The sequence below is a fragment of the Myiozetetes cayanensis genome, unplaced genomic scaffold (assembly GCF_022539395.1).
Source record: "Myiozetetes cayanensis isolate MyiCay16 unplaced genomic scaffold, myiCay2020 scf1, whole genome shotgun sequence".
NCBI classification, from domain to species: Eukaryota; Metazoa; Chordata; class Aves; order Passeriformes; family Tyrannidae; genus Myiozetetes; species Myiozetetes cayanensis.
The window spans coordinates 125,695,592-125,767,475 of NW_026086604.1; the positions used below are offsets into that span (position 1 = coordinate 125,695,592).

General features: G+C 40.7%; 2 protein-coding genes across 10 annotated transcripts; one reads left to right on the forward strand and one right to left on the reverse strand.

The window, feature by feature from the left end:
- Window positions 1-6,811: 6,811 nt before the first annotated feature.
- On the forward strand, window positions 6,812-24,587 carry ASNS (asparagine synthetase (glutamine-hydrolyzing)). 4 transcript variants are annotated; one of them, XM_050327360.1, is made up of 12 exons: window positions 6,812-6,987; window positions 8,751-9,033; window positions 12,308-12,545; window positions 13,975-14,160; window positions 14,472-14,573; window positions 16,658-16,785; window positions 17,501-17,627; window positions 18,941-19,047; window positions 19,363-19,463; window positions 20,829-20,910; window positions 21,173-21,328; window positions 22,617-24,587. In XM_050327360.1, the coding sequence occupies exons 2-12, from the start codon at window positions 8,785-8,787 to the stop codon at window positions 22,824-22,826; spliced, it is 1,686 nt and encodes a 561-aa protein (XP_050183317.1). In that variant the 5' UTR covers window positions 6,812-6,987; window positions 8,751-8,784; the 3' UTR covers window positions 22,827-24,587. The 4 variants fall into 4 exon arrangements, with proteins under 4 accessions (XP_050183317.1, XP_050183299.1, XP_050183307.1 ...); XM_050327342.1 differs by having other exon boundaries at window positions 6,891-7,038; XM_050327350.1 differs by having other exon boundaries at window positions 6,905-7,021.
- A 9,128-nt stretch (window positions 24,588-33,715) lies between these two features.
- Window positions 33,716-40,149, reverse strand: TAC1 (tachykinin precursor 1). 6 transcript variants are annotated; one of them, XM_050327547.1, is made up of 6 exons: window positions 40,024-40,149; window positions 39,168-39,305; window positions 38,958-39,054; window positions 38,300-38,323; window positions 36,589-36,642; window positions 33,716-34,347 (listed from the first exon to the last, which is right to left on the reverse strand). In XM_050327547.1, the coding sequence occupies exons 2-6, from the start codon at window positions 39,288-39,290 to the stop codon at window positions 34,298-34,300; spliced, it is 348 nt and encodes a 115-aa protein (XP_050183504.1). In that variant the 5' UTR covers window positions 39,291-39,305; window positions 40,024-40,149; the 3' UTR covers window positions 33,716-34,297. The 6 variants fall into 6 exon arrangements, with proteins under 6 accessions (XP_050183504.1, XP_050183544.1, XP_050183510.1 ...); XM_050327587.1 differs by having other exon boundaries at window positions 39,986-40,045; XM_050327553.1 differs by lacking the exon at window positions 40,024-40,149 and adding an exon at window positions 39,751-39,962.
- Between the last annotated feature and the right edge of the window lie 31,735 nt (window positions 40,150-71,884).

Below are 71,884 nucleotides of genomic sequence, written 5' to 3' on the forward strand. Positions count from 1 at the left end.
TCTGCTGGGATTCCCCTGGAGAGCTGCATGGTGGATGGACCAAAACCTCAACAATGTCTATTTTGCTCTTTAGAAGTAGCACTTGGCAAGGGTTACTCTATTACCTTGCCCAGGCATTTTCTGCAGGAATGCTACTTAGCAGGGACATAAATCCCACTAATCAGTGTGCCAGTAGTCAGGCTTACATACCTGAATTTTTGGCCCTGATTTATTTGTAGAAATAGCCTCATAAAACCTTCTTCAAGCACTTTAGAAAAATGCATCTTTCTTTATTCTTATTACTGATATATTTCTGTATAGATAAGTTTATTTCTGTTTATTTTACATATGCATGCAACTTAAAAGTCAACTAGGGCAAGTGCAAATATTTTCTCTGTCAAATCCTACAATAGAAATAAAATAATATATTCTCTAACAATAAAAACTCTGATAAGAGAGATATATTTCAGAACAGATCAAGGAGTAGCCAACCCTTGCAGTTAGATGATTTCATTTGCCTGTCTGGTACCAGTCAAAAGCAAAGAGGTTCAGAGGGTTGTTGTCAACCAGGACTCCAAGTAATGCTGCTGTAAGGTATCACTCTTGTGTAACTGCATTTCTATGAGAGTTGATAGAAGATTTTAGTTGGCTTGTGTTTCTTTTCTTCGGGAAAAAAAAAGCTTAATAAAAATGTTGGAATTAATACCGGAAACCACATTATTATCTGGCATCTGTGATAAGAGATGAGGTATTGTTTAGTAAGAATGCAGAACTAACTCTTCTTCTTTGCAATCATCCATTTAATTATTTTAATCCTTTTTAATTGGTACTGCATTTTAAGTTCCTTTAGAATTGGTTTTCTTCTCTTTTTTGGTTTTCTATTTCTGAATCAGGAAGAATTCTCTTTCTTCTCTTTACATGTAAAGAAACAAAGCCATTTTTATGAAGTCTGTTGTTAGTTTCTAGTTATGGAAGAATCAGGAGGAGAGACATTTGATTATATTGTTTATATGATAGCAGTAACAACAACAGATGTTTTACCTCTGCACAGAATTCAGAATTAATTCCTAAGAAAAAAGGAGAATAAGTAGCTGTAATAATTAGATAACATTTGAAGGGTTCAATGCTGCTGGATTTAACAAAATTAGAAAGACATACTGTGAAGTGAGCTTTATTTTAGTGTGTACTTGTATGAAAAAAGGGGGAGAATTTTCTTTCATTATTATTTTTTTTCTTTACAGAAGTAATTGGCTTAGTATATGTGGTAATGCAGTATTTTCTTTTCCACACTGCAAAGTGTTACATTTGCCAGTCTATTTATTTCATTGCAGACCTTTGTTGCATTTGTTCTACACCTCTATTTCTGGTAACAACAGTGTTAGCAGAGTGACAGTTTCTCATTTTGAGGAAATAGCTCGACCTAGTGATGAGAAAGAGCTGCTACAGTCATGTGTATTAGAATAGTTTCTCAATCTTTTACAAACCAATGACTGTCTAACTTTCTTTTAAAAAAAATCTCATGCAGTGTTCAATAACTGTTATTATTCTTTCTCGATTGTTCTTAATTTTATTTAAGAGAGCATATAGGTGCCTTTTTAGCACATTTTACCGAACACTTTTTATGTCTTCCAGACACAAATCACAAAATTAAATACAGTGCTTTAAAAGACTAAAGCAGCACAACTGAGGGTGTAAAAATAACTTTGTTAGAATCATGTCCATTTATTCCAGCTGAAAAAATACATTTTAATGTATTTTAAAACTCAGTTATATATATTCAAGCATGAATTTAGCTGTTACAACTTTATACCAGCAAACTATGTCTCTTACAGCTGAATTTAGCTGTATTCTAGGTCAAAATAAATCTTGCTTGTATTAAGCAGAGCATCTATTGAACAGGGCAAAATCTCACAATGGGCTAATTACAATGTAAAAGTGAATTGAAGATTGTAGTATTGACTACAAGAGTTACTTTAAATGCTAATTCATCTCACACCCAATCTTTACCACTATATGAAAAAGAACCAGAATTTAAATTAGTTCTACCATTATGGTTCTGAAGACTCTAGAGAATTATGCTGTTTTATGTTGCAGAGTCAATATCAGACAGCTAGTTTTTTCTTTCTTAATCTGTAAGCGGTTAAAAAAGCATTCGTATAGTGCTTTGGTTTTGTGGTTTGTTTCCCTCTCGCCCTCCCCAGGAAGAGAATAAATTACACAGGATTCCTTCTCATTAGCCAAGACCACTATTGAGTTAAAGTCAGCAATGTTTCATTCCTCTGTGGTCCTGGGCCTGCTGACAATAGAGCCATTGGTATGCCATATGCCATGCCTGCCATGTGCACTGTATGGCCAACAGCTCTTTCAACAACCCTTTCTTGTCTGTGCTAAGAAACACAGGGGATAATGGAAGGGCTGGGATGTTAAAAAAAGGATGCAGGCGTAGGGAAAAAATGCTCAGTCTTTTGTGCAGGCAATAACAAATCACCTTACTTTGTGTTCTCTCTTGCTGCTACACTAGACATGTCTTCCTAGTACTTTACTGAAGTCCTGAATGCCTGGGCTCTAGAAAAGATTTTCTTTTAACACTTCAGTAGTGCTGTGACCTTTAACTCCAGGGTCAGAGCAAGTCTTATTTGTTTTGAAGCTTAACATAATTAAGCAGAAAGGAAAGAAAAAGGATTAAATAAGAGAGACTATAGCAATAGGAACTCCCAGTGGGAGAGACAACTACTTTTTGTACTATGAGAGAAAAGATTTTGTCTGGAGGAGAGAGAAGTAGACTGCATGTCCTTTAAATGTCTTCAAAAAGAAGAGAAAAGAACAGAGAAATTAAAAAAAAAAAAAAAAAAAAAAGAAAAATAAATATAGTCAAACTATAGGAACAAACAGCTCTGTTAGGTTGATAAGTTATTTAAAAGCTGCAAGCTCTCTGGCATGTGGTATATTCCACTGGGTAAAAGCCAGACTAAGTGATACAAATGGGAGCCTACCTTACTTCAAACTACAGATCTTCAAACAGCTTTTGAATTTGACAGTTTGTCTTTTCATTTTTTTTTCTTCACTCAGATACAGAAATTAAAGTGTGGTTCTGCCTGAGATTTTGAGTGCCAGCACTCAAACATAGTGTTACTAGTCTCCTGGGGATGGAAAACCAATATAGGCAAAGATCTTTGCTCTCTGCATACACGTCCTTGACACGCAAACACATTTCAGATGTCAGATGCGTTACCAGAACACCTGGCACTACAGTTATTGCCTGGTGAATGTATGTGTATCCAACAAGCCTTTATATTTGAAAGACAGCCAGGGTAGGAGTTATGCTATTTATGTCAACCCATGACACTAGGGAGGAGGAACTGATCTCCACCTTTCCCTTAGTCCTGCCCACCACTGATCTGTCCCAGTGTATAATAGGCTGCAAATGCTGCCATGGTGTATGGATGTTTCTGTGTGGCTCCTTTAAGAGAAACAACCTTCTGCTTTCAAGCTCAGTCCCTGTCGTAGAAAACAGACCATGCTGCTTCCAGAAAGAGCATTTTTCACTGCATTTTCTGTTATTGCTACAATGCTGGCTCATGTCTGTCTAAAGTCATGATTTTTCTTTCCTGGTGGAAACGAAGCCGTACGCTAACTCCCTGCACCAAGAATGGTATTAGATTCTTATTACAGCGCATTCAGGAACAGGTGTAAATAAACAAAGTAAAAGTACGGAGACTTCAACACCAAAGTAAATTGTAGATGCTGACAATTACAAGCAAAGCAATAGTAGCACATGCCATTCAGTTAGGCCTGTAACAGTGTGTGGCAAAGTGTTGTGTAGCAAACATATCAGGGAATAAATTCAGATGGGAAACTATAGGATTCTTGGTGACCTTTGCCCAGCTCACACCATCAACATTCAGTCACTGAGAGCTGCGAAAAGTATAGTTTGATGTATCTGGAAACTTGGAATTGCCTATTCCCACAACTCCATTATTACACAAGTTAGGATTGGAGAAGGAAAACCAAGTCTTGCTATTGCAATTCAGGATGTGTTCAAGGTTAGATGGAGAGTAGCTGGTCCAAGTAGTTGGTCCAAGCTAAAACTGGATTCTAGATGCAAAGGGAGTCCTGAGATTGTAGACAAGATACATCCTTCTCCTTCCCACAACCCCAATCTTGAATTTCTATTTTTCAAAAATAGAAATTGTTTCAGCACTACCTTTATTATCCCTCAAATTGTTGTTGATGAAGCATCTTAAACAGTTCATGACTACACAGATGATTTCATAGGGTGCAGAATGCCTGTGTTCCATTGCTACTTACTAGGAATTTATATGTAAAGGGCTGGTACAAGGCCAAGCTGTTGCATACCAATAGAATTTCTGATGGTTTACAGTCCTGCCCATCATAATGACCTGGGAAAAAATGAGGAGCACAGACTTCATCAATTCATTAATGAGCAATGTTCAACTGAGAACTGAGCTGACAGAGGCCAGCTCAGTGTAAGTCACGAGGCTGCACCAATTTTTTCTACATTATGGACCTTGAATTTACTCATTTACCTGTTGCTTGCAGAGAAACCTCTTAGCCTTTCATTTCAGCTGATTAGAAACAAAACTAATGCAAGCACTTTCTAACTAATTAATCAGTAACTTTCTTACAGGGTTTTTCAACCACTCTTAAATGGCTTTAGTCTGTGGCCAAGTGGTTACTCTCAGATACTAAACAAATGATATCACAAAGTGGAAAGTATCCTGGCTACTAATGGCACCCAATATTTACATTGAAACCTGTTCTCTCCACCCATCTAGCATCAATTTAAATTCCTCTCAACAAAAATGGAGGGAAAAATCAGCTTTAAAGGGGTAGATTGGAGAAGACAATGCTTCAGTGAAGCTATTACACATAATAATGTCTGCAGGAATGAAAAAACCCAGAGGGTTTCTCATGTGACTTGAGAAACACAGAGGTGTGAGACTGGGGTGTAATTACATCTAGTGCTGTCTGCAGATATGCTGAAAGAAAAGACTGGATATTGAAAAACAACACAATGTAAACAGACTGTAATGGGCTACTTGACAATAGTAGAGAAGAGGCCAGAAAAGGCCAAGGACATACCAGTTATTACTTGCACCATTGTAACTACAAAACAGTAACATTGCCAGTGTTTAAAAGCAGATTATATGCAGTATTTCTACCATTAGTCTCATATATAACACCACCGACGCCATTAAAATAGGGAATTTAACATGTAAGGCATAGTGAAATGTAGCTATCCCCAGTTTTTAGAAGTGGAAGTAAAAGGGAGGATAAATATGTGACTGTTACCCAATGTGCCCTAATGATGCAGACATTAATGAGGACCTGGGAGGTGTTGCTCTTTCCCTGGCTGTACCTGCCCAGCCTTACTGGGCCACTTTCTTCTCACTGTCCCTGCTTCAGTTTCTCCATGAAAATATTTTATTTTAGCAAATGTTTTGTGACTTACTGTCTTAAAGCACTGTATGAGATCTAGTTATGAACTACAAATTGCTCATTGAATGAAAATACCCAGGCAACAACTTAAACCTAATCTGACCCATCCATAAATCTTTCCTTTGCAGAGAAAAGGAGATGTAAAGAATAGCAATTTACAAAAGTCTCTGGCAAACAAATAAACATACAAACACCCCAAACAACCTAGGACAGTACATTTGTCCAGTATTTCTTGTATCTTTTCAAAATGCAGAGTGACATTTAGATATATGGGGAAAAAAAATCAGAACACTAAGATATAAGGTGTTCTCCAGCACAACCACTACTCTTCTATGCACAGTGACTCCACGTGCCATTGCACTGCTCTTCCAGGCAGTGCACAGCTCTGAGAATTACACATATGGCCTCTACCAAGGCCAGTCCTGTGTTCAGGTGAGGCTCTGCTGAACACAACTATCCTACATCTATTCCTGATTAGCACTGGATTCTACTTCTCATGCACAGGATACTTCAACACTTTTTCTTTATAAAGCCTAAAAATATCCTTTTAATGGCTTCTTAAAAGTCCTTTTAAAATTCTACACACAGACCACACTTACTGCTGGCAGTCTGCATGACCTGAAGAACTTTATGCACAGCACTGCAGTTTTACACTAAGTCCATTAAAACTAGCTATGAAAACATACTGCATGCAAATTACTAATGGCTCTCTTGAAGTATGCATGGAGAATTAGAGGCTGTATTTAGCACTTTGCATCCTAGTCTTCAGAGCTGAATTTCATTTACTTTAGCACTCTCAAAGGCAAACAGGCAAAACTGTCCAATAATGGAGTTCAGAATCCCATTTTACCCATCGTGTCTATGATTCAGAACTGAGTTTTGCACAGCTAAATCATACATCCTCAGCAAACGCTTCCGGAGGTGTCTGCTTTGCACGCACTCCGTCTCCCAAACCAAATAAAGTGGCTTTAAGGCAATACAGGTGTTCCACTGGACACCACAGAAGCTACACAAGATCTGCAGAGACAGTATTTCTGATGGCTCCAGGTCGCCCTCATGAGCCCAGCGATGCCCAGTGCGCCCAGCAACGCTGCTGGTGCACGCTTTTCTTCTCAGCGCTCCGGGGAAGGAGCCAGAGACAGGACAGCTCGGCCTGTCGAGCTCCCGCTCTGCCGCGGGGCAGCCCGAGCCGGGGCCGCCGGGAAGGGCCGCTGTGCGGGTGCGAGTGCGGATGCGGGTGCGGTGTGGACACGGATACAGATGTGCGTGCGGATACGGATACAGATGTGCGTGCGGATACGGATACAGATGCGCGTGCGGATGCAGATGCAGATGATGTGCGTGCGGGCCCCGGCCGTGCTTCCCTCCGCCTCGCCGGCCCTGCGGGCAGGAAAAAGGCGGAAGGGCAGGGCAGGGAGGCACATGATGAAACTTCGCGGCGTGTTTCAACAGCAGCTGGCGGCGGGGGAGGAGCTGGCGGGAGCCGCCTCTTCCATCCCCTGGCGCGGCGCGGACGGCGGGTCTCCGTGCGACGGCGGCCGGCAGCGGGTGAGGCAGCGGAGCGGGTGAGGCAGCGGAGCGGGTGAGGCAGCGGAGCGGGTGAGGCTCCGGGCCGTGGGGCTGTACCGGGCAGGGCCGGCCGGGGGCCGAGCGGAGCCGCACGGAGCGGCCTGCAGGGGAGCGGCGGCGGGGCCCGGCGGGCGGGGGCGGCGGGCCCGGGGAGCGGCAGCCGCCGGAGGGAGGGGTGGCCGTGCCCAGGGAGCCCGGGGCAGCAGCGTGCGCCGAGGGAACCCGCCCTCGGTAACCGCGGTCGCACGGAGACCGTGCGCTCCCGGGAGGACGCTCCAGCTGGTGGGAGAACCCAGCTCCATGTGCTGGGGCTGAGGTGCGCAGCGCCATCGCTTGTTCGTATGGGAAGGTTGTGGAGGGAGCAGTGTGGCAGTGCAGTGCTCGCATTGGCACGCCTTTTGCAGCCCCAGAGTCCCTGCAGCTGCAGGTTTTGTGGCTCCCTGAACCCTGAGGGCTGAGATCTCCAGCAACATCACTTGATCTGGAGGTGCCCAGCTGCAGCCCATCATCTACTGTCAGAGACCTCTGCTGTTACTCTGAGAGCTACGAGGCCTGTGTGTATTTCCAGCGACACCAGGGCTGCAAAAGGCATGCCGGGGCAAGCACGGCACTGCAACAACAATTGCTCCCTTCACATCTTTCCCATCTGGGCCTACCACGCGGCTGGGGAACTCCAGTCTAAACTCATCCTCTTTTGGGTTGAAACCATTGCCCCTTATCCTATCACTAAAGGTCTCGAAAAATCCTCTCTCTACCCTTGTTATAACCCCTCCTTTGTGTGTAAAGGCAAGAAACTGAAAGGACCATTAATGTATCTGCTGAGGCGATGTTACTTCAAGAGATAATACTATATTCGCAGTAATTATTTGTTCTATTTGTGCTCTATGAAAAAAAATCATAGACAACCTTGCTGTATCTAAAGGTAAAAATTAAACCTAATTTCTTGCTGTCCAAAGTTTGCTTATCACACTGTGGGCAAGCTAGGTTTTACTTAGTTAGTAAAGTCTGCTATTCTCTTGATCAGTCGTCTCAGCAGTTAAGCCATTAATAGCCTATATTTGTCATCTGTGTTTTGTAGGTATGTAGTGGGTTGACCTTGGCTGGATGCCAGATGCTCACCAAGCCACTCTATCACTCCTCTCTTCAGCAGGGTGGGGTGGGAGGGGGAAGAAAATATGATGAAAAAAGCCCAACACAACCTCATGGGTCGAGATAAAGGCAGTTTACTAAAGCAAAAATGAAAGTCATAAACAAACAGAAGAAAAACCCCAAAGATTTTGTTCTTCCTGTCAGCAAGCGACATCTATCCACTTCCTAGGAAGCAAGGCTTCAGTATGTGGTGCTGAAGTGGTTGCTCTAGAAGGAAATGTGATAAATGTCATAAATAACGAATACCCCCCTTCCTTCTCCTTTTCCATAGTTTTTTTTATCTGAGCAGACATCATATGAAAAGGATTATCCCTTTGGACCATGTGTCAGCTTTCCTGGCTATGTTACCTGCCTATGATTCCAAGATCTTGCCTGCCTCCAGCCTACTGGTGAGGAGGAATGTTGGAGAGCACTGATGCTGTGGGAGCACTGCTCAGCAGTAGCCAAAACCCTGGTGTGATGCCATCACCTCTAGATACCAGTACAAAACACAGCACTGTGAGGGCTACTGAGGGGAAAATGAGCTCCCTGTCAGGCAGACTCAATACAGACTGTCAGCTCTTGCTTATAATGTCCATGTCTTTTTTGAACAGGTTCTCCACTTGCGCGTAGAACAACAGCCTCACGATGTGCGGGATCTGGGCCCTGTTTGGCAGCGATGAATGCCTTTCTGTCCAGTGCCTCAGTGCCATGAAGATAGCACACAGAGGTCCCGATGCATTTCGTTTTGAGAACGTCAATGGTTTCACCAACTGTTGCTTTGGTTTCCACCGCCTTGCAGTTGTTGATCAGCTATATGGTATGCAGCCTATCCGGGTGAAGAAATTCCCATATCTGTGGCTGTGTTACAATGGAGAAATCTACAATTTCAAACAAGTAAGCGTTGTATGGATGACATTGCTTTTTTTTTTATTTTGGGGTTTTTTTATTTTATTTTTTTTTTCATTTAAAAATTAGTGGATATTCAGAAAATCTTTGAAACATGGTAGACTAGAATATCAGATAAAAATTAAAGTTGGTAAAGGACTAATGATGAGCTGGAAATCTTGTGGCTTAGTAACATACTTAGTCTTTAATACTGAAAAATCACTTTTTAATTGAAAAGAAGGGCAATAAGTATTTGTATGTTCAGGTTTGATCAATTTTAAATAAAGATGCATTCTTCCTTATCTCTTGGGTAGGGGAACTTCAAACTTCTTTCTCCCCTTTTCTCTTCATAATGCAAACGCTTTTAGACTGTCTTGATCTTCAGTATTTTGGGTTGTCAAACTCCAAGTTGTTTGGTATTGCATTTTCATTATTGCATATTAATCTAGGTGGGATATGTCACTTAAAATACATTAATGTATAGTATGCATGCTTATGCAATAAACATTAAGGAGATGTTTCCACTATGCCACTAAAGTCCTTAGGTGTCTGCAGCAGAAGTCAGATTCTTTGTGGGGTTAAGAGCCACCTAAGTAAGTCTCTTAGCCACAAAACTAGCAGCAACTCTACTTACTTCCTAAAGTGTCTGAATATCCCTGATGGACTAAACATTGTCAGTGGGCCTTAGTCCCCATGCTGAGATGTCCATGCTGCCTGTGTTACTTGGGAAGATGATTCAGATAATCCAAATTTGATGTATAAAGCAGCTTAAAATTGTGTCTCGATTCTGAATCATGCTGAATGAACGTGTAAAGTGTATCACGTACCAAGTGTGGTAGTATCAGAAATGTATGAATAATCTGAGATGTCACGGTATTTCTAACATCACAGTTTTTTTTGAATGTGATCAGGATCCTGTTAGTCATGTCAGTGACATCAGTAGTGTCATTCTGTTTTAATACAGAAATGCAGGTCATTGGGAATTTGACTGAATAGGCAGGAGATTTTATCTTTTTTCCCAGTCTTCAAGTATCTGGCTGTTTGAAGGATGAGATAAACTTTGCCCTGCAGTAGATGTGAAATGTATTGTACCAACAGTCTGTAATACTTGCAATGTTTTGCATTGTGGCTTTTCTGCTGTTGAAAGCAATAAGATTTACTCTCAATCATGCTACACACAGTCTCAAACAGACCTTAATTATGCAAAACTTGCATTGCCATCTGCAGGAATTTGTTTGGTCATTGTCACTACATTATGCATCTTCTTTTTTATAATGTGATTTTACTTTCAAGCTTGTGGCAGAAAGCATCCTAGAAAAGCATCATTGGAGAAAAAAGTGTCTTGTTTAGGGCAATGACTTAGTTATTTTAATATTGACTCAATTTGACCTAAGACTGCCCCATAAATAACAATTAAAACCAAAGAACTTTAGTTAAAATGCTACAGTATTGGTTTTGTGGGGTTTCTTGTCTTGTTAGTGTTATATTGTGTTATATATATATATATATAGTGTTATATCTCTCTTTCTCTCTGTCTTGTACGTATTGAAAGGACTTTTAGAGTAGCACCACAAGAACATGAAGAATATTTGGACTGACCTAAGTCTGACAACTAATTTCTTCCTCCCCCAGTCCATCTGCACAGGCAGAGTGAAAAGGCTGGTTTGAGGAATGGAGGAAGATCAGGCAGAAGGACATTCTCTGTGCATAAAAAAACCACTGAGGAATTGCAGTGACTGCATAAGTAAACCAAAGTTTCTTTCCGAAATACTTGACCCTGCAGAGATGTTGCAAGTGTGTGTGTGTTTAGAGTTGTATTTTTTTTCTTTTTGAGACAGTGGCTGGCTGGTGCTTCTGAAGACTGGGTTCATGGGTTTGCAGTTTCACGTCCTCAGATAGAACTGTATCCCTGAAAACTTGCCATAATGTCAATTGCTTAAGACTGCAGAGTCAGTCTCATTGCCTAAGAGGTCATCCTGGATAATACTTTTGTAGTGGGTTTACCCTCACTGGATGCCAGGCATCCACCGAAGCCAATCTATCACTCACCCTCACAAGTGGACAGGGAAGAGAAAATATAGTGAAAGGTTCACGAGTTGAGATAAGGACTGGGAGAGATCACTCACCAATTACTGTCAAAACAGACTCAGCTTGGGGATATTAATTGAATTTATTGCCAACAAAATCAGAGCAGGATAATGAGAAGTAAAATAAGTCTTAGAAAAGAAACCTTCCCCTCACCCCTATCTCCTTCTCAAGCTGTACCTCCTCTCCTCCTATGATGTAGGGAGATGGGGAGTGGAGGTTATGGTCAGTTCATCACAGTTCCTGCAGCTGCTCAAGGAGAAGATTCCTTTCCCTGCTCCAGCATGGGGTTGCTTGCATGGTAGACAGTCCTCCATGAAATTCTCCAGTGTGAATCCATCCCACAGCAGCACTTCTCCACGAACTGCTCTAGCACAGGTCATTTTTCCACGAGGGTGCATTCCTTCAGGCACAGGCTGCTCCAGCACTGGTCCCCCACAGGGCCCCAAGTTCTACCAGGAAACCTGTTCCAGCATGGGCTCCCCTTTCTGCAGGTCAGCAGGTCCCTGCCAGGATGCTGCTCCATCATGGGCCTCCTGTGGAGTCACAACCTCTTTCAGGTGTCCACCTGCTCTGGCGTGGGTCTCCTCCGTGGGCTGCAGGTGGATCTCTGCGCTCCTCTGGATGTCCTTGGGCTTCAGGGGCACAGCTGCTTCACCATGGGCTGCACCGTGGCCTGCAGGGGAACCTCAGCTCTGGCACCTGGAGCACCTCCTCCCCCTCGTTCACTGACCTTGGTGTCTGCAGAATTGTTCCTCTCACATATTCTCACTCCACTCTTCCCTGGCCACAATTTCATCTGCACAATAACTTTTTTATTTCTTCTTAAATACATTGTCACAGAGGCATTACCATCATTCCTGACTGGCTCAGCCTTGGCCAGCGGTGGGTGCGTCATGGACCTGGCTGGCATTGTCTCTGCTGGACATGGGTTAAGCTTCTGGCAGCTTCTCACAGAAGCCGTCCCCTGTAGCTCCCCTGCTACCAAAACCTGGCCATGCAAACCCAATACAACTTGGAACACCAAAGTATAATTTCCTTCTTTGGTGGAAATACTTGTATAACTTTTTAAAGTGTGATTTTACACAAAAATTAGTTTTCTTATTAAACAATTACATGAATGGTGTTACTTTTTCAGTTAGTAAGCAGTCAGTGTTTGCAAATGCTTATTCGTGTTTTTCTTTATCTTTTTTCTTAGCTGCAGAAGCAGTTTGGATTTGAATATCAAACATTAGTGGATGGTGAGGTTATCCTTCATCTTTACAACAGAGGAGGAATAGAACAAACGGCGTCCATGCTAGATGGTGTATTTGCTTTTATCCTTCTGGACACTGCAAACAGAAAAGTGTTTCTGGCGAGAGATACCTATGGAGTCAGACCACTGTTTAAGGTGCTGACTGATGATGGATTTTTGGGTGTCTGTTCTGAGGCAAAAGGTAAAACTAGTTGTGCTTAGTGCCTAAATAATCTTAGGTATTGGTATTGGAGACAAACTTCTTTGTCAGGCTTTTTTTCTAAGTGTGAAGAGAAAATGAACTGTATGTTCAGTAATATATGAACTATATTTAGTAGTATAAGAACTACACATCATTAAAACAAAAACCTCCAAGATGTTTAATTGTCCTTAATATCTCTAAAATAATTTGTTTATTTAATTTTAGAATTCTGTGAATCATAGCAGTATTGAAATCAAGACTTTTTTTTATGTTACCCCAAAGTTAAATGCAGTCTATATAGTTACACTAGATTTATGCTACAGTAAAATGTATTCGACTTTGTTCCTGGTGTTCTATAATGAACTGTGAAATAATGCCACAAGAACTGCTAATCTGTAAAAGCCATAATTTTGAAACCTTACTGAAATTACCTGCAGCATTGGGTAATTTTCCAGTATAACTTACTTTACTTGGTGTCAGTTTTTTCCCTTGAGAGGACACATCCACTGCTCTCTTTTTTAAAATAATCTTGGCACTTTCATAAACAAATCTGAACAGTGTCAAAAGGGAGTTCATTGCCTAAAATGCACTTTGGCTAAAATTTACTTTCAGGATTGCTTGTGTCTCTCCCATTTACTGTGTATCTATTTTATTATCAGACTGCAGTGTAGGTTGACTCCTCTAATAGTAGTATTATATACTAGTACTAAGAGCTGTACCATCTCTGCTTCTTGTGAAGAAAGAAGGGAAGTGAATGTTCTGGAGACTGTGTCCTATAACCATCATAGTGAATTATCAGTCCCTCTCTAACAGCAATTCAGTGTCTCTTTCGAGGACTTCCTCAAGGGGCATCCAGGTCACCAGCAGGTCCCTTTCACAAGAGGAATGTAGATAAGGTTTGAATCTTGGTGTTTGATAGCAGTGGAGTAGATCAGTCTGGAACCAATGAATTATGAAATCACTAAATCAGTGTCAAGTTATCACTTCAGTGATGCTGATTTATTTCAACCCCCTTGTTAGCTTGACTACACTTAATTTTAAATGCAAAATCAGTTCATAATTGTCATTTGAATTCTCATAAACGTATTACACCTTGACCTGGACATCATGTAGTCAGTTAGAAAAGTGATCGTAATGCTCACAGGGATAAATTTCTACTTGCCAATTAGTAAAACTTTATGGTTTGTTTGCTCTGCTGTCTTCCTCAGCTTGAGACAGCTCAAACCTGTGTGTGCATCATGCCAGAAAGCGGAGTCATGCTCTAACCAGGGCTGACTCTGACCCAAAAGGATATTTTTTAATACCAGATTTAGGATCTGGAGAAAATATTTGTATATAGTTTTAGTACAGAGCCTGTTGTGTGAGGTATAACTTCACCATCCTAGGTCAAAAACGTTGACATTTTTCTTTTTTCCCATTTCATGTGTAGGACTTATCAACTTAAAGCATTCAACATCCTTATGTTCTAAAGTGGAACCGTTTCTCCCGGGTCATTATGAAGTATTGGATTTAAAGCCCTCTGGCAAGGTTGCATCAGTGGAATTAGTAAAATTTCATAGCTGTAAAGATGAACCGCTCCATGTTGCGTGTGATACAGTGGAAGCTCTGCCTTCAGGTAGTACAGCAAAGATTTTGTTATTTATTCTGATCTAAAAGTGTAAAAATCAGAATCTTTGACTATAAAATTTGTACTGATTGGTTTAAAAAAGTACCATTTAAGAAAAAAAAGAACAAACTTGGAAGAACTCTTAAAATGTAGGGATTTTAGAATTGTTCTTGTAGGCCATCATGTGCAAAGATGGACTTGAATGCCTTTGTTATAAGTGGAGATTTAGACAAATATCTTTGTTTACTAATTGGCATAATCCATTAAAGTCTAAGTAACACTTTTTGGACTTTTCCCCTTCTCTTTTTGCTTTTGAGCAGGCTTTGACCTTGAGACGGTGAAAAGCAACATCCGTATTCTATTTGAAAATGCTGTTAGAAAACGTTTGATGGCTCACAGAAGAATTGGTTGTCTTCTGTCCGGTAAGTAACAAGAACCACAGTGATTTTGTATCTTCTCTCTCTTTTGCCCATCCTCTGCTTGTTAGAGGAAAGTATATTGGCTCTTCAGCTGTGATGTACGTGAAGCGATCTGAATCTTCATTTGCTTTTTATCTTCATTTGCTTTTTAGAACAGGCAACAGAGAACTTGTTAGTTTGGAATAAAGTTCTCCAGTTTACAAGTATCTTGAAAGTCTTATGCTTTTAAAATTTACTCTGGGCTGGGATCTTGGCTTGTTGAGACACCATTTTTAAATAAGAGGAAATATATATATTCTTATTGAAAAATCACTCAATATATTCTTAAATACATGAGATTTATGCTTACATTGGTGTCTAAAAGATAAATGTAATTATTATGTTCACTTTGCACAGATTGAGCCTAGAAAAAAAGGCTTGGCATGTTTCATTTAGCAGGAGGAATTGAAATTCTTACTTGTCACCTTTGCTATAGTCTCCATCCTAAACTCCCTTGATTTACCAAATTACAGGAGACCACCTGGACCAAAATTATTTACTGCACTCTTTTGCAGATGAGGTAATAGCATGTGGTACAGGAAGTTGTTCACTGACTTAGCTGATCACTGTTGTGATCCGGTGGTTCAGTGTCACAGAGGTACTTTACAGAGCTAAAGCTCTGTAGCCATGGAACTGACACCTTATTTCCTGTGTTTGTGTAGCACTTTTTACTTGGAGTTTGTGCTGTTCGTGCATTCACTGAACATCAGTAATGACACTCTTTAGTCATGAACCCTATTAAATGTGCATCTGAATGAGAGAAAACTGACCAGGAGATACTGTTGGACCATTTCCCTGCTACAGCATCATAAAAAGTAGGAAGGAGGTAAATTAAACAGGAACATACGGACAGCTGGGAGATCTAAATTTCAGTAAAAAGCCTGTTTAAACCCCAGATTTCAGATACCAAATTAGAAGGCAGTCAGCAGCTCCTCAGATGCACATGCAGAAAGAAAGCTGTATAGCAAAACTAAGTGCCTGTGCTGGCATAATACCAGAGTATCTCAGTGCTTCACAGTTTTGAGTATGCTTGGCACATCACAGTTAGAGAATTGCTTCTGTTTCCAATCACAGAGGGAGTTCTGCAACTTCACAGTGGAAACTCAGGTTTTGATTTTCCCGATTTCCACATCCTAAGCACTCAGTTTGTTTTCTGTACTCTGCTTTTCTCAGGGTCTGCATGTAATTTCTACAGGATTTTTTTTTTTTACAAGATAGCATGCCCACAAAGTGGATCAGAGTGGGAATTGATGCTAATGCACTCAGCTGAAAAAACATGTGCAGACTGTAGGAAGCAAAGAGAAGAGGGTTTTGCTTCACGCTTGTCAGAACTGCAGGCAGATGTGGGCAAACATGTACTGTGTTTTGCTCAGTACTTCAAAGGGGAGTAGCAAGTAGAACTAGTCAAGGATTAGCAGAATTAGCTCATGAGAATAAGAAGGTGGACCCTTAGAGTACTGGTTTTATTGTATTAGAGCATTGGCTTTATTGTATTAGAGTATTGGTTTTATTTTTTTACTTGTTTTCCAAACTGTTCAAATCTTTTCACTGTCCTCTAGAAAGAGGAGGAAAAAAAGAATTATTGGGAAATGCTTACACTAAGCATTCTGATTTTTTACTTAATTCTTTTTAATTCAAACAAACAAAAAACCTCCACAGTCCTGTCAGTAGCCTGTCAAATGTTTACGCAAGAAGAGGCTAGGGAGCAGTTTTGAAATGAAGAATAAATCCAATTTTGGTAGAGTTGAGAAGGGCCATTTTCTCCAGTGGTGCAGTGTGTTCAGCTATACTTTCTGGTTATCTTAAAGAGGGATCTCCACTGATGCTTCTGACACCACATAACAACTGTTACTAAAGACATTCTACTGAAGTTACCTGATTCTCTTGTTAAACAGAGGTAAATGTACATTTGTGTGAGAAGTACCTTATATTCACACAGCTTAAAAATGAGGTCCACTCAAAAGATTCCAATATCTAGATTCAGTGTTCTTAAGGGGGAAATAAAACATCATTCAAACACCTAATCAAATAATTTGTTTTGTTGGCAGGGGGCTTAGATTCCAGCTTGGTTGCAGCTGTTCTTCTGAAACTGATGAAAGAAATCAACATCAATTATCCGTTACAAACCTTTGCAATTGGAATGGAAAACAGTCCTGATTTACTGGCTGCCAGAAAGGTATCTTAAGCTGTGTATTAATGGTTCTAACTTCATGGTATGGCATTAATAGTAACACTGAATATTCATTTATTGCTAGGATGTAAATCAGTTTGCAGTAAATCATTTAGTATAACATTTGCTGTTTAATCTTACAAAAGAGACAACTGAACCTTATCTGTCTTTTCTTGAAATCAGAAGACTTTCATGCTGTTGCCAAAAGGACAGTACTTTGGACTTGTCTCAGTTCTGCCTCTGAGTTTTAGAGTAGATCTCCATGCTATGGTTCCTATACTATGGCATTTGTATATATATTAATATTGCAAGTTAATCATCACTTTTCTGAATTAAGTTATTTATACAAACTTTGGCATCTGGGGTACCCCTTAAGTATGCAGGCTGTCATGACTTGTGAGCTGCTTTTTCTGTTAAGAGCAAATATCTGGAGTATTTAGAGCCTCTACAGATTTGGTTATGTTTTTGGCAAGCATCTGGATGGTCTGTTGCAATCATGATTGAACACTGTAATCAGGGAGACTGTGTTCTCTCTGCTGAATGTACCACTGCAAGTCAGAGTGGCTGCTAAGTAACATCTTTTCTTGGCCTAATGTCATAATTGTCACTGTAGCAGAAGGGAGCTGATGCTTTTGCTTAATTTGTGTGTTTTAAACACAGTGCATATTTATAAAATGTTTTAGTTGAAAAGGGATACATTATTGTAACCTTTTACAAACAGGTGGCAGCACATATAGGCAGTGAACATCATGAAGTAATACTTAATACTGAAGAGGGAATTCAGGCAATAGAAGAGGTTATCTTCTCGTTGGAAACCTATGATATAACAACTATAAGAGCTTCAATTGGTAAGATTTTTTTAATGGTAATCTTTGGTTTATTTCACCCACATAAAATTTTATGCAAAACCATGTGGTCATCTACTGGATTCCTTAGCTGACACAGAACCTGGGAACTGTGACTGAAGTTCTGCTTCCCAGTCTGATCTGTGATGCCACACAGAGGCAAAAGCAGTTACTAGTTTTGCAGTCCCTGACTGCAAAAAACAACTGTCAAAAAACTGTTCCTGAAGTTTTGAGATGAAGAACAAGAAGAAACATTAGGTTTTCTGCTCTGATGAGTAATAACCTTGGAGAAAGGGGAGAAATTTATAAGTTATCTGAGATACTGAATGTTAGCAGAACAGTTATGATTACCCTTTCCTTGCATGATTTTTAACCTAATGGGAAGTACTTCTTGTCACCCTTTAGTAACACAGATTCTTATAATGTATGTTTGATTCTGAGAAGTGAAGGAAGTTATCAGCAACTTTTTACAAAGCATTGGCAGCCTGATTAGAGTGCAAAACACTAATCGAATGCAATTCTACAACATGCAAGCTACAACATTTAACCCAGTTAATCTTGTGTCATCCTAAAATGTTGTAAAGTGTTATGAAGCCAAATAGTCAACAATTTTCAAAACTGAGCTCCCTGTGTGGAATTTACTCCAAGATAGGATTTATGAAATACTGAATTTGTGGAATGTGAAATATTGAATGCAATTCTTTAAAAATTAAACCCAACTTTTTATTTGTAATTTTTTCTTTGTGATTTGCTGCATAGTATGAGAAATAATGAACTAGATCCTTTTCATTAGATTTGTAATATTTTAGTTATAAAAGCATATTGTTCAGAAAGATGCATTGAGGCGAAGAAATAATTCTATTTAATAAATAATTCTTTATGAAAGTTTTTTAAAAAGGGCTTTATCCAGTTCAACCCACAGTGGCAGAGACTTAAACAGCAACTTTTGCTGGTAGCTTTGTTCCCTAAGGCTAAAGGGTTTGTTCAGCACTCTACTGGAATTAATCACGTGCTTAATTTCAAAGTGAGTCAAAACAGCTCCTCTGTGTGTTCCCATGGAATCCTTCAGCATTCCCAGGATCACAAATAGGCACATCTTTCTGATATTTGCTAAGTGTAAATACACAGTTTAGATTTATCTGCAGCACTTAGCATGGCTGATGATGACTTTGAGTAGCAAGATTTTATTTTACATCATTAGTTTGCTACAGAAGAAAGTAGTGTAGGAGACAAACTTCTAAAACGCTAAATTTGAAACTATTAGCTGTGTATAGCATCATACATGTAGCTGTACTTTAATATACTTTCTTTTTAAGGTATGTATCTTGTCTCCAAATATATTCGGAAGAAAACAGACAGCGTGGTAATTTTTTCAGGAGAAGGATCAGATGAGCTGACACAAGGATATATATATTTCCATAAGGTAAATATATTCACTATACAGAAAGCCCTTGAGCTGCTTGTTCTCTTGTTCAGCAGAACATCTCTGAGGTTTCAAGGTGTGATGTTTGAGAGTTGTCACAACTGTATATTTGCTGGCTTAAAATCCAAGGGATTTGATCACCTGAAAAGTAACTTTTTTAATCTTCAGCAATTCCTGAGACTGTTACTTCTTGTATGTAGTTTTTACTAGTTCTAAGATCACTCTGTGATCACTCCAAATGCAGGACAGCAAGCAATGGCTCCCTCAGTGCAGCTGTCTTCCAGCTGTGTGCTCCATGCATATGTTTGGTTTCAGGCACCGTCTCCCGAGGAAGCTGCAGAGGAGAGCGAGAGGCTTCTGAAGGAGCTCTACCTGTTTGATGTACTTCGTGCAGACAGAACTACTGCAGCACACGGGTAAAACATACTCTCTTGGATGGTGAGAACTCATGGGATTTAACAGCACAAGAAGATCTTAAAAGTTCTGCTGCCGCTGAGGAAATTACAACAGTTAACTGTTGGCTGAATAACTAAGGATTCAGAATATTGTGCTGCAGGATAATTTTACTCCTGCTCTCTAGGTCTGAGCTAATCTAAGGTTGTCATCAGTCTTCTGAATACTAGTAACAAATGGGGCACGCCCCATGTTCTGCTTGAGCGATGTATCTTAATGTAATTAAGCGATGTATCTTAATGTAACTGAAGACATGACCCACTTTGGCAGGACAGGCGTTGCTAATGTTCCAGGTACGCACAGGCACTCAGGGTCCCTGTAGGGTAGGAAGCACAGCATATGAGGGCAGGCAAATCTGGTCTTCAGAGGAATTATCAGTCACATTTCTGTTCTAAACACTGTGAGACAAACTTGCTATTGCAATTGCCACAGACAACGTTTTATGAAAGAAAGTTTTGTTGGATGAGCAAGTAGAGGAGGAATAAAACTGAATCTAATTGCAACTGCTTACAGTACCTCTCAGTTAATTGCATGTGCTTAGAGTAGCTTTTGATTCTTAGAGTAGCAGGAAAAGACTGTTGACAATTTGTATACCAAGGTGAAATTTAAGATGTAACCTGAAGGAATTTCAACAACAGCAAAGCACACTGTAAAATTTAGTCTGGTCTGTGACCATAGGGCTCACTCTTGCCGACCAATGCAGGAAATATTTTTTGTCTGGGACTGTACTGTTCTTTACAGAAGCAGTGAATTAGAAATACCAATATTCAGAGTTGAGGAGGGAAAGCAAAGTTGTATTTGACGTTGGGGTTTTTTGAGGTTTAGACTAAGAGGAATATTGAATCTGATTATCAGCATGCATATAAAGAACTAAAACAACATACTGAAAAGAGAAAAGTGTGTGTATAGTCAGGTAGCTGACTATAATAAAGAGGTAGTAGGATACAATATGTGTGACTGACATCTAAGTGACTTGTTAGTTCTCTGGGAGCAAGAGGATTTTTTTAATGCCTTTTTGCATAGATATCGTAATGGTTGTTGCAAATCCTACAGCACTGTAGTCTTTAAATTCAGGGTACTAGAAGCTGCCCAGCGTATGACATTGTAAATCATCATGGTCTTTAATCTGCGTGGGCCATACACTTAACTTTCCAAATTGGTGAATTAAATGCAGATAGTCATAATTACGCAAGAAAAATTTCTTCTAAGTAAAAGCAGAAAACCTGGTGTTATGTGAAAGACAGGAAAAGCTTGACTGTCATAGAATTTGTAAGTAGATGACTTATGGGATTAGTTCAGTATCTTTTCTGTTTATTCCCCCTGTTTAGCCTTGAACTGAGAGTCCCATTTTTGGATCATCGTTTTACTTCTTATTATTTATCTCTACCAGCAGAATTGCGAATTCCAAAGGTATGTAAAACTAGGGTTGGACCCAAGTGTAAGTGTACAAATTTACTGATATGTGTTCTAAGCATGACCAAATTGCTGAATTCAGTGGTTAAGTGCTCTACCCAAAGTCAAGCATGCTCTTAAATATTTTGCTGGATTGTTATACTACTTGGAACCCTTTTCTGACTAGACCTTCTGAAAGGAAATGTTTCATAAGTGTTTAAATCCAGATTTTTGCACTTCCTGAGACTCATGACATCATCATGTTTTGTTCTGCAAACAGAATGGAATTGAAAAATACCTTTTAAGATTGTCCTTTGAAGATTCCAATTTACTTCCCAAAGAAATTCTCTGGAGACCCAAAGAAGCTTTTAGTGATGGTATAGCATCAGTAAAGAAATCCTGGTTTTCTATTCTTCAGGACTATATTGATCAACAGGTACAATTCCACTCTTTTTTGGTCTTTCTCACTTAAGTGTATTAGTTATGGTTGCCAAGGGGAGGCAGCTCACATGCTTAGTTGACAGAATAAATCTGGGTATATACCAGTTCACGTGAAGGAGCAAGATAAACCTTAGTCAATGCTCTTCTAGGTATCTGAGTTGGTTAAAGGCATTTGTAATGCTATGTACAAAGAAATGCGAGAGCCTAACAGAAATGGTTGTGTAAGGAAATGAACATCATTTAAATGTCTGCATTGCAAATCATATTGTGTGTTGACAAACACCATTTCTGGGTTACAGGCAAAGCAGCTGCTTCAGCTGATGGCACTTGCATGAACTTACTCTGCTGCTGAGTAACAACATAATGACTTTATAATGTACTTTCTCATTTACGTCATTCGGTTTTCAAAGCTGTTCCTAGCTAAGCCATTTTGCTTTTTAAAGCCTCTGCTTGCATTGCTAACATGTGAAGACTCTAGGGCATTTTGGCTCTGGACAAAGTGTAATCCTCTCTGGAGTACAGGGGTAGTTTAATCCCCAAGAGAAAGGAATAACGCCCTATTTACACCAAAGCTCTGTTACACAGAAATATGTGTAATCAAGCCTGTGGATGGGTGCTTGTCTGCCCTATCACCATACCATTTTCTTTCTCTATATCCATCAGCAAGAAAGTAGTTGGGTCAGGCAAGTGTTGTGCTGCCTGTACTGTTGTAGGAGGAGCAAATTTATTTCATGGCTGTGAAAAGTTAGACAGCCTGTTGGCAATGGAAGTTGCTTTAGAAATTGCCTCAACTGGTGCAACTATTCATGCTCCCTTTCAGAGCCAGCTTAGCAACTGCAGGTGTCTTTGCCTCTACATCACAGGTCTTTTGTTTCTAAGAACTTAGTTATACAGAGTCAACAGTTCTCCAAGTTGAAAAAAAACCCTAGGCAGCCTCTTACGTGGCAAGGTGACTGCTTTAAGATTCTCCACTTGTTTCACAGCAAAGGAAAGGGTAGGAAGAAGTTTTTATGAGTTTACTAACAAAGGTGGTTGTAACCCAGACAAATGGGCTTCATGTGTCACGCAGATAGAAATATCAATAGCACTGGAAATAGACTTATATATTCATAAAGATCAAGGGAGTGTATGACAAAGGTTTGACCTGTCAAACCTCTACCTCTGGAATAGAATTTTTTTTTTTTTTTGTAAACCTGGGGGCATTTAGTGGTTGGTGGATTCTTGTGTGTCTTTAAAAGTTAAATGTATTTGCATTTTAACTTGAATTTTGCTTGTGTCTGTAGGTTGATGACCTTTTACTGGAAAAGGCAGCGGAGAAATATCCTTTCAATCCTCCTAAAACAAAAGAAAGTTACTACTATCGCCAGATCTTTGAAAAGCACTACCCAGGGCGAAGCAGCTGGCTGCCCCACTACTGGATGCCAAGATGGGTTAAAGCTACTGATCCTTCTGCACGCACATTGAAACATTACAAGTCAGCCACACAAGAATAGGCTGTTGAAGTAATCCCCCAAATGAAAGTGCTGCAGGCATTGTTTTAAAAAAACCAAACAAATTATGCAAACCTAAAGCTTAAATCATCTTTAAGATGTGTTTTGACAATGCTATTGGAAATGAGAGCTTTCTGTAGTTAGTGTACTATTAAAAATTTACCCTGCTGTACCAAAACTTTGTAATTCATGGGAAAATACTCCATTGACAGAAAACTACATTATTTGACTACTCTGTTCCTTATGTGACCTCCATTGTATTCAGTTGCCTGGCAGTTATTTAATATATTGTAATGTGAGCTCTGTTACAAGGACTTGAATCAGGCTGAGGGATGCAAACTGCTGAAGGCCATCTGAGCAAAGGGAATTTGGCTGTAGCTATTTAGTGACTTGTGTTCCTGGCTGTGGGACTTGGATAATCTCTATATGATTCTATTCTGAATGTCTTTCTACACACTCCTGAGAACCTTGGTGTAGTTTTCAAAAAGTATTTAGATATTCATAGCTATGCAGAGATGCTTACTAGAGACTATAATAGGTGTGGTGCTGGATGTTAATTAATTAAATGAATGGGAATCTTATTTGTTCCTGTGAAGCCACCAGTTGGCTGTTTTGAGTCTTATAAATATATCATGAGTCTAAGGATTTTGTGACTGTTATTGAAGAGCAGAACAGACAAGAGAAGCCAAATTATGTCTTTGTTTCTAACTCAAGGACTTCAATTTTTAAATTTATTTATTATTCTTGAAAAAAAAAGGTTGTTAATTGGGTGATATGTGTCAGTCTGATGGAAATTGCATGAGTATTTTAAGAAATTTTTCACTTACTTTGAGAGTTTTTCCACCTGTGTGATGAAAAGTTAGACTGTGTTGCTGCTGAACTTTGTGGTGAACCAACCTTGTTAACCATCGATTTCAGTCAGACAAAGCATCACCAATGACAATGGGATCAGATGCATTGCTTGGAAGAATGGGAAAAAAGCTGCTTCATAAACTACAAGAACTTCTAATACTCTGTTGAAAAGCATCTGCGTTTTTCTCCAGGACAACTTTTTATTAACTACTTAGTCATGGAGGCTGCTTTTTTAAAGGTAACTTAAAGGTGGTCAAGAGATAGATGTGTGTGCTACAGACTGACTTGATTAGCATCATGCTCTTTGTGAAGACAAGTCTGCTTTATTGTCCCTCTTGACTAGGAAACCAAAGCCATTTTTTATTTAAAAGATAAAATATATGCTGTTCTGATTTAAAATCTTCATGAAATGACTGATGTCTATTTGTTACTGCACCCTCATCCTGAATCTGTATTCCAGGAGCTTTACTGAAACCTTTTGGTGGCACCAGAGCACTCGTGAACTGCCCAGTTATAGCCAGTAGTGGCAATATTTTGACATAAACTTGCACATATTAAGTTAATATGTTCCTGCAGTCCTCTTAAGGGCCATGCACTTGCCTTTTTGGATTTCTTTGAAGCAGTAAAGTATATTTTGAGGGAACAGAGGAGTATAGATTATGTTGACTAGGTGGTGATGTGATAAGATTTACTACTTACTGTAAACTTCCCAAGGGTGAGACAAAAAAATAGCATTTGCATGAAGTGAAAATAGGCTAAACACATTTTTGGGTCATTACTCAAATGCACTTTCTGCTGCAACATTGTCAGGCATTCAAGGAAATCCACCTAATTTTTTTTTAATTCCTATTTCATTGGGCATATACATATCAAGGCTATATTCTAGACAGGTGATCCAGTTATTTTAGTTTTATTCTGATGTGCAGAGGAAGAATAGAGTGGTTGCTGCCTTATTCTTGTGAAAGGTAAAAATGCTAGGGCTATCAGGAGTGTAAATCTGTTCATTCCTTCTCTGTATATAGACATGAATTCTATGGCCTTATTAGGCTTCCACGACACTCTGAACTTCCTCTTTGCTTTTCTCCTTTAAACCAAACAAAAAAACCAAACCAAAACCAAAAACAACAAAAAAAGGCACACCAAAAATTTAAAACAAAAAGATCTAGTTATGTTTGATCATTTGCAAACTACATACATATTTTTAGTTTGTCACAGGAGGGAATGGGATACAGGTCCAGTGTGTAATGCTGTCTTGTCTACTCTTTATCTTTCTTCCTGCCGTGGTTACATCCCTTCCCACTCCATTTCTTTTGGATAAAATGAAGCTGGACTATTCTACAGTAAGTAAGAGCCAGGGATCACTTGACAGGACTTTGGAGACCCTTAGTCCACTGGTTTTTTTATGTGGGATGGTCTAAAATGATATAAAATGTTTTAAACTCTGTTTAAAATCACAGCAAAGTGTAAAAGCATCCTATTTTAATAGGAGAATATAGGGATTGTCTTTGTGAAGGACCTTTGGTGTGGGAAATATCATTTGATGAACATCTACAAGATGTGTAACTGTCTTCACCAAGAAAAATAATTAAAAAAAACAACTTTGCAAAACTAGGCTGCAGGAACCAATGTTGAACCTTTTCATAGTAGTGCTGTGGAAGCTAATTCCTCAGCGAGTTATACTTTTATTCGGATTCAGAATTAATATCAGTCAGGGTGGTTGTTTGTTTCCACTCAGAACTGAGGTAAAATTGTAGCTAAAACCAAAAAATCACACTGACACTTTGGATGGGTGGACTTACTCTTTTGTTTGTGATACAGACCTAATGTCTGATTCCCTTTAATAAATGAGAGAGCGGAGTCGTGGAAGGGGATTTGTACAAGGTAAGCCTGTGTTTGAGCTGACCATATTGAACAGTCTCTCCAAAGGAGACTGGGGCTGAAATGTGGGTGGAGCTGCTTATTTCTGTAGCAAGGTACACTTATTTGTTCCTCTGCCATTTTCCTAGGGAAAGCTAAAGCATATCACCTGCACTGTATGTCGGGGCTCGCTCTGCTCCTTGCACTGTGTTCCAGGAAGCCAACAAACCGACACATTTCCTCCCACATGACGAAAAGTGTCTGTCAAAGTTTGTTTAGCCACCAGATGGCAGCCCCTGTTAGCACATCTGTGCAAATGAGCTCTTCATCCCTAGGGGAAGGCTCTGCTGCTGCCTTTAGTCTCTTCCTTCACATATACTTGTCACTGGGATTTGTGCGTGAGCATCGTGGAATTTAATAAGTACTTGATTAGAATAGGGATAAAGCCAAGCATAAAGGAATAATGTTTTTTAATTGATCTTGCTCACAAGATGTTGTGCAGAGCTTGTTATGCTGGTGCTGCAGGTAAGAAGGCAGCTAAGGGTTGAATTTCATTAGTATTGATGACATTCAGTATTCAATTTAGAGGTAATTCAAAGCCAGTTATATTAAAAATTAGTATTGTGAATTGGAACACATATACAATGTCAGTTCTAGGGAATATGGAAGATAATTCCCAGACTAGGGAATAGGTAATGTTAGTTTTACATCTGAAGTTGTTAAGCACTTTTTTTTTCTTATTTTCTTCATTTTTAACATGTGGGTCACAGAATTTCAGATAGTCATACAGACAGAATGCTATGATAGAGTTAGAAAGATTTGGGTTGAAAGGGACCTTAAATATCATCTAGTTCTAATGCCCCTGCCCTGGGCAGGAACACCTTCCACTAGACCAGGATTCTCAAAGTTCTATCCAACCTGACCTTGAACGTTTCCAGGGACAGGGCATCTGCAGCTTCTCTGGGCAACGTGTTCCACTGCCTCACCACCCTCACTGTAAAGAATTCTTCCCTTAATCTAAATCTATCCTTTCTCAGTTTAAAGCCAATACCCTGTGTCCTATCACTAAATGTCCTAGTAAATATCCCTTTCCAGCTCTCTTGTTTGGCCCCCTGTGCGTACTGGAAGGTGCTATAAAGTCTCCCTTCTCTTTTCCAGGCTGAACAACCACAACTCTCTGAGGCTATTTTCATAGGAGAGGTGCTCCAGCTGTCTGATCATTTTTGTAGCTTCCTGAGGACTCTCTCCAGCTGGTCCACATCCTTCTTATTTTGGGGGCACCAGAGCTGGATGCAGCACTCTGGGTGGGACCTCACCAAAGCAAAGAGGGAATCACCTCCCATGACCTGATGGTCACGCTGCTTTTGGTGCAGCCCAGGATACAGTTGGTTTTCTGGGCTGTGAGTGCATGTTGCCAGATCATGTTGAGCTTCTCATCCCCAAGTCTTTCACCCCAGGGGTATTTTCAATCCATTCTCTACCCAGTCTGTGTTTGTGCTGTCCCATGTGCAGAGCCTTGCACTTGGCCTTTTTGAACTTTGTTCACATGGACCCATGTCTGAAGCCTACTAGAAAGTTTTACAGATGCACATCAGAAAGGTTTAAGGCCTTTTGTCTCTCAGCAACAGATTCCATATACCTGAGCATCTAGACTTGAACCCTGTCAGAAGAAAACATCACCCAGTCTTCATCAGTGGTGTAATGACAATGTAGAGCTGGCCGTTCAATCTGACACACAACCCTTTGCCCACTCCAGGCTTGCTCCGAGACAGGTCTTCTGCCTTTTGCTATGCTTATGAATTTTCACCAAGAAGAAGACAGAGTAATTGTGTCCAAAATAGTCCTTTAGAAAATTATAATCCTGGGTACATAAAATTATTGGTACTGACCTCAATTCTTACACCATAATCATCTTGCAGAGACCAAGAGGAGACTCACAATGATCTGGTTGCAAAAGCAGCCTTCCTGCTACTATTAAGGATAGAAGTAATTGTCTATATTAATAACTGTATTACTTAACATCTCTCACCACTGCTCTTGAAGACTGCCTTTAACACCTGGGGCAAAATGTATATTAATACAAATTACTTTTGATTAAAACCATTATTATTATTTTAGCACAAAAAGGAAGGGGGTGGTAGAAAGGAACGTTGTCTTTTTAAATATTGAAATACTCATTATACCAAAAGGATACAAATTACTGGCTGACTGACAACTTGCTAATAATAGCTTAAAAATGCAAATGGAACTATTATCTCAATTGACACTAATTGGAACTCCTTTGGCAGCCTGGGAGGGCAGGGCAGGAAGGTTTGATTGTTTCCTAGAGATGGAATTGGGTTGGCAAGGAAGTGTGGGGAAGATGTGCTGTGGATAAACAGATTGCTATCTGTAGACATCAGAATTCATTATGTTATATTTCAAGAAACGGTTCCAAAGTGCTGTCTTGTGCCTGTGTACAATTTTGGTGACTGCTGGTGCCCTGGGCTGGTCTCACTCATGCCCACATGGTGCAGGCCTTGCCTGGGCTGAATTGACACGATGGGAATCCAAGCTGTAAATGCTCAGGTCTCACAAAACAGCTCTTACGTCTTTTGGGAATCATAATTCACTGCTTTAAAATTCACTGAATTATAAACATTTTTTAAATGCAGTCTTGCAGTAGCTACACCATATGTATATATTCCTTCAGTAATTAATGTGTAGGAGCCCCTGGTGGTCTAGGGGTAAAGGCGCCGCGCTATCACCGCGGAGACCCGGGTTCGATTCCCGGTCAGGGCCACACACTCCCGGGCAGGTGGGGCTCGTTAGCCCTTAAAGGCAACCCACCTACGTCCTAAGGACCTTGCTGCCACTGTCCAAGCTCGCTTGGCCCCGGCAGATGAACCTTAGGATTAAAGGGTGGGCTCAGTTCCGCGCACACTGTGTCTCACCTAAAAAATCCAATGCACAGGCTGGAAGGTGGAAAGACCTTCCCCGGATCTTCGCTCGCGAAGACTGGCCATTATTATAATTAATGTGTATATTCTCCAAGCAAAATTTGCTTCCAGAGGGTATTGCTTGAATTTTAATGCTTTGGTACACAGAAATACAATATGCCTATTGTTGCCTGAGTGTTAAAACAGTGAAAATAAATGCACTTCTATGTGCCAAAATCGAATGTCTGTGATTAAAGTTTTCTTCTGTTACCCAGCTAGATGTTTTCAATGCAAACTAGTTCATGTAGAAAACAATTTTAAAATTGTATCAGCATATATTGGCACCGAGGCACTCAAGCTCTGGATGAGAATATACGGCATGAATTTATGCAGCTCTTTACCTACTTCACACAACTCTGCCCTCTCTTGCCTTCACATGGTGTCTCCAATGTAAACGTAATGGTTAACATATGATTGGAACTTGATGATCTTATGGGTCTTCTATGATGTGTTGGTGCACATCTTACACTCTTAAATCTTTTACAGCTATGCTTCTGAAATAACAATGTGAGAAAAGGTTTAGATAGGAAAAGAAAGGCTTCTTTTGTTTTGGTTTTTTTTTTAATTTGCAGGAGTTTTTGTAAACATTCAGTGTTCTCTTTTTTAATTTCCTAAATTCCTTTGCACTTAGGTAGCACCTTGCAGAAGTGGCTGGTTAGGTACAGGGTGTGCATTGCATTTCTAGCTCAACAACTGTGGTTACCTCTGGCCAAGCCATCTCGCCTTGACCTCCCTCTGGGCTTCTGGGAGAGCATCAAGCACCATGACAGATGAAGTGTTTTGTTGTTTAACAGTCTGTTCACATTTCATTTCTTCTATATGCAGTAAGTGGTGACCTTGTTTAATTCAGAGATGGATGAGAAAACAAGAGGTGATGTTTGTTGCACATGCTCTGCGTACCTCTCTTTAAAAAGGAGCTTCTGAGCTGGAGAGTTGCTCTTTTATTCTGATGGAAACCAGATATCTATCAGGGATGGAGCAGTGATAATTTTTAATTAATGTCATAATGAATTTCATACAGCTTCTTCCGTTGACAAATGTTTTAGTCTATGCTCTATCAGAACCATTAAAAGAATAATGTGAAGAGTGTTTGTCTTCCCTGAAAGATGTAGTTTGAGGATATTTGTACTCTGGCTAACAGCGAAAACAAATTTTAAAAATCCCTACTCTTCCAGTAATGACTATTTTCTGCAAAGGTGAGTTATTTTGGAGATATATGAGGACACGAGGGTGTATCTGGAAGAGCAGGTATCTGCATCCTGACACAATACAGCTCTAGGGAAGGAGCTGCTGTGTGCTTTTGTCCTGTCACTCTGGGAGATGTTTGCTAATGCAGTCTGCGATATTCTGGCTAAGGGAACTGTTTGGGCTCATCAGAAGAAAATTTTGTCATTACCAAAGTTTGCACTGGGACTTGCTCGGTATCTCTTAATGCTAAAGCAGTTATCTAAGCCATAGTTTAAGAGCCATATTTTAAGGGACAAAGTCTGCATTTAAATAATGGCTCTTGGTAGCTCTGAAGGAGCTGCTACTGACGTACTCTGAATAAATAGATTTTTAAAGAATCACTTTAATAATTTACAAAAATCTCCTGGTGTTATTCTGCTCTAGCTAATGATGACTGGGGGCTGGGTTCCTGCACAATCTCTGCACCTAAACATTTCCAGATTCTTCCTTTTCTTTTGGTTAGGATCATGATGAAAAACTCCAGATTCCTGACGTGAATACAGCGAAGGATTTGCAAGTGCTGCAGAACCTGAGTTCCCCTGGTAAAGTGCATAAAGCGGGACCAAACTCCCCTCCCAGCTCCCCTGTTCATGAACAGGGTATGTGTGCAATGACTCTGGCTTCCCAGGGTAAGTTTGGCTGCCAGGGATGACCAACCTGTGTGCAACAGCAGAGAGATGGAGATGCTGGATGGAGATTATGTCCTCAGGGTCATGCTTGGGCAAGGCAGACTGCTGAGATCTTGACTTCAGCATCCCCATCCAAGGGAAGGGAAGTTTGTGTGTGTGAGGGAGACAGTGCCTACCAGAAGAGCAGCCACCTGTCAAGATGCAGATGAATGATGTGTTTCTGGGGGAAAAAAAGAAACAAAAAGGGGGCTGAGAATGTTGGAGGTGGGCTGCAGGCAAACTGCTTGTAGCACCTCCCCAGTGGCGTCCATTACCAGCATCACCCAGAGTTTACTCTTCATGCTGATTTCCTAGGAATATTTTTATTGTTTTATTTAAAGCTCACTTGCATTTTGCTGACAGATGCCCTTGCTGCAGTGTTATTGATTAGCTTTTGCAACCTGAGGAGTGTCAGACTTGCCATCATAAAGAGCTAAGTCTGTGTCACGGTTGTGGTTGGCTGTTGTGGAGGCAGCAGAGGATTTAGTGAAAGCCTCTCCAAAACCTGAAATGGCTCTGGAAAGCTGGCCTTGCCCAGTGATCGAAAGCACAAGTGGCCCAGTGGCCCAGGGCTGCAAACAATGCTGTCCAACACATAAAAGTGTTTAAAAGCTGAACGAGCCTTAAAAAGGGAGATTAAAGACTATGGAAATTATTTTAAAGTCCCTTTGAATTACTCAGTAACGTATAGACTATATTGCTTAAGACTAAAGGCAGATAAAAGATGTAAGAATAAGAATTCCTGTGTGAGTCTCCAGTATCCCAGGATGCCTGTGAGGACAAATGTTTGGAGCGAGCCCATGGTAGGGACAGGCAGCTGCTGAGCTGGATGCCTGCAGATGAGTCATTCATGCATCTCCCCATCTACCCTAGACACTCTGGGCAGGCACAGCCCCACAGCCCCAGCATGGCACAGTTTGACTGAGCGGTCTCTGCCAGCGCTGAAATGTGATAAGGGGCTTTTTTTGTATTGTTGATAGAGTCAGTTGGAATGTTTCAGACTGTGCCTCTTGGTGTATTTGGTTTATTTCTAACTTGGAATAAATATCTATACAAACATATAAATCAATGCCAATTTCAACCTTACTTTGAGTTCAAAACTCAAATTAGCACAAATCTGACATTATTTTACCACCAGAAATTAAACTGAATTGTTTCCAAATGCCAGATTAAAACCACTGATCAGAATGACAAGTAAAAGGAGACTGCTTTGGTGCCAGAGGCTCGGCCTTGGCAGTGGAACAATGGTAGTAGTGCCATGACACGCTTGAGGGAAGAGATGCCACCAATAACAATTTTTACAGGCACAAGGAGTGAGGCTACATGAACTTCATGAAGTACAACAAGGCCAAGTGCAACATCAGGGCAATCCCAAGCACAGATACAGGCTGGGCAGAGAATGGATTGAGAGCATCCTTGAGTAAAAGGACTTGGGGTTGTTTGTGGATGTGAAACAACATGATGCAGCTCACAGCCCAGAAAGACAGCCACGTCCTGGGCCGCATCAAAAGCAGTGTGGGCAGCAGGTTGAGGGAGGTCATTCCGTCCCTGCACTCTATTCTGATGAGACCCCACATAGAGTACTGCATCCAGCTTTGGGGTCCCCAGCACAGGAAGGGCATGGATCTGTTGGAACAAGTCCAGAAGAGGGCCATGAAGATGATCAGATATTTAAACTGAAAGAGGGTATATTTAGATCGATTGTAAGGAAGGAATTTTTTACAATGAGAGTGGTGAGATTCTGCAACAAGTTGCTCAGAGAAGTTGTGTCTGTCTCATCCCTGGAAGTGTTCAGTGTCAGTTTGTTGGAGTTCTGAGCAAACCCATCTAGTGAAAAATGTCCCTGCCAATGGCAGAGGGTTAGGCTAGGTGATCTTTAAAGGTGTCTTCCAACCCAAACCATTCTATGTTTTTTCCAGAAAAGGCAGTCCTATCTATTTACTGGATGCCATTAAATAGTACTTGTGCTGTCCTCCAAACATTTAAAACCAACCCTTTGTGGCTTTCTCTGGATGCAAATATGTTTGCAGTGGTTGCCTCTGCAAGGAGGTTTGTGAGATGTGCAGGCTGCAGGGAGCAAACATTGGGGCTTTCACTTTACTCTCTGCATCTCACAATTCAGGGCACATGGGCTGTGAGCTCTGTGAGCACTGTAGGCTCCTGGGCTAGAGGAACAGCATTTGAAAGTTTTTTCTCTTTTTACCCTTCACTGACCATTATTCAACATCCATTTCCACAGTCCTTTTGCCATGCTGTTAGTCAGTCAGCTTCCCCTCTTCACAGTGGGAGCTCATACAGAAGTTTATTAGTCTGAAAATTAGCACTGGCAAGACGAAGAGCTGGCAGAGTGTCAGTACAACCACTGTGTCTCACAAGAGTGTAGTCCCTGTTGTAACTCAGCTTCAGTTTTCCTACCATACAGCCCCCCACCTTCCTGGATCGCCTCCTACTTAGCTGAAAGTGGGATCTGTTTGAAACATGGGCAGGCTCAGGTGCTGCTTCTAACCTAGCAGGAGAGAGGTCCTGCACCCACCCACTCATAATGGGGGCAGTTCTGCTGATGCCTTAGGTAACCTTGAAAATGGAGGTTGCTGAGTTCACTTCCAAAATGGAAAAAAACAATCAGTGAGTCCCTTTGTATTACTTATTTTGAAATTTGGTTTGCATATATTGTTTGTTTTCATTGCTGATTCATCTGCAATGAAAGCTCACATCATTATAGCATCAAAAAGAGAAGTATAGCTTTTAGCAGGGGGAAAGAAAATAGGTCTCCAGATGCCCTGGCATCTGGTGAGTATATGTAGTATTTCAGGACAGTCCTGGATATATAGTAACCAGAGAGTTTAATTATAAAGATAATTACATTCACTTTTTCTTTCTCTTATATTGCATGGATTCAAGCCAACAGGTGCTTTCATTGTGAATCTGAAGGCTAGAATTTCTTAAAAGCTTAGCTTTAAATAATAAACCTACAATACTGGATGAATTCCATAGCAAATTATTCCACTTGGAGCTGGGGGGGGGGGATGGGGTACACCACACCCTTTTCATTCAGACAACATGTTTCTTGATTTCCATCAGGTTTAGGATGGATGGCACTTTGTGTGACCTGGAGCAATCTCAGGAATTCCTGTCTCCAGTAGCATATCCTCCAAACATTCACCAAACACACATGAGGAAGCTCACAGCCTCCCTGCAAAAAGAAATCATTAATTTGATATTTCTTTCCAGTCTTAGATCACTCTTGCTTGGATCTAAATCTCATTCCAGACCAACGTGGGAAATAACTCTATTACTATCACCAAAGGAATTATGTTGCAAAAGCCCCAGAATAGTTTTTATTTAAAATGTTGCTGTCATAAAATTCCAGACTATGAAATGAAGACCTTGTATTCCCATTCAAACATTACCCACCCCCCTTTTTAAAATATATAGATACGTAGTCACAGAACATAAAACATGCTGTAATGATACAAATATATTTTTTGATACAGAAATTACAGTACATTATAAACCATGAAAACAAATTGAGGCACTAGACTGAACATGAGCTCTGTTCTGCACTGGCTGTGAAGCTGATAGACTCGCTTTCAATGAACAAAAGAATATTTGCTTGGTTTAGTAAACATAACTTTATGGGTCATATCAAATGATGTGCTTTGTTGTGAGACACCACCAGGGTTGCTGGTCCTTTCAGAACCACAACACCCCTACACAACATGTATCACTGCCACAATATGAAAAATAATAATTTTATTGAACGTACAACTCAAAAAACCCCAAACCCCATCAGTTGTTAAATAAATAATTATTCCATACAGTGATTAGTTTATATTACACTGCATTGGCCATCAGAACAAATGAAGTTTAATAAATAATGCACGGGAATGTCTCATTTACGCCTCCGTTCATAATTCTGTGCTATGCTCCCTTCAGAGGACCCTGCAAAAAATGAAACAGAATGAAGCACACCTTGCATAAACACCTGCAAGCACAAGAAATGTCAGAGATCTGCAGCCAGTTGGGTCACTGCTGGACCCCAGTGGCATGTTTGAAACAGAGACAAGGCCTCCCTGCCCAACCCTGAGCTGCTTTGATTTGGTTTTACCTCTCAGACTACACTGTCCTCCCACAGGCTGAAGGTCTGAGCAGTGTTCTCTACCTCTTGTCTGTTGAGCTGCTTGAAGCACCTGTCGCACCCCTGACAGCACCATTAATTCAGAGCCCATTTACCTCCCAGTAATCCATCTAATTTATGGGATCTGAGCATTCAGGTCAATTTGTGGGTAGAGGCTTTCTGCACAGACAAGTCCACCTTCGTTCCTGCACAGTCAGCTCTTTGTCACATTTAAACCCTCCCTGTCCCCAAGCTTTGCACACAGGGTTAACTTTTACTAAAGACTGTGGCAAAAGTCAAGCTCCTCAGACTGACTCAGACCTCCTGTGGACTAGCTGCAGCCTAAAATAGTCTTCAGTAACATATTTTGTGTTTAGTAGTGGTAGATCTCTCCTTCTTGCTCTTTTAAAATGAGAGTGAACCCCGGAGAGCCCTTCTTGGCCAGGTCTGTCCCCAAAACAGGGAGTGAGACATCAGCATCCAGGCACCCTGCTTTGTCACATGAGGCTTTAAATCAGCATCACACTCACACTCAGCAGGACGGGGTGAACTCCTGCACATTGCCAGAGTTCTCAGGGGCTTTCTGCAGAAGAAAACCATAGCACCAGGTAAAGGTCCTGCCCAGTTAAATATCTTCCAGTAGGGAGAAGTAAAGATACTCCTAACATTTACTACTCTGATCTTGCTTTGATTACACAGTCCTTAGGACCTATCTGCTCCTCCTGAGGAGCAGAAGCAACTTTTTACCCTTTCCCTCCCAAGGAATCAGGCAGAAAAGCAGTGAATTCTAGTTTTGCCTGTCAGGCAAGTATTACATAGCCCAACAAGGTAAAACTTCATTATTCCCCTTTGTTAAAAATACCACATAACAGTAGCCTGACTACTAGCAATTTGAAATTAGGGCAACAAAATCTTTGCATTTTTTAAAACATTTTCTGTACTTCACAGTCTCATATGAATGTAAATGTAATCCCAATGGAAACCAAACCCACTTTATTACTTCCAGGCTATTTACTTTTGTGATAGCAGATATATTTACAGGTATTATGCATTTAACAGCTATTGCCACCACAGATAAAATTGTATGAAATTATTCATGATACATAGCAATTTGTAAAATGATGCAGAGAGCAATATTACTAGTCTTAAATGTGGTTTAATTGAAAATAAAAGTTACTGACAACCATAATTGCAGAATATAGATCACAGCATGTATCCACATAATATAAAGGTGTCAGCTAGTAATTTAACTTTTATCATCCATTTAACAAAACAGTGGGAACTATTTCAGAGATGTGAAATACATATTAGGGTTTTTATTTTTTTTACTTCCCATTCTGGAGAATCAACTGATACTTTGGTTCACACAGAGGAATTTCCTCAGTACAGCTCTATAGCACAGGGAAGGTAGAGCTACAGGCAATCTGCAGATACCCACAGGGGTTCTGCACATTAGGGGAGAGGAGAATCGTGCCCCATATGGATGTTATGGGAAAATAACACAAATTCACAGTATCCGTTCAAAGCTTAAAATGCTTTGGGTAAAGTGAAAAGCTGGAAGAGGCTGGGAGTGTTTAACTGCCTGATCTGCAGATTGAGGTGCTGTTCTTCCACCTTCTGCTCTAGGTTTTAGGAATAATGATCTCCAGAGACGATGAGGACATTCCATTACCTGATGAGATCTGGATTTGGACCACAAGTTTAAATGAACTTTACATTTTCAGCCTCTGAATTTTTCTTGACATGTCAGTAAAATTTAGATTTTTTTTCTTGTCTTAGTACTTTGGGGACCAGCAGAACGTGCAAGGAGAGGGTAGTAACGAAAGTGTCCTAGGGACTTCTACTTGAGCTTACTGGCAGCTCAAACTAGCCTGATTATCTCAAGCATTGGAGTGAAGCAAACTCTGAAATATCTTGGGTAACAAAGAAAATCCTGGGTCTTTTTCAGAGAACTCTGAGTCTACACTACATAAAGATTGCTTCTTCCATCCGCTGGGAGAGAACGAAGAGGCAACGGAACGAAGAGGCTGTATATCACCAAGTATCAGATTTAGTCATATACATACCAGAATTTAAAGATCTTTTGCCCATAAGTCCAACAAAGGAGTCTGTTTTATGCCCTGAAAAAATATATTTAGGGGTGTTTTAATACATTTTAACTAAGCAGGCTTCTGAGATAACGTGTTCTCGCGAGGCAGGAAGACAGGCTCCAAAACTCTTTATCTCACAGACCAGTTCTTCACATCCATATCTCAGACAACAGAGAATGAACGTCGGCCTGACTAATCAGACTTACCAGGTTAGACCAAGGCACGGGCCAGTTAGTGGACACCTTCTCATTAGTTTAGATAGACTTTTTGTTTTGCGGGATTGTTTTTTTAAGTATAACGGAAAAACAAATTGCCACTAAAGGATTCTTATTTCTCTCCCAGTACAATTCCTACTGATTTGAGAAAATGCACAAGAAGGCAGTGTCTTGGTATAGCCTGCATTTGTGTGAGGCATCTCTTCTACCTGTTGTTGTTTTATTTCTGTAACGTGGAAGAAAAATTTCCCTCACAGGTCAGGCAGAGCCCTTACTGGAGATGAAGCCAATGGGACTCTGTGTCTGGACACGTCTGAGCTAGACAGTCCGACTTTGTATTTGGAATATTTATGAGTTCAGGTATTAGCCTCCTGTCCCATTAGTGCTTCTCAAGGCATTGGATGTGCAGAGGATAAATTACTCCAAGTTTTGGCCTATAGCATATATCAAGATATAGTAGCTATAGTTTCAGATAAAGGAGAATGGCTCATTTTCATTCCTTATCTAAACTGACTTTTGAGGCAAACTTAGAAATTTCTCTTTGAAAAGAATTTTGCTTGGCTAATTCATCCACAAAACAAGATCCTCAGACCTCACATGTATTAATTCAAGCTGAAGCAGTTTCAGAAAGCTATAATCTTTTTACTTTTGTCAGCAGGTTATTTGGCATGAGCTTTGTATCAAACTCCTTATTGGTCTTCAGAGACATAACCTTAGTGAAAGCATCTTGTGGATAACAGAACACTGGGACAGTTGTTGACCTCTGTGGACAGAGGAGGTGTCATGGAATACAAGATCATTTTTACTTACTAAAAGTCTTGTAGCTTCTGTTTAAACATCTTCAGATAAATTCAGAGGATAAAACTGTCACTGTGCAGAACAAAATAACACCACAGTGCTGATACCATCTCCTGCTTGGTGTTACACAGAAGCAGAGCAAGGCACACTATTAATAGGGCAAGATAGGCTTGTTCATATGGTGGCACATCATCAATCAGCCCCTACTGTGAGCAGGGGTCTGATTCCCAGCCAGACAATGCTGAGAGCACAGATACAGTATCTTGCATGTGAAGACTTGGGCTCTCTGTGAAAGCATTCTTGGGGATTTGGAAATTCAATACTCTAATTTTCCAGATTTTGTCATCTTAATTGCTCCTCTCTGAGTCTGGCAGTAAGCCTGCCTTGACTATAAGAAAGGCTTACAGAATCTCCCCCTAGGGAAATAAGTGAGAGCTGCAACATCCGCACATTAATACGGATTGAAATTTCAAAGCTTGCAGCAGCTCAGATGAGATACAGGCTCACAGCGGCACTGGGGCGGAGGTTTCAATCCTTTAACACAACATTTCTTCACCAGCAGTGCTGCCAGTCCTTGGCAGAAACCAGTCACCTCCTAAATAATCCCGTCAAATACACTATTCCCTATTTAATATCTTCTAATAATTACTTATTTGCATTTTTTAAAAACTTACTTTTGTGAGAGATCTGGCCATATCCTGATTGGAAGACAAAAGGAAAGAGAAAAAATGGAAAAAGCGCTGTTGAAAAAGGATTGGCATGTACATATGATACTACTGAAATGTTTTGAAAAATCAAATACAAAAACTACCCTACACATATTCCTCTTAAGGGAAATTAAAATGATGGTTTACAATTGCATTTCTCTTCAAAGAGACTACAAAAACTTGTTTTAGCTAAGCCCACATAATTTAGATAAGTTTAGCTCCAATTTCTTAGATCAGTTCTTGGATCAGTAAACATGTAGAAAACACGGTAATAATTGTACATACAACAAATTTCCCCACATGGGCAATTCAGTAGCATGCGTGAATTATCCCATGAATTGTCATGACATTCCTCACCAGGATTTGCTTGCTGTAATTTGTGTGCACTTGGCACTTTAATGAGATAGCCCTCTCTTTTCCAACTGGTGAGTTTATCTGATATAAAAATTGAAATAAACAATCAAACAAACATTAAAAAAACCCCACCAACCCCTCCGCATGGCAGCTTTTGAAAAAGGCGTAACACACTAAACCCGAGCGATAATCGCTGTGGAGTTTGGGGAGGCAGCAGGAGAAGGGGCGAGTGGAGAGGCGTGAGCAGCAGCCAGCCCCCCACCCCGCTCACCGGCATCCCGCTTGCCCATGAGGCCGAAGAACTGCTGGGGCCGGGGTCTCCGGGCCATCCTCTGCAGGAAGTGCTCCAGGGGCAGCGGCAGCTCCTCCTGCGGGGCGACAGCGGGCGGCGCTCAGCGCGAACCCCCCACCCCATTTTGCCCAGGCAGTGCCCGGCACCGAGCCCCTCGCTTCCGCACCCCGCGGGGCCGCCAGGGCTCACCTTCGCCTGGTCACTGTCGGACCAGTCGGACCAGTAGCTGAGGTCGTCGCTGGCTCCCATCTCCTCGGCCAGCGCCTGCGCCGAGGCCAGGAGGAGCACGGCGAAAGCCAGCGGGAGCCTCATCGCCGCCTCGACGTCCTGCGGGGGCAGAGGTTGGAGCACCGGCACCCCGAGCCTCGGCGGGGCGAGCACGCACAGCCCTGCACACACACTCACAGCTGCCTCCGGGGCACACCTGGGGACACGCTACCTCGCACTTACAGACTCCACAGGTGCCGAGTTACACCACCCTCCCTTCCCTGCCACTGCTACAGACACCTCTGGACACACGCACGCCCCACACATAATAGACTGGCACGCAGGTCGGTGTGCACACCAGCGCACAGACACACACACGCACAGCCAGAGGTACCCCTCCACACACGGACATACAGGGTTATACATAAACACACCCTCACACGTCGATGTACATCCAGGTATTCACACCTTGCCACATATACTCACCCAGCCACGTACATCCCCCTCATACACACATCCAGGTACACACGCATCCACTTAAAAACTCACAGAAATAGCTACACACCTTAGATGCTCACACCTACGTAGGGCTGCAGCTCTCTACACGCACACACACGGCTGTCCAGAGGTACACCCTCATTCCTTCGCGCATCAGGACAGGCACTAAAACACGCTGGCACATTCAGAGACACACAAGCAGGTATAGGCACCCAACCCGTAGAAGTACACACATGCAGACTCCCCTGCACACACAAAGAAGTACCCACGCACACTCCTCACAACCACACGGACAAGCGCACCCTCTCAGGCACGGAGGGACTCCCGGAGGCGCACGCACCGTCAGCAGTGTGGAGGACGGGAGCTGCTCTCCGAGCACATTGGCCGGCCGCAGGAGCGCTCCCCACTTTATATACCTGGAGACGGGGAGGGCCGAGGCAAGCTCATTTGCCTAAATGCAATTACCCCCGGTTTTATGGTCCCAGCCCCGTGACAGCCCCCGCCCCGGCGAACAGCTCCCGCCCCCCTCTCCCACTCCGCGGCGCCTCCCGGATCTGCCCGGTGCCGGGGGTTGTGCGGCGGCCGGGCGGCTTCTCCCCGACATTTCCCCACCACACCCCCTCCCGCTGCAACTCCGCGCTCCCGGGGCCGCCCCGCACCGCCTGGGCGAGGGCGCGTCCCGGCGGCGGCTGGGGATGCGGGTGTGGACGCGGGATGAGGCTCTGGACGTGGATGCGAGATGCGGGCGCGGACCTAAGGCTGTGAATGCCGGTTTTCACTTCTGCCTCCCCTCCCCTTTCCCCTACGGCAGAGAGAGCTGGTCTCCACTGCGAGTGGCACCGCCGGGAGGGAGAGCGGGGCAGGGGCTGGGGGCGAGCGGGATGCGGGGAGCAGGTTGCCTCCCGTACCCGGGCAAGTTTTTCCCCCAGCTCTGCCCTCCCCATACCACTGCTCAAGCAGCCCCGGCCCGCTGGGACCAGAAACGAGGAATGCACGAAGCTGAGAAGCGTCTGGCCGAGTAAGCACACCCCAGGTCTGGCGTGTGTGTGCTTGCAGACGGGCTGCCGGCACAGGGCAGCAGGCTGGTGCCGCTGGGCTGGCTGCTGTGACAGGCGAATGCCTTTACTGGAAATAAGCCAGTCTCGCTAGCAGCACATCCCTGCCTGCATCCTTCCCCTGCGACAGCTTTGCTCTGCTGCTGGCATTCAGCTCAGATAACTGCTTAGGTTATCTTCCCTTTCGTGGTTGTTCCTTCTTATTTCTCCAAGGTGAGCTGTGCATGAGGCTTCTCAGTTAACCTTGGTGGTCCCTCAGACCCCATGTTATCATGGTGCATGGTATCATAGCCTAAATCATGTAGTCTGGACAGAGTTAACAGTGTTTCTTTTGATAAAGAAGTGAGTACTCAGGAGCTGGAATAAGCTCCTCGGTACCACACCTCTGCTTGCTCCAGGATGCTACCATTAAGGTGACAGTGGTAAATCTCCCCTAGAAGGAGACATTGACATATAACTGTGGATCCAAGGAGGACCTGGACCTTTGTACTCTAAATAAAGGTGTGATTAATACCAGGCCTCCCTGTTAACTGGAAATGCTGCTCAGAACACAAAGTATTCCCCAGAGGAATGAGACTCTTCCACATTCTGGAGGTGTCTACTCTTTGTCTATAAGACTGCACATAAACAGGAAAGATTGTAACCCAGTGACCTGAGGATCCCTCTAGTCAACACGGGCTGCTTTGACAGGGTGGTTGAGAAAAACAGTGGTTTGGAAAAGCCCAGCAAGGGACTTCATGCAGTACCAACACCTGATGTGGGCATCTCTGCTGAGACCACAAGTATGAGTGATGAGAATGCTTCTCATTCTGCCTATCAAAGGCTGGCAGAAATAAAAATGTTTAGCAGCTCTGGGAACCCATACCATCAGATTTTCATGCTGCAGCTTTGATCCTTCGTTTTGATGTGTGAACTCTGAAAACTCTTGAAGAAAAATTGTTTTCTTGTGGTTTTTTTTCATTATGTTGTTTCTGTTTACCATAGTGACAATGGAGCAAAGGTTATATATATCAAACCAGGCTTGCCAATCCTACAGATGTTAATGAAGCTCATGTCTCACAGAAATCCTGAGAACTCCCAACTTCCTGAGAAATCAATTTCTATCATCCAGGAGTCCCTGTGAAGTATAAGTTTGAATTAAAAGTCTCTGTTCTCTAATTCAACATTTTACCAAAGTGGATGTAATCATAACTTGACCTATCAAATTACAGGGATTTCCTTTTTTTGAAAGAACAAGAAAAGAAAAATTAAAAAGGGGTCCATTCTATTCTTCAGAAACTTTAATGAATTCATGTACTTTACCTAGACTTATTAGACTTACCTAATAGTTTTGTGGAAGAGAAAAACTGACTAATAGGTCAAGCTCACTTTTCTCTTTCTCAATTTCTAAAATAAATTGGCTGTTTAATCTTTCTTTGACCTGCAATACCCAGACACTGCGCTACGAACTTTTCAGGAAATGAGCAGATTTCATGGCTAATGAGCAATGCTGATTCCTAGGGGGATTTTCTGAGTTCTTTTTTTTTCATGTGGAAGGGAGGCAAAAGACTCAAATAAGGAAGCAAGAGCTACATCTTGACCTGGAAGCAGCTGAAGCTACTGCTTTTGTGCTCCCCAGTCACTGCCCTAGGGATGCACTAGAGCATGATAAAATGTCCTTTGTACACAAACAAAAATCCACGGTTTTACGAAAACTGCCTCTTCCTTGGACATATGATATTAGCATATATCTATCTATAAGTAACCCTGTGAATAAATATGTGAGCTTGCATGGTCTATGGTGAATATCTCTGCTCTATCCATGCTCAGGGCACTGATCCCACCCTCCTGTTCCAATTAGACCATGTGATTTCTAACAACCAGGGTGAAGAGTTTTGTTCATGAATCAAGAGATCATTAGACCCAAAGTAAACCAAATAAGGGTTGACATTTCCTGTGAGGGTGACAAAGAAAGGCACTTTTGGAGTTCTTATCCAGATATTTCCCTAATCAAGGTTAGGAACTGAACTAAAGGCACTTTTTGTAGCTTGAATCTCAACACTAATGGAAAACTATTTGGGAAGCAATTGCCTGCAAAACACACCTCAGAGAATTCTTTTTACAATAGGCTTAATGTGATACCTCCTGTGTGATGATCCTTGTGAAATGTTTATTTGAATTTCATGATGATGTTTTGGTTTCCAGGAAAATGTCTGACAGTTTAACGGTAAGTCACATTGGCGGCTACACTGTTATCAAGTGATTCTCATACCATTAACAAACAGCAAATGTACAATGGGAAAATAGCAAATTACATGTGACCATGTAAGATTTTGTGCAGAATACAGATCTGAATTTTCTGACTATGCACAATTTCAGAGCACTTGACATGAAAAGAATGCATCTGGCATTGTTCTTCAGTGGCCTTATGCTATACAATTACGTGCTATATATTTAAACCTAGAGCCTAATTCTCATGAATATTGAGATCTCTTTTCATCACTTTACCAGGTAGCTACAAATAACAGAGACAGATCGAGAACAGTTATTTTATATAACTTCAAAAAATTAGGGATGAGATGCAGTCTACCTAAGCACAGTGATCCTGTCTGTAAACATACGAGACCTCAGATCTGTTTTCAATCATGGCAAGAAGACTGGAAATGTTCTTATCCAAAGATACAACTTTATAAACATTGGAAAGAGAAACCACGATTGATGACCTCCTAAATTTTTCATAGATATGTGTCTCCAGGGTAAATAGAATGATTTTGATCACAGATGAGGGCTCTTCGTAACACAGTGATTTATTTTGGCACTGTAAGATTATTTATTGGCAAAGCATCCAAATGGCATTGGAAAAATTAGCAGAACTCACAGTAGCATCTTGATTTTCTAAGTGGGGACAGCTTATTGAATTAGTCTTTCCCCTGTATTTTAATTTTTACATGACAAGTTTGTCATCTTCAGTTTTTCCTTTAATGAAGGTTTACATTTTCAGAGCATATGCTTGTACACATAAATGCATACGAGGCATGTGTGATAATTATACATATCTCTCTCCCCTCCTCTCCATCTATAAAGAATGAGTGATTATTCTTCTGCCTGTGCAATAAGACATTATAGGTTCAATTATGTTGTGCTCACAGACAGGCAAGGAGGGGAGCAGTGGAAACTGCATGCCAAAGGAATGCCCTTTCCTAGGCAGATACAGGGAAAAGCAAGGCTGATCTCACACTTACTGATTCATCTGTTAAGAGCTGGAAATGCAGTGATGGCCTTTGATTCTCACTTTGAAAAATTAATGGGTTTCCCCACTCTTCTGATCTCTGTCATCTTCTACACTCCCATTGCTGCTCTCCATCCCACCAAGCCATTATTGTCACTTGCATCTTACCTGGAATAAATTTCTTTAATCCCAATCTGAGGCCCACTTTTGTCCACACTAAGTTAGGCATAAGGGTGGGATGTGAGATCAACTGAAATAAAAATAAATATCAGGGTGTTAAGATGCTGAATGTAAACATACAATATAAATATTGCAGAGGAGACAACCCTCCAACCTAGTATCTCTAGAGGCAATCATGTGCAAGGGAAATAATTGCAGTCCTGTCGAGCTTCTTGAGCTACTCAAGAAAGCATGTCCTTAGAGGAGAAAAATCATTTATTCTCAGCTGTTTGGAGATCTCTGAGAGTGAGAAACAAAGCTGTGCAAAGACATCTGTACATCTTCAGGAACTATGGGGGAGCTGGTGAGGAGAAGGGCCTCTGTGGCATTTCTAGATCTGTGTTATTTGAATAACAGATGGAGAAGAAATGGACTTGCAGCTACTTGGAAATGCCTTACCATAAATCTCCAAACAGTTTTCACAAGAAACATGGAATATGCAATGTTTGCTAATTTTGGTAAAAAAACATGACAGAGAATGACATACTAACAGCACATTTCCATAACCAATACAGGATGGTATTCCTCTGACAGAGACAGTGTCTTGGTGCTTTTAACCATGAAACCAGGTGGGGTTTTTTTTCACATTTGCCAACACTAACAAAATGTCCAGGGACAACCATGAAATGTGGCACAAAATATTTCCAAAAGCTGATGCAGCTTGTGGGCATCACTGGTCTGAGCTTGACCAGGAAAAACCTGCAATATGAACTCTCCTCACAGTGCAAAGGACTCAGAGCAGTAAAGGAGCAGATGCTCGAGATTAAGTTCGTCACTCTTGGAAGAAAATTGCTGACATTGCGTTGTTCTGATGCAAACAAAGACCCTGTTTTGTCTCCTTAATACTTATTAGATTACAAATATATTTATAAATCAGTTGATTTGATTCAAACCAAACCTTCTGAGTCTGGAGCTCACTCTCTAAGGCTTTTTGCTTCAGCTGTCCAGGCTTATTTGCAAACTATCATGCAGTGATCTGTGAGGATAAAGGGTAAAGTAAACTTTCTTCATCAAGAGGTGAAAGCAAAATCCTGGCTTTTAATCTACCCTTAGAGCACCTTCTGTAAAGCTTTTATGTAGGAAGGACAATCTTTTCTCAGAGACTCCTCAAAGACTGACCTTGGTCTTATTAAATTTTGCAGATGGATCATCAAAGTCAGGCCCTTGCCCTGTTTTCAACACCCAAGTATCTTCTATCTGATCCTTTCACCAGAACCTGTCCTCATTGCACTGACCTCTGGCTGGCTCCTGTTGCAGACAGTGGTGATAGAGGAGAATGGTCAGACTGGAGTGATAGCCCAGGAGGAAGAACAGTCGTGATCTCATACCATGGGAATACACAACAGCACTACTTGGTTATCTGGAAAAGCAATGGACACATGACTGTTCCACTCACTCTATTTTCACCTGTGCAACAGCAGCTCTCAGTGTCTGGGCATGAACCTGGGTAACCTTCCCTCCCATCCCTACTTCCAGGTGTTCTCCTGCAGGGAGGATGAGGCTTATTTTGCATTGGCTTCTTCTGCTGATTTCCCACAGCTTCCCAGTGTTCATGGCAATGGCAGAAAAGGATTAGCTGCTCATGGCTGCTATGGTTTGTGCTTAATTGAAACACTTTCTTGAGATCAAACACTGATGAATCATCCACTTTTCTATGCTGTTTTAGAAACTAGATAATTTATATGACTATATCTTCATTGAATATTAATATTTTTCTCACTAACACAGTACATTTGAAAAATAGATTCAGAAATAAGCAGGATAAAAGGGCATCATTTTGGCAACATTTAAGCAGATTTTAATATTACTGCAACTACCAGTTTTTTGGTAGTTATGTTAAACAGCTTTTACAAATCCATAATAACACTATCTTCTTCATTATTTGCACTTGTTGCATCTCAGTGTATCTCTCCTTCCTCACTTATCTTCAATGTAAGTTCATAACATCTCCAGAAGTTCGAAGTTCTCAAAAATTTTTCTTATGAATTTTCTACTTTGTGTTTGCTTCACGATTTTTAGGGGACTTCATTCTAAATCCTTAAGCTGTGTTTGAAACCCTATGCAACAACTTCTAAAAGCATATTGGCATTTTTGGAACAAACATCCATAAAATTTAGTCTTGGATGTATGGTGAGGTAAAAGTGAAGTAAAGAAAAAGAAATAGCTTGAGCACAAAATCATAGAATCATAGAATCAATCGTGTTGGAAAAGATCTCCAAGATCATCCAGTCGAACCCTTACATCTCAGTGGGAGATGTAAGGAGTTTACATACTCTAATAAAGCAGGAAAAAAGAGGCAGTGAAAGGGAGAAAATACCAAGGACAGTTGTGCTGTTTTCATAATCACTTGAAGTAAAATATTTTTCTATGGCTTGTCTGTCTTCTCTTCCCATTTTTAATCTCATAATACAGCCATATTTTTAAAAAACTCTCAAGTTCTAAACTCATGTCTGTGACAAGTTACTTTTTAAGCATGTCATTTCCCGCCAAATCCTCCATCTGGAAAGATAACAAAAAGTGTCAAATGAATTTATGGTGATTGTTTATTACACAGAAGTTTTACAAAAGTAGCTACCTAACCAAAGAAGGGGTATTCGTGCTGGAATTCAAATGTGTGTCCTGAGGAGGAAGGTGCTGGTGGATGTTATGGAAACCTGAGTCTTTTTCATCATATCGCATTTTACCTGTTTGTCACCATCACCCTTTCCCACTCACTCCACACTGACTTCTGAGTGATTTTAAAACCTTACCATGTGTGATACAAAGGCTTTAACAAGGGGCGAGCCGCCACCATTGTCAGCAGATAGAGGTAGGGGCAACTTCTCACAGCAAGTCCTGGGGGGCCACCTCCATGCCCAAGGAAATCAAAGACTCTTTCTCTCACCCTGCAGCCTCCACAGCTTGATACAAAGTCCCTGGTATGGTGGGATTCATGTTTAGATAATTTGCATCTGTTTCTTCTACTATTCCTTTTGATGTGAATGATGAAAGACTCAAGAGCACTTTGCAAAGGGCTGGAGGACAGAACATGAGCGTCACAAAGCCTTGGGTTGAGCTAAGGAAAGGGACTCCCTGCTGAGTGCTTGGGCCCTGCCTGCTGTGCCCTGTGGTGCCCTGAAAGTCAGTTCTGTAAGAGCCCTCTTCCTCACCCTCCCTTTTCACTCATTCGCATCTTACCCGCTTCTATGACTGTCTCGAGAGTCTCCCTCTGGTTAATGGAGACCAATGAACAATGGTATATGAGGTCTCAGTCTGGGATTGCAGAGTCTTTTAGGTACACCTATGAGAAAACATCACTGGGTCATCACTTGGCTAGAAATGAAAGCTTTCATCCCTTCAAGGAGTCATGCAGAAGAGGACTGTGTCATTCCCAAATTTAAGGCCTGATTCTGCACACCACTCAAACTTACTCAAAAGAGGGTGGATTTCCTGAATTCTGCTGAATTCCTTCCCTTTCTGTGCACTTGAAGCAATAAGAGGGGGGTCTCACCTAGGTTCATACCATTCTTCTTTAAGGCAAAGTTGTCATATTTTAACTAATCAAGAGACTCATGAGGATTTGTCTCAGACTGGTCATCAAGGCCTGTGCTCTTTATGCCCTCAGTGCCAGTGCCCTCAGTGCCAGTTCCTTCACAAATGCATTGTACTATGTGTATGCAAATAGTTCTGGTAGTTTGTATTGATTATGAAAGTGTACTCTGAAAAGTTTCCCAGACAGTTGATTTTCCCAAGACATCCAGAATAATTAATTCAGGCAGAAATTATGAGCAAATTTGCAGCTGTGCTGACTCCCACATAACCTGCCAACTTGCAAGCCCACTTGGCTCTCTTCACCCACAGCTGAACATGGAGTAGGGTGTATTGGCTGTTCACAAGCAATGCTGCTTGTCTGTGGCCAGGAATGTGACAGAAGAATGGTTATTTAGTAAAATGTACTTCAGTTGGCACAGTGTTTACCTCTAAATGATGGAACCATATCTCATGCCTTGCATGCATTCAAAATTACTGAAGAGAACTCTTCCTTTATTCTCATACACAATTACTATTATTATTATTATTATTATTATTATTAAGGATTTAGGTACACAAAAACCTAAGGACTGCAATGTTTAAGTTTTACTTGCTTATTAGAGCACTTAAACGAATGAAAATCAGTTTCTTACTTCTTCTGACCAAAAAAGAATAACATGCTTGAAAACAGAGTTCAGACATCCAGTGAACAAACAGTGAGACCACCTGGCATTAGTCAGTAGAAAGTGTGGAGGTCTCCTGTCCTGCCCATCTTCAAGTTAGTCATCTCATCAGCTGTTTGCTCTTCCCTGAAAGTAAAGAACTACAACTGCTCTGCCAAGGGGCAAAGGGGAATCGCTGTGGTCTTTTAAAATGGCAAGCAGGATGCAGCTCATTTTAACTAATCTGAGAAGTAGATTACACATGGATCTACCATAATTCGTGCACATTCACTGTGCAACGCATAAAAGGCAATGCATATTGCTGAATAATTTATTTGTAGCTTTAGAAAAGAAGGATGAAGACATCAACCTTCAAGTAAAGCTCTGGTTAGGGAAAACAGATTGAAAGGTGATACTGTTTTTAGTAGTGGTGGTAGAATCACTGGTCCCTCCATTGCAGCATTTCTAAACCACATTTAGGTAAAATTCTTTGTTAATAATATTAGAAGGACATAAGATTTATGCCAGAATAAAGAAGTCTGCTGTAAAGAAACATGTGGAAAAAATCTCCAGGTGAAAGCTAGAGTGGTGGACAGTTTCCTGTCCATCTTAAAATGAAGGTAATTTGTGCTTTTAAAATGTTCACATCTTTCCACATGAGTGTGCTGATATATAATTCATAAAAATACTAGTTATGGTATTTCTAAGTTTGAGTAGCTTACCCCAAGTTTTGTGTAGCAAATAATGAGAAACGTTAAATATATTTGGACACATCAAAGATAAAAATATTACTCATAGATCTGAGGTCTATTACCTCAGGACACATTATGTATTCTGTTTCTCATATGTTTCTCAAGTATTTCATTAAACATTAGTAGTTTTCTACATTTTTTATACTTTTCCCTTGATATTTTGCCTGAGAAAAATGGAAGAGGACTGCATTTGGTTTCTGAATCAAACTATTTTTTATACTAAATCTTGAAAGCAAAGGTTTGTCTCTTACAGACTATGATTTGATCACAATTCTTTTATTAATGTACAGCCAAACTCTACACATATGGTCAAATGTACAATATGAAAAACAAACATCAAGTGAAAAAAATCCTTTTCTCTTAAAAACATCAATAAACACATTTGTTAAGGGCTAGAATACTTTTGCCATCACTGTCACTATTACCTGTACTTTAAAGGCATTTTATCTCTTTTTTACCTTTTAGAGAGCATAAATTATTTTGTTGTGACTTTTCAGAGAAGTAAAGCAGTGATTAGGAGAGCATCCCCAATCCAGAGCATACATAAGCACCATTTTAATCCCTTTGATGTCAAAACATGCATAGATTTATCTGGTGCTTCCTCTTAAACAGAGATGAGTCTGTAATTTTTTTGCTGTAGCTGTGCATCATGAATAGAGGCTCTGATACTGCAAGCAGTTCTGGATCTTCTCTGCTCCAAGGGTCTTCACAAAGGCCATACTCCCCACATGCTCCCAAGATCTGTAGAAAAAGATGTGAGTTCTGTACTTGAGGAACAGAAGGTGGCAAACAGAACTAAAGCAGGAAGATGATAATGAAGCAGTTACATGCAGCCCTGCATACAGACAAGATCTTACAAAAATTTTGCTGGTTTCTAGAGGGAAGAAGGTGCTGGTAAGGAGTCACCAAAATGTCAAAAACCACCTATAAATGAAACCATTTCTTCAAGTTACTCTCAGTCACATGGCCAGTACTGAAGACCAGTACTTACACTAGATTGGTCTCATTATGGGAGAAGGGATCCCACCCTCTGAGAATCTGAAAAGTGTTGACGAAGAGAAGAAACAAAGTAGAGTAAGACAGGGTAAGAGCTAAAGATAGAACTGCAGCTCTGGCTTGCATGCAGGAGGTGATACTTGCTTGGAGGAAATAAAAGAGTTTGGGACTTGGAGAAAAGTTTTTATAGTTGCTTTAACTTACACTGATTCCATGATCAGAAAATAATGTGTCCCAGTTGGCTAGCTAGGTGGAATCTTTGCTGTGGAAGATGATCCCCTTCCATGTAGTGATATAGACATAACTGCTTGAAAAGCACAAGAGTGTGTACTCTCAGTCTGTCCATGACTAAGAAGCTCAGAGCAGCCTTGTTGTCCCCAATCTAACTTTGAAGTTACCCTAGCATTGAGAAGGGATGAACTGGATGATGATCAGAGGTACTTTTCAACCTCTTCTCTGGTGGAGAGGGATTCATTTAATCATGAGCAGCAAGATCAGTGACATAGGCGGAGTTGGTTTGGAAAACACATCTCAAACTACCTCTTTTCTTGCTACTCACCTGCAACCATTGCCCCACACTTCCCAGTCAGCCTGGTGACTGCTGAGTGAGGAATGTGCTGTTTTCAAGCTGGATGCCTTCCTGTCACAAGTGCCCCGGTCTAATGGAAGGCCCTGTTTGTTGCACACCTATGTCAGAACTGGTGCTGCAGTTGTTGAGGTGGTGAGGATCTGCTGCTTGACTTTAGTTTAACGCTTTAGCACATCAGCAGAGGATCAATTAAAAAAAAAAAAAGCAACTCCTTTTAAATTAATCAAGGAGTTTTTGTTTGGGATAAACAGAAAGATGATGCATGAAACAGAGGACCTGAAAAGAGCTCAAAAAAGATAGTGTTTTTCCTGTGCAAAGGGAGGGGTGAGGGGCAGGGAGTGTTTTTGCACTTTAGGTTTGTGACTTAGGACACATCTATGTTCCACTAGTGAGCACGGCTGCTGTGCTATATTTACCCAGGCAAAAAGAACCATTGCTTGTCGAGGGCTGCTAGTACAATCAAGAGAGAGAAATGGTTATGTTGACTATTTCTACTCACAAGGGAAAACAGATTATTTGAGTAGTTTATCACTATCTTGTACATAGTCATTTCACTGAAGTCGTAGACAGTCTGAATATAACATGGCAGTAAGGTAATATTAAAATATGAAGTTTTTTTCTTTCTTTCCAAAAAGGAACTATTATATTTAAAATTGCAAAATTGCATAAAGCAATAGTACTTTTCTGGTTTCTTCAAGATTCATGATACAAATTTCCTGCTCTGTTCTCATCCTTTTCTGACTGGCTGTACTTCACAGAGGAGCATTTAAAACTGTTTTTGCCTGAGGAACTCTGTAGGGTGGGATTTGTCCTGTGACAGTAGGGATGAGCTGCCTTTCCACAGGAGCCCTGAGTTAGCATCTTGAGTCACCTTCTGATGCACATTGTGATATGCCACGGGTCTGCCACCAGTTAATAATAAATAAATAATGGCCAGTCTTCACGAGCGAAGATCCGGGGAAGGTTTTTTACACCTTCCAGCCTGCGCATTGGATTTTTTAGGTGAGACACAGTGTGCACGGAACTGAGCCCACCCTTTAATCCTAAGGTTCATCTGCCGGGGCCAAGCGAGCTTGGACGGTGGCAGTGAGGTCCTTAGGACGTAGGTGGGTTGCCTTTAAGGGCTAACGAGCCCCACCTGCCCGGGAGTGGCCCTGACCGGGAATCGAACCCGGGTCTCGGCAGTGATAGCGCGGCGCCTTTACCACTAGACCACCAGGGGCTCCTTGCCACCAGTTACACACAGCCTATTTGCATCTTCTGTGATTCCTCTCCCGCATCCTGGTGGTGAGTACTTGAGTTTTGCTGTGAGGCAGTTAGTCTATGGCTAAGTTTTGTACCTGAACTCAGGATTCTGCCTGTTTCCCAAACCCAGTAATATAGACATTGCCTACATGATGGCATTTTACCATAATAAATATGATATGGATACAGTTACACAGCTTTATTCCTATCCCAAGGGTACATCAAGCATCCTACAGAGAATTTAAGATCATGTTACCTGTGGCATTCAAACACTGAGGAGTGACTACCTCTTCTGTTTTCAAAATAAGAGAATTACAACTTCTCATTTTCACTGAATGCTCCAATGCCTGGCCAATTTGCCCCTGGGGATGTACAGGAGAATTTTCAGATTTCTAGAAGGAAAACCAAGCTCAGAATGATATTTAATCAGAGTAAACAAGAATAGTGAGGATTTGATCCCCTTAGTTCTGAAATGTTCATCCTTCATATATTCCACCTTGTTTGGGTAGAAAATAGTGTTTTCCAGTACATTCATACATTACATTACTCTGTCAGAAACCCTGGTTTTGGTCTAAGAAGATTGTGTCATGTAAAATAACCTTACCTATGACACTCTCTGTGAAGTGCTGACAAAATCATCTTCCTGATAGTTCATACAAGCAGGATCTGGCGGATATTCTCACTGGAAAGGTTTTATTTTAATAGAGTAGGTAAAAAACGGAGGGGGGAAAAAAGAAAACCCATTAAATCATGAGCAGATCACCATGTTAGGTAAACTGCACAGTTTAATGTGCTGTGGTAGGACATTAAAAAACAATACAAAAGAAGTACAAACTATGTAAAAGGGTTTTTTCCATTCAAACAATCTGTCTTGGTGAAGAAAGTTAACTGATCTTCAAAGCTGCATTTGCTATTCCTAAAACATGTTGCAATTTCTTCCTCTCAGTGATGGGCCGTGCAGTGTCTAAGCTGTCAATGCCACCAATGTGTCTCAACTGACTGCAATCCCTGTTCAACATTTTAGAGCAAATAAATTTTTCAAGACCATATATCACTGCCAAGATCAGGAGCTGCTCAACAGAAATTATGCCAAGAGAAGAGAAATGGACAAGAAATATGATCAGAAAAGTGGAGAGCTTCCATACCGCTTCAAAAGCACCTGAGCTGCTTAAAATTAGGGAGGATAGGGGAACTCACTGCAAATGTGTTGAGAGTATCTGCATAATAAAGATGATACACAAAGGCAATAAGCCAGCAATTTTGGATTCTAGCCACTAAATCATGTTTGGAAATGGGAATGCAGAGTGATGCTATACTGCTGTGATTATATACAATGTGCCAAATGTGCCAGTATGTAGCATAAGGTTGCTTTATCAAGGGTGGACCAATTTTCATTTAAAGAGGATTTAAATTTGGGGTCTGGAAGGCCTTTTTCTCCCACTTCCTTCACCTCTACCACTACCAATCATTCTCCTGCTTTGATTAAACTATTCCCTCCATATTAACACTTTATAAGTAGAATTTCATTCTCATCCGTTTTGCACCAGCATTTATATTTCAAAGTAAAGTAATATGCAGGATAATTAATTTAGTAACTAATTCATTCTCTAATTAATTCAGGATTTTTCCACCTTTGAATCACTAAAACAATAGAAAAAAGAGAAGATAAATGCTTTCTTATTAAACTGGTTAAAAGACTTACCTTTCATATGTAAAATAAAAACGCTTTTATGTTAACAGGTCTGTTATCTTGTCAATGAATAAAGGATTTATGGGCCTAATATCCCTTTCTGCTCATAAAAGAATAGATCATATGAGAAATGTGATTTGGAATGAGTAATAATTTATTAGTTCATTGTAAGCTTTAGCTCAGCTTCCTAGGAAATAAGGCTTAGATCATCATGATGTCTGTGTGTTTCTGCATCAGTCCTTCAGCCTATTATGAACATTTTTCAACATGATAGTCACAATTCCAACCAAATCTGATAAAAGTAATGACCCCTGAAAGATTCTCCTCAAATTTCAGGAAAACAGAGTGCCTGTTTTAACAACAAGGCTGAAATTACTGCTCCCTTTTGGAGAGAAGGACATAGGATGTGGCTGTGGAAAACTAAAACAAGGTAGAACCTAGAGGAATCAAATGCCTGCTCACTGAACAGTTTGTCTACTTGAATGTACCCATATTCTTTAGACCTCAGACTTACCCTTATTTATATATATAATAAAAATATATACAGAGTCCTTGCCATCTGGTTTGAAGCCATTGAGTTCATAATGATGTGAGATGCTTTGGGGAGTTCAGGTGGGTGGCAGACAGAGGATCTGACAATTGGGCTAGTCAGGTAGAGAAAATTCTCAATTTCCTTTGGCAAATAGACATTTAAAACTACAGCTACTTTTGTTCTTTATTTCTTTTATACAGAAAACTGGGCCTTCACAGAAATGAGCTGTATGCAAATAATAATTACTGGTCATAATATGTAGAGAGCTGTGTCATAATCATATTAGGCAGTCAAATAAAGGTTAAATAAAATCTAGAGGCATTTTATTCAGCTCTTGAAAGTGAAGCACTATGAAGAAAGGTAATACCTGTTTGCCATGGTTTTATCCAATGCAGTGTAGCTCTAAATGTGAGGAAGGAGGGCTCGCTTTGTGAGAGATTTTTCCCTGAAAGCTTTTGCTGGGCAGTAGGGTGTGGAGCAAGCAGATGGGTTTGTGAGGCTTCACTGTGGGTATGAACTTACTGATGTGGAGATGATGACAAATGAGTAGAAGGACAAGGTGAACAAGAATACTAATATCTGGAGAGGAAAAGCCAAAAGGTTGAATAGGAACTGAACCTGAATGGAAAAGCAAATGAGAATGACATGGTGTTTTAAGAATGTGATCCTGTAGAGTAGCATTATATAAAGATAGACAACTGTATTTTTTTTTTAGCTGTTTTTAGGTATTAGATTAATCATAAGATCATATCAAAGAGCACTGACTCAATTGTCACTTTTTCCCTCCCATACAAATATACACAAACACACACAGACATGAGTGATGGTGATATTGCTGATAAATGTGACAAGCTAATATGCACTAATACAAATTGTTAATACATGATAGACAATTACATCTGCATTAAAAGTATTTTAAAAGTATCAATATAATATAATTGCTTAATCTATATCCTATATACTGAAGCTGTTTAGACAGTAATGTCTGGAGTAGGCATGTGAATTCTTAACACTAGTGAAGTTTTGGATGTTAGGATACACTCCATGCTTTACTCTAAGACAGAAACTCATTTACAAATCAACAGACTTTATCTGGATTAGAAACCCCAATTTATATCAGGCAACCTAAGAAACTTTCCTCCTAGGATTCAAAGTCTTTATCAGAAAGTTTAGTCTGGTTAAATTGGCACTTCTCAAGAAACATCATGATACTATTACAGCCTGGTTTCCACAGAGTCTTGACACAAGAAACTCACAATTTCATACTTGTACTTTAAAGACAAATCTTCAGAACCACTCATTTTGTTAACAGGTACCAGAAGACTGGTGGATCTATTACCATTGTGCTTTGCACCCCTGGAAGAAAGTTCAGTAAAGACTTTTTCTTGCATTTTTTTCATGCTCCTTTTCTTCTGTCAAAGTGTTATATTATTGGTACCATAGTTACAAACTCCATTTGGATTACAGTCATTTTCCAAAGCCATTTCTTTTTTATTAGAAACACTCTGAAAAAAAAATTGCCATAAACTAAAAAAGAGAAAGAAAGACATGGAAAAGACATGTTCAGTGTAGTTTTGTGATTGTTACAGAAAATGTTGGCTTTACTGGAATGTAAGTAAAGATAGGAGCTATGTCAGGAAGTCTTGGACATTTGTTAGAAAATGTAGTTTCATCTAATATTCATTACTGGATATCTAGAAATAGCTGTGTTTACCTGACCTCCCAAATGAAAGTCCGAAAAGGAAAAGGAAATCTCGAAGAATTGCTTTTTCATTTCTGACAAAGGTGAGAATTTGCAGTTCCTGTACTCCTTTTAATGCCCCACAATACCTCCTCTCCTAATTCAGATCTCTTCCCCAAAAATTTTTTCTCCTCGTGGACTTTCATTCTTGCTCCTTCTTAAAAAAAGCCACCAAATGTAACAAGTGTGAAAGTAGGCATTTGGTGCCCTCTTCCACAAGCCCATGTGCCTCTCTGGTTGTAGAAACTCAAAGGCAAATGTACAAACTAAAGGAAAATCAGTTCACTTGAGGTATTAGCCTGTCCTGATTAACTGCTCATAAAAGTAGTCCTCTTTTGAGTATTTTTCATATCTCCAGTTTGCCCATCCCAGTGGGGTTTTTTTCTGGAAATCATCACACTTGTGTCTAACAGCACAGCATTGGAAAGTGCATAAATACAGCAACAGTATGAGTTGGCCTGAGAATCCTTCTGTCATAAATGTTTATACACACTATATAATCACAGAGGATACTGGTGGATAGGTGGATTTTCAGGTTGCACCCTACTCTAGCACTGCACTCACCCTTCCATAAGCTGCACAGTAGGAGCTCTGCCCTGATTTACACCAGTAACTGCACAGAATTGCCAAGGCAGATCTGATGGAGCACCATCTCAGGCTTCAGAGAGGAATAAGGGCAAAGAGGATGCTGTCCTCCCTTGGACGTGCAGGGATGGCCCATGTCCTCCCCTTCCCTGCAGCACTGGCAGAAACAGATTAAGAGAAAACCTGAGCTGGGGACTGGCACACAAGAAAACTCTGGAAAATGTTAGAACAACTGAAACCAAAGTTTTACAATGGGAAGCAGCAGGAAAAGTTAAACATAAGTGCTGCCATCTGCACTGCTTATAGCACAAAGTACAAAATGTGTGTCTGGGGCTGCCAAAAGTTCAGCAGATACATCCTCCTCTAAAAGCCCTGAAATGCAGCACTGATGGTGGGACTGAGACAGCCTTTGGCAAACAGAGCTCTGTTCAAGACTCTTAAATGGAACCACCTCATGCATTTTGGATGGACACGTTTGTCAAAATACTGTTTTATTGTAGCAGCAGAGGAGGCTGAGCCTGTTGCTTTAACCCCCATCAAAACGCTGAAGGGTGAAATATATATATACTTGCTTAGAAAAGAGTACAAGTCACAACTAAATAGGCTTCCTTTTCCACATCATTGGTATTTACAGTTTTACACCTAGTAATGTCATTCACAGCCAAAGGACTGCTCACCAGACTTCATTAATATTCATAGTGACAAGCCAAGTAACACAACCTACAACTGCTGTCTATTCTCCACACTTCATTAATAGTTACAGCTCTATAGGTGATTTAGCTAACTTATATATGTTCACAGTGGTAAATCATAATACTAAGGTTAATTTACACCATGTCCTTTCAGGCTAAGTAGAATCTTAAAATAAAAGCTGGGTTATGAATTAATGATGCTATCTTCAATAACTTCCATTATCATAGTATTTAGCCTTGTAATTCAGCTTGCATTGAATAAAGGTTTTTCATTTGCAGCATAAAGACTCTGAAAAGTAAAACTGAAGCAAAGTCATGTCTATGGCCTACTGTGGTAGCAAGACTTTTACCAGAAATCATCAGCATCTTCATTATGAGTCCAGGCATACTTAGAAGAAGCTACAGACTGTATTGTGTTGGTATAATAAAATAACAAATTACTTGTATGGTTAATATTTCATACAATATTTCACTTTAGTGACCTTCTGAAGCTTATTCCATGTATCATTATTTGGCATTAGATATTTAGTATAAACTAGTTCCCAGAGTCCCTCTGTACTCAGTGCGGATAACCCAGAGCCTCTGTAGGATGGTTCATTCCCTCTGCCCAAACACTGTGTGATAAGGTCTCACCTGAGCCTCCTTTTCTCCAGGCTAAACAACCCCAGCTACCTGAGCTGCTCCTCATAAGACTTGTGTTTCAGACCCTTCACCAACTTTGCCCTTCTTTGGACTTGCTCCAGCACCTCAGTGGACTGTACACAGTACTCAAGGTGTGGCCTCACAGTGCTGAGTACTGGGGAAGAATCACTTCCCCAGTCTTGCTGGCCACACTATTTCTGATACAGAAAATTAACATTTCAAATTATTTCAAAATACTTTTCACACCCTGAAAAACATGTAACTTTGTGTAAAAGATTCCTATTCCCCATCTATTGAAAGACATAGACAGAAACCACAAAAAACTTTATCTAGTTGCAAGATACTTTAGAACAAGCCATGGAGCACAAAAGAAACCTAGCAGAAAAAATTATGCTGATGCAATCTTTGTTGGCAGGAGCTCAGCAGAGGTTGGAGATGCTGTTAAAGGAGAAAAATGCAGCTGACAGACCAATGATGTCTCTTTCCTTGCGGGGAGACAAAGATTTGCAGCACAGCTGGTCCCTTCTGCTTACTTCAATGCTCATCTCTCAGCCATGCCCACTCCCAAAATCTGCCCAAGTGCCCTCTTTGGTATGTGATATAAGTTGTCAAATCCTGCAGTAGAAAAATGATGTTTAAGCTACCAGGCACTTTATGGTGCATAAAAATAGCTAATGTAGCAGAAGCTACTTGTGTTCATCCTTTCATACCATTTGCTTTCAAACTGATAATGTAGCAAAATCCATTCTCCCACCCACCCTTACTCCTGCATGTAGAAAAAAATTCTTTTTTTAGGTAAGGGAGTTTTGGGGCACTAGCTAATATTGTAGTAGCACAAGTATTTCTCCAAGTGCCTAGTACTTAACTGGGGAAACAGAAGGAGTAAGATAGAGAAAGTTAAAAATAACAGTAAAGGTTTAAATGCAAGGAACAAACAGGGTTTCTCAGCTCAGAGCTGCTCTCTCCTCACTTGTCTAGAAGGGCTAAATAGGGTTTGATCTACAGCTCAGTGTGGTGGGAGTGCTCCAGCATCCACCTTTGTGGATAGTGCATCCCTACCCCAGCCTTAGTTACAGACACATATGAAAAATATGCTTGTAAACCTCAAGTGAATATTCAGAATTATTTGGCTTTGTTCCATAAACTAACATTTACATTAAATAAGGAACTCTAACCATCTGCTGAGGCAACTTTTATCTCTTTCCGAGGTGCTGCTTGGCCTGAGAATCTGTCCCAAGGTCTGGTTTTGGTGGGTTTTTTTGCCTTTCTCTTTTATACATGGGAGAATCTTGAAGGGTGATGGAGCACATTCTGAGCGTGGAGTAAAAGTGTGGAGAAAGGAGCTTTTTTCCTCAAAGGGTTGTTTGAAGAATCTCCCAAGCCAAGTACTATCAGCTACAAGTGTCAATGAAATTATGAAATGTATGGAGGAAGCAGTGAAGAAGAATGAACATTTCTGACCACACCTGTTAAATGGCTCTGCCCATAGGCAGCAGGCAGCACTAGAGGAAAGTAGGAAGAATTGTTGAAGAATAATCTACTAGCAAACAAGTTGTACAATGAGGAGTGCATGCCTTGATATCATGAGAGGAAGGCTCTTGGTTTTAACAACTAAGTCTAACTCTTCTGAGTGCTGGGGAATTGCATCTGTTAAATAGGGCATCAGGCACACCCATGCAGTCTTGTGTGCTTAAGTCCCATCTCACATCACCAGTCTGTGTACACTGTGCTCTCTTTCTTGCGTTATCCCAGCTGGGTACAAAGTGAAGAGTCAGGACTGGGAGCAAAGCCTTGGTGTTGTGTTGCAGTGTGGAGTGAGTCTTGGAATGGGACGCCCCTTTTGAATGGCTTGATCCTCAGCCTTTGCTTTGTGTTGCATTGCCTCTGTCCATCATGCAATGTTACATGCTTGGAGGAGGTTGTGCCAGGAGAGCAGAGGTTTGAGAGGTGTGTCACTGGCATATGTATTGGCTCTGAAATCTGAACACCACACTCCCAATGACACCAGGATTTCCTCCACTGTTACTCCATTTTGCCTCTCATCTTAGATGATAAATCCATTGCAGATGTAAGATTTTGCAAATCACCTATCAGAAAGCAAAGCGAGAGTCTGTGTGGGTTTGGGGATGGAGATAAGGGGTGACTACAAGAGTAGAGTCAACTAGAAAAGTGCAGTAGTGCATTAGTTTATCAGCCTGTCACCATTCCCTGTGGCCAGGGCAGAACTGGTCAGCCTGTCAGGGCTCCTCCACTCCAAGTACCGTGAGCGCATAGCACAAAGCTTGGGAAAGTAAGAAGGTAAATGCTCATAATAAATAATTTTGAAGTATTTAATGAGCTAGAGAGAGGTTTTCTTGGAGGATGATTTATCATCAGTCAACTCTTCTGTTTACTTCCAAATGGTGTCTTGATTGCTTTTCTCATACTCATTCCTCAATTAAAGCCTCTCTTCACTTTTGCCTTCATTTTCAGTACATCACTTAATTTTCCTTATTTAATTTTTAATTAATGATCTGGCACTTTTTGCCTTCTGTAAGCTCACTGCACTGAAAACTCTGTCCTTCACTACTGTTTCTTGGGAGCAGGGAAATTAAATTTGTTTGCTCCAAACAAAATTAATTTGACTCCTTATTTTGTTTCCTCTCTTCTAATGAAGCCAATGTTGTTTAAATCACTGGTAGCATAAAATTATTTTCTGGGATTAGATAACCCTCTTCTGTAATGTTTGGCAGTGCAGGTATATTAAAATTAGTTCTCTTCTCGCTAACAGTATTTTTTTTGCCGGATAAATCAATATCTGCAGTAATAATTTGTGGAATTTAAACAATATTAGTAGTCTCTACAGTTTCTCATAGATCTATAATTTTTCCAATCTCTTTCCTGAAGATGGCCCCTTGGCTATCTGCAGCAGATGTACATGTAACTCTTGAATAGCAAAGTGAGATAAACATGTAATATAAGTATGCTCACTGAAGAATCAGCCATGTAGAAAAAAGGGTAATGCACTCATTAGCATGGTTGTTAAGCAGATGCAATTTATTCACTTCCTCATAGGTCTGAATCATTTATTTGCTGGGATTTTTTCAAGTAGCGCTCTATTTCTATCTGTTAGCCATATCATCAGTATGTGACTAGGTGAAGGTGAATGTGAATAAATATTGTCACAGAGAGAACACAAGATTTTGGGCTTCCCAGGGGCAGAGTCTGGCCTGCCACTCTGAACAGATTGCCCCTCTCTATTACAAACTCACTTTGGTCCCAAGTCTTTTTGCATCAGTAAGTGGGGCTGCCCTCATTTCCTCAACAGGGACGAATGTGTTTCAGTGGCCTGGAGCATGCTCTTGTGCAGTACCTAACAGTGTGGGGAAGCACACAGCTAATCAGTCAGTCTCCTGGGGCTTTGCGTTCTGCAGACAGACGATCCCAACACACAAGTGGACAATAACCTCTTGGGAGAACAGCTACGTACTGAATAATTAAGACTACGTTTAAATGTCTGTGTTGACAGCCAACTCCTTACTCACCAGCTGCTGATACTACTGAAGTCCAAGACCATACACAGCTCAAAAAAGAGTGAACAGGAAGACTGGAATTCTACGGAAATGAAGGAAAATGTCCTTACTTTGTCATTCAAAGTTGTCAGTAGCATCGCATAAGACATACAAGGGACATCCCGTATAAATGATTTATCCTTAGTGCAAACAACACTCTTTTGCTGCTGAAGATAGAGGCAGTTATTTGTGCTCAGCCACATGATGAAAATCATTATCTTTTATGTTTTAATTTTTGCTGTATTTGCCAACTGATCACCCAAGCAAGTTCAGTTCTAGATGTACATTTTACTCGTTGGTCTTACCAGTTGCTTTACACCTCTCAACATCTCCAGGATATATTTGTGTGATTACTAAGGTGCATGTTTGTGGTATAGTTTCATTTGGCATTAATGGAATGGTATAAAAAATAAAGCATTAATAGCTTTATGAATATTTATTATGAAGTCATGTAGCTACTATTGCAAACTCTTTCATGAGTGCTTTAATGACTTGCTGTTTTATTCATGCAAACAGTTGAAACTCCCGGGCGTTTCACAAATATTGGAATTTGTACCTCCTTGATCTCCAGAACAGTAATTAGAGTCAGGTCCCACTCCAGGTTTGCCTTTAAAAAAGACATCCATTTGCAGAGCGAGAACACACAACTGGAATATATCACTGAGATGCTTCACTTAAAACACATTAAATACTAATCAGTGACTATTAATCAGCCTACAAGTTAGAACTTGGTGAATCACCTGAAATCAGGCCCAGTTCACAACAAAATTCACAAGGAGGAATACAACAACTCTTCAGATTATTTATTTGAAAAGAGAAATTTTATCAAGCTGTGTCCTGATGAGCATGCAAGTCATTCATACAGTGCCTGGGAACTGGTTTAACTACAAAGAGTGTGCCAGACCCACTCTGCTGAATCCCATTGCATCCTCAAGTCTGGTCACAGTCATTTCAGCCAGACCTGCACCACTTTGTTTACAATTTCCACATGCACATTGTAGTGTGATCCTGGAGATAATAGAAATACTTTTGAAAGGTGGAAAAAAGGTGTTCACTGAGCTGATCTCCAGATTTAAGGAATGTGTTAGGATGTGTGCTTGTATGGTGATTTTCACAGTTCAAGATTAAAAATTTGTTTTTCTGTAATAAAAATAATCTCTGCTAGGATATGCTGAATCCAGGAATGATCAATTACAAAAATGCAGTTGTTCCAGAAGGAATAATTTAGAAAATTCAATCTGTTTAAAAAAAAGCCTTGGTTGCCAATGATGTGTATTAACAAAAAGAATAACAAAAAGGTGAGTTTCTTAACAAGATTTCCAGCCAAAGTGCTGATTTCTCATCCAAATCTATGATGTAGATGCTATGTCAGCAAGTACAATAAAACTCTTTCAGTAGATGGATGATTCATACAACCCTTCATAGAGAATAAGAATGTCTCAAATGCAGTGATAGTTACCATACTAAATGAAAAGTAATATAATTCCCCAATCTGTAGAATCCTGGGAATTATCTTGTGCTGCAACTTTATGCAGTTCTTTAGGTCTGTCTTCTATATTTAATAGCGAACTATGATTTTAGTCAGCTTCCTGTTGTGATACATTAGAAGGAACTCTTGCAACATTGTATTGCTCCAGAGCAGATAAAATTACTATGGTTTATGGAAAACTGCATATGATTCATCTGAGTAAACAGCTGATCAACTGGGAAAATAAATAAAATAGAACAAAGTATATCATTCAACTGAACTATGTATTGTTATTACTGTTCTTTACTTTTACTAAAACTTAACACAAAGGCAAAATAAAAACTCAAGGATCTTGAAGGAAAAGTACCAACATCAATAAAAATAAGTCTTTGCCCAAAATATCAAAACTCTTGGTCTCATTCTCCAATGCCATATCCCAAAGTGGGGCACAAACCCCATCCCTGTCTGTATTGTACTTCAATAAAGCAAAAATTACTGTCTTATAAACTCATGCCAATGTTTGTCCTCCAGCTGTACCCCTCTGGCTCAAACTCAGAGCCTCAGAACTGTCCTTACAGGCACCTAAAGTAAGTCCACATGTCTGTACCCTGTCCCTGTGGGACTGGCCCCATGTACTGAGCTAGGAACATAAGGCCCAGCACTGGCAAAGTCCTGGCAGGGGGTGTTGTATTGGGACAACCGTCCCTGCTGGATTTAGTGAGCCTTGACAGCTGCCTGTGTCAGTAGCTTCCTGTGTGTATTTGTCAGGGAAGTCCCTCTATCACAGCCATCAGTTACCCTTTTTTAAGATGCTTTCTGTTCTACCAGCATTAGACCTACCCTATTTTAGGATCTCCTGCTGCTGACAGAGACAGGCCCATAGGCTTACATAGAGAATTTTCTTTATTTCTGTAGCTTCATGGAATGGAAAGGAGTTTTTTTTCCCTCTGTAAAAACAGAATGAGATGGTGAGGAGGTGAAGTACTGTTTGAATAGAAGAACCCATCAGCTTCATGATTAAATTTTTGTAGCTCTGAGAGTAGAGCTCTGTGTTTCCAGCACAGACTTGCAGTTTTACTTGTTTTCATTCTACCACCCCAGTCCCTGACACTAAGACTGGTACAGATCTTCTAGGGACTAACATCAGATGATCCCATGATATGCTGTTTAAAGCAAAATATGGTGAATATTTCCAAACTCATTCTTGTTTGTACTGCCAGCATAAAAAGAACTAATTCTGAATGAGCCTCCCTCTCAAGATGAGAGGCATGGATTGAGAGAAGATCCTCATCAACAAAAATCCCTAGGTGATCCCTAAAATGACTCACCAATATATGAACTAGCATCCCTCTGGGAAGAAATTGTCTTCAGATCTAATTTGTCTTACTCCTTCCAGTAGAGAGAGATTGCAGACCTGCAGTGATGGGAACAGTGGCTGCACTTCAGAAAACAACTAGTGGGAAGGGAAGCTGGCCCTAAGAAGGTTTTAGGAACCAAAACAAGAAAATAGGCTGCATGTGGACTCAGCATGTACAGCAAATACAGCAAATGCTACAGCTAAAACCCCTTCCCTAAAATGGTCTTTCTTCTGGGCTCCTGGATCCTTTACTAGCTCTGCAATTTAGAGCTACTTTCAAGAAATTTCATCATCAGGTGAGGAAATGTTATCTGCATTGTAATTTGTTTCTTGCTGAAGGGGAAAAGATTGCCATGACAGAAGGGTAAGGAGAAGTGTCAAAGCACCAACTGGGACAGAAATCCTTCCAGAACCAGTCTATACAGAGAGAGGAGATGGGGATGTGGTTGGAGATAAAACTGTAATTGCTCAGGTTAAATCCATGTCAGGAAAGTGAATGAATGTCAACTAAGGTATTACTAATAGACTTTGTTTTATTAAAGAACCAAAGTCAAGGCATCTGACAGAAGCTTGTTTCATTTTTGCTGTGAATCCATCCCAATGAGAACAGGGTAGCACGAGTATCCGTACAGCACCACAACTGCTCCCAGCTGGTTCAGGACAGACACCCTTACCCATAATATTTTTCCTGTTTCTTTTCACTGCTTGCAAGAGCTCCCAATAACTTTGTAAGATCCTGATGGGTAGCTGTGGAGCTCCTCTTCCTCAGGGTAGTGTGGCCTTAGTGTCTTGTTCCCCGGAGTTACTGACCACACATCTCTTAGGGCTGTGTTGGCCATCAGATGGCTGGTGACCAATTTTCTGGGCCAACAGGAGAAGCTTGTCTTTCTGACAATATAAACAGCTAGTATTCAATGAAGTGTTCTGTCTGAGACCTGACCTGAGAAGGTTTGCCTGTTTCCTCACAATCCTCTGGGATCACAGAAAGCTCTGGCAGATCTTTTTCATGGTACTGCTCAGGGGAGCTCTGAGAGAAGTACCCAGAAGTGCAGTGCAATTCCAACTTAGGAAGCACTGACTGTGGGCATGAGGACTTCTACACCTATGCCATGGAGGCTATCATTATCAGTCTGTAATAGTGACATCTTAGTTAATGGTCTAGTTTATGGTAGGTGAGCATGAAGCATCCTAAAAGACTCTAGTCCCTTTCTGTCAGTGTTCTGCACAGGGGTTTGGACTAATCTTGTTACAGATGACTTTGATCCTTGGGGCACTGAAGAGGATTGGCTTGCATGCTGTTGTTTACAAGAAGCAACATATCTTCACTATGTGCTTTCCATTCCACTTGCATGTCTTCGCATCCCCTTTTGAGGATGCACAGAGCCCTCAGTATTTCTGTAATTGCTATACTCTGTACCATAAAAACTGTTCTGGGAGAAGATTTATCCAGTAAACACAGACATAACGAAGCTTTTGTTGTTCACTTGTCTGCTGGGGAAGAATAAGTGGTGCTTGGAGGATTGCAACAAATTTATCTCAGAGAATTTTTTAAAAGTGTGTTTCTTATACTATGAAAACTAGTGTCACAATGTGGGAGGTCAGAGTAGACTCTTGCCTTGCTACAGTAGCTGAGAACTTTGCTTACTGTGGAGGTGCTTTTACTATATTGAAGCAAATTTGTTTTGGTTTTCATCTTTTGAAAGGCAATTTTTTGCACTTTTGCCATCAAAACATTATGGTGCCAAGTTAGATAGCACCTTGAAAGAAAAGCTACCACTGATCTGCTTGACAAAGAAAACAGAAAACCCAAGATTTCTAGGAAAGAATTTTCATTTTAATTTATGTGAACTCATGCTGAAACACAGATGAAATGAGTTTTTGAAAAATGAATACAGGTTTGTCAACTGAAATTTTCAGAAGCTTTGGTTTTATAATTTAAATGGCCCAGATCTTAGATTAGTGAAACATCTTTCAATACTTCAGTGCTAGAATATAGCCATGTGATAAAATCAGTTAAACTTCTCTTTAGAAACAAAGAAAAACAGGTAAAGGTTCTAATTTATGCCAATCCACCGTTGCAGAATTGTCAACTTGAGTGGAACATTTACTTCAGCTGTCTGAAGAGAGAATAAGATATTAGAATTTACTCTAAATGCATAAATTTGATCAACTAGTTCCATTAAACAACAAATTGAATTGAGGATATGTGGATTACAGCTGTGCTTGAGACAGAGAATTAAAAAGTAATTCCTCAAGACAAATGGGCTTGAGTAAGTGCTTCCTTCAAAGAATCATTTTAAGGTTTCTGGAGAGATTTTGTTTGGCATTATATCTCTTTTCTAAGAGGAATGATGATGCCCTAAATAGCATATCTTCAGGGCTGTGCAATGAAGTGCTGTCGTTTGCTAAATGGTAGAGAACCGTCAAAGTTTCCTTTGTTCACTTTAATGTAAAAAACTTATAGTAAAAGTGTTTAAGCAGTTTGAAAGACATAACTCTGCCATGTTACAAAACGTAGAACGTGTTCTTCAACAGTTAAATAGTTGTGAAACTTTTAATAATATGGACATTTTCACCGTGACAAACACTGATGTGGTAATATTTATGTAGCTCACCCATCTTTAGTGGTGCCCTTCCAGGCTTTGTGCAATGAAGAAGCAGATGGGAAGAGTTTTCAAAGCTGGAGCAGTAAGAAGTTACAATTTAGTTGTGAACTCCGCAATTACAATGCCTTGCATCAGCTGTCTAGTGGGTCACCGTGCATGGTTTTCTCTAGACTAGTGAAGTGCCCTGGGTTCATTTTTCACTAGTTGGTATATGGGTCCAAATCCTCAAAGAAACTTCACTGATAACCTCATGGTGCATACCATCAATGTGCATCTCACTGAGCTCAGCTCAGTGTACTTTCTCATCTCCGTTAGAGGTGTGGGGACCCAGATGTTCCCAAGGAAATTAATCTGATTCTCAATGGCTCAGCAACCACTGAAGTGAAGGAGCACCAGAAGAGTCTCATGGTGGACTGGGACACAGCATCTTGTACCTCTTCTTTTGTGAGAAGGGGCAAATGTGGGGTCCCAGCAGCTCAGGGACATGAGGTGCCTCTGTACTGCTTCACCTGAGATGCCTTTCTTTTGGAAAGAGATAAGTCTTACAGACATCCTCACGGACATTTCGCATGAGGTAGCTGAGAGCAGACTCCCAGCTCCAGGTTCTGGTTTCTCATTGTCACAAACCTATGCCTGCTCTACAGAGCAAGGAGAGTACAAGGTAATTCAGCCATGGTTGTGACTTCTCTAGGAAAATGGAGGCCAGGTCCTATATAACTGAATCTAGGAGAGTTTATGTTCCATTTTGGATCTAGTCCTTTGTCTAGAATAATTTTCTAGAATCACTTTAATTGTCATAACTTTTTACTTGGGAGATATTCTCAGAGGCAGTGACTCTAATAGAGGAGTTTTTTAATCTACAGAAGACCTTCGTTGCACAGGTCTTATTTAGAGAAGTCAGTCTCTGTAGAGAGGTATTTATTTTTAGTTTATATTAAGTATGCTATTTAAGTATGTTGTAATGTGCTTTTTATTTCCCCCTTAAACACACTTATAATGGCCACTGACATACTTAATACATGTCATGAAAGTCTCCTATAATGTAGAGACTGTATTAGATTCTGTGAAGCAGTAGGAGTCTCTTTGCTTTATTCATAATACCAATATTACTCTGTTGAGCAATGACTATATTAAATTATTACTGTACTTTATTACTTATAAGGAATAGTTTAATGTCATTCAATATATGATTTTAAAACTAATGGATAGGATGTGGAAAACCTTTTAGATGGAAAAGAATACCTTGTACTATGAGAGAAAATGCTGAAAATGATGCCAGGATTTTACAATAGTATGTCTGTCTATTGCAGAAAAAGTGTGTAGATGTGGAACACGAGGCTGCACAGTTACAGACTGTAAGCAAGATAAAACCTGCTTCAGTATGAGAAGCCATTCACAAACCTAATTTCTAGATTTACTCTGAAGGACTTCTTGAAAACCCTCCTCCAAAAGATGATTTGCCTTTAACAAGTCTGAAATGCCACCCAGGAATGGACCATTTCCAGGGAAGCCAGTGAGATTTGGGCAAGACGCTCTCCCAGGCAGGACCATGACGTGATTACCCTGTGGATCAAGGGAAGTATTCCTTTAGGAACACAGAGGGTAGGAATGGAAAGTGCAGGACGAAAATGTCCTCTGGTGTTATGTGAATCAAAGCATGACACTGAGTGGGCTCTAGTTAGGTATTAAAAGAACAAAAATATTTTCTCGTGTAACAAATGGTAAGAGACAATCCAGCAATTAAAGCTTTTGTTCTCAAAAAAGTCAATTGTTATTTGAAGAATTTTGGGTAATAAAATGCCTTTAAACTTGCATCTCTTCTGGTTGATAGGCTTCTTTTGTGATGTAAATGGTACTCTTGAACCCAGCATGGTGCTGCATTCATCCCCTAAACCAGCACTTTTCATAGCTTCAGATTGAAGCAGAATACAACAGAATATCCACAAAGCTGGCAGCGTCTCTCAACAGCCTTATACAAAAATCAAGCTCAGAGCCCAAATCAAATAGTAGAAACACATATAATGTTCTAACATGCCAAAAGATGCCCATGAGACAGGTATGCAAGGCAAAAGGGAGAAAGGAAGCAGGAAAGACCTGTTGGAAGCCATCAGTGTTTCAGTTTTGCAAAAAAGAGATTCCTAATTTTTGCCCGATTTGTGCTATTTTAGAATATTTGTGATAAATATTGTGTCTGTTGAATCAGGCAGGAATTTATGGGTCTGAAGAAACTCCTTTTCAAAACAAGATTGGAACAAACATTTTTAAGACATGAAAAAGAATCAGCTTTTATTTTCCTGTGTGCTTCTCTTTTTACAGGATAATAAATACAGCAATTTCAACAGTGTCTGGTCAGACTAGATTTCCTGTGTCAGCTCCACTAGGGCTCTGCCCTGACAGTAGTTTTTTTTTAAGAGAAGACTAACATCCACAAGGTGTTTGTCACAGTGAAGAGCTTTAGTCCAGGACAAGATGTAACTTTTTGAAGCCCTAAACTCTCTTATTTATGTAGTATAACACATCTCTGGGAAGAATTACAGGTTTTGGAAACCCTGCTTACATGCAGGACGGAACAAAAATAAATACCCTACATTTAATAGCACAGCAATACCAGCTGGTCGAGGGAGGGGATTGTCCCACTCTGCTCTGCACTGATGCGGCCTCATTTTGACTGTTGTGAGCAGTTTTGGGCACTGCAATGTAAGAAAGATATTAAGCTGTTACAGAGTGTCCAAAGGAGGGCAAAGACTATGATGAAGGATCTTGGGGAGAAGCCATATGAGGAGCAGCTGAGGTCACTTGGTGTGTTCATCTTGGAGCATAGGAAACTGAGAGGAGATCTCATTGCAGTTACAATTTCCTCGTGAGGGGAAGAAGAGGGGCAGGTACTGATCTCTGCTCTGTGGTTACCAGTGACAGGACCTGAGGGAGTGGCCTGAAGTTGTGTCAGGGGAGGTTTAGGTTGGATATTAGAAAAAGGTTCTTCACCCAGAGGGTGGTTGGACACTGGAACAGGCTCCTCAGGGAAGTGGTCACAGCACCAAGCCTGACAGAGTTCAAGGAGTGTTTGGACATTCTCTCAGGGACATGGTGTGATTCTTGGGGCTGTCCTGTGCAGGTCCAGGAGTTGAACTCGATGATCATTGCTGGTCCTTTCCAACTCAGAATATCCCATTATTCTATAACTCAGTATTCTTTGTTGGTGGTGGTTTTTGCTCTTCCATTCCTGGAGTTCCTGCTGAAGTAATCAGCAGCATCAGCCACTTGCTGGGGATGGGTGATTGTCTGTTGTCTGCAGGTGGGGCCCAAGTCCTTTCCTGTGATGCTTTTTATTCTCAAATGCCTGTTGGGAATTCTTGAATGCTCAGGGGGCTGGACTGAATGGAAGATGGAATTAGTGAAAACCATGATGTCACTGTCCTTAACAACCTGAAATGAGGTCAGTGCAACAATAGTTTACTGCTATTTCAGACCTGTCAGATCAACTTCTCTATTGCTTTTGTTGGTAATAATCCAAATTTCCTGACAAGCTGATATTAGGCTGATAATTTTGATCTTTACTAGAAGCTTTCTGCAGTGTTAGGCAATGTCCCACCTGCTCAAAACCAGCATGTGCTCAAGGGTGGAGCACAGTCTGTAGTTTGTCTGTTATTGTATTTGTTAAATGTCTGCTAGGAGGCTTGAAAGAAGAAATGTTCTGTTCTCTGAGGCCTGTAAATGAGAACAAACTTGCAAGGCAACCGTTCCCCTATGTGGGAAAGAACAATAGGGTTCTAAAAAAAGGCCTTGTTTTCTTAGTAAATACTGCATGAAGGGATGTTTTCCTTAATGTAACCTTTAGCTTTAATGTGCAGCGATGCTTTTACTCAGCTGGCAGCTTTTAAAGTTTTTGGCTATGCTTTATAAACGGCAGGGATGCACTTGCCAGGGTGGTGGGAGACTGGCATTAACTTCTGCCTGGAGAAAAGACAACTGGTTTGTCCGTGAGAGGTGCTCCAGTACCACACAGTGCTACTGTTTAAGTAGGATGACTATCACATCATTGTTGGGGCAGTCATGAGGGGGTATTAAAAAACAAAAAAAAGTCATGGCCATTGCTTCCTGATGTGAAATGCCAACATCTTTCTATTTAAGGCTTTGAATGGGTCTGTTACTGAGCAGCCAGAAATGCAAGTGTTCACTGAAGCCCAATGCCTTAGCAAAACCGTAGTCACAGCAGGCTGAACTGACAAACTCATATTAAAAATTGGCTGGACTTTGTGTATCCCCTCAGGTCTTTCATGAGAAAGAAAGCTCTAGGGATAGACCGAAAATAGATGGAGGACCATTCAAATATTCTTCACACTTTGAACAAATCATGGTTCTTTCATAGACTTGATGCCTCTGTGATTTCATTAGATTTTTTTTGATAGATATTCAGTAACATTTTAGTACTTTCTTAGGTGGGCCTATTCATCTTGACATTATGCTTAACACCTTTTTTTCTTAATTAATTTCATCTAGTTTTCTAGAGAGCAATAGCATAGAATCCTGGGCTGAGAAAGAAATCTTTAATTTAATAATCTGCTGATGTCACAGACTTTCATGAAAAGAGGAAAACTACAATTAAATTATAACCATTGTCTCTCAATGCAATCTGGGATTGATGGCTGTTCCCATATGTAATTAATATGTCTATTCTTATTTAGAAACCTTGAGCCAGGCCCATGGCAGCTGTAAACTGGTGTTTCCTTGCAGACCTCAAAGGACTACGGGAGCTTAAACTGGCTGAAGAACTGACCAGTCAGACTCTGGCAACTTATTCTGGGAACAGTGATGAAGTATAAACTCATTAAAGCAGGCAGCCAAAAAGTATTGGTTACAGAAACACATATGACCTTTCAAAACCACCTTTGTCTAGCTTCATCCTGAGTTCCCCATACCTCATGTGTTATTTGTATCTGCTTGTGCCTCTGCTCCTGGTACTCAGACCTCCCTTCCACAATCCCTAGGCAGTCTCCATTTATTTTCTTGGAAGTCCTTCTGTTTCACTTCAGTGTGTCATGCTTATAAGAAAGCCATACTGAACTGATATTAATTTAATTTCATATTCATCTCCAAAAAA

Coding starts and splice junctions, on each gene's coding strand:
- TAC1 (XM_050327547.1), bottom strand. CDS start 39,290: ATGAGGCTCCCGCTGGCTTTCGCCGTGCTCCTCCTGGCCTCGGCGCAG. Junction 39,055..39,167: donor CCGACAGTGACCAGGCGAAG/GTGAGCCCTGGC, acceptor GTCGCCCCGCAG/GAGGAGCTGCCGCTGCCCCT. Junction 36,643..38,299: donor TGGCCAGATCTCTCACAAAA/GTAAGTTTTTAA, acceptor ATATTTTTTCAG/GGCATAAAACAGACTCCTTT.
- ASNS (XM_050327360.1), top strand. CDS start 8,785: ATGTGCGGGATCTGGGCCCTGTTTGGCAGCGATGAATGCCTTTCTGTC. Junction 14,574..16,657: donor AATTGGTTGTCTTCTGTCCG/GTAAGTAACAAG, acceptor TTTTGTTGGCAG/GGGGCTTAGATTCCAGCTTG. Junction 19,464..20,828: donor AGAACTACTGCAGCACACGG/GTAAAACATACT, acceptor CCCCCTGTTTAG/CCTTGAACTGAGAGTCCCAT.